At 34.2% G+C, this 72089-nt stretch overlaps 3 protein-coding genes across 3 annotated transcripts; all 3 read left to right on the top strand.

The window, feature by feature from the left end:
* Window positions 1-26118: 26118 nt before the first annotated feature.
* On the top strand, window positions 26119-50649 carry LOC132751649 (chymotrypsinogen A-like). The gene is made up of 10 exons (XM_060741851.1): window positions 26119-26206; window positions 27116-27179; window positions 30962-31012; window positions 32676-32767; window positions 33437-33528; window positions 33771-33956; window positions 38630-38727; window positions 39284-39429; window positions 49638-49695; window positions 50127-50649. The coding sequence occupies exons 2-10, from the start codon at window positions 27125-27127 to the stop codon at window positions 50252-50254; spliced, it is 906 nt and encodes a 301-aa protein (XP_060597834.1). The 5' UTR covers window positions 26119-26206; window positions 27116-27124; the 3' UTR covers window positions 50255-50649.
* A 3541-nt stretch (window positions 50650-54190) lies between these two features.
* LOC132751648 (E3 ubiquitin-protein ligase TRIM62-like) lies at window positions 54191-58970 on the top strand. The gene is made up of 2 exons (XM_060741850.1): window positions 54191-54348; window positions 56775-58970. The coding sequence occupies exon 2, from the start codon at window positions 56843-56845 to the stop codon at window positions 58649-58651; it is 1809 nt and encodes a 602-aa protein (XP_060597833.1). The 5' UTR covers window positions 54191-54348; window positions 56775-56842; the 3' UTR covers window positions 58652-58970.
* A 2712-nt stretch (window positions 58971-61682) lies between these two features.
* LOC132751647 (ovochymase-1-like) lies at window positions 61683-72052 on the top strand (the record flags this gene model as incomplete). Its single annotated transcript, XM_060741849.1, is given in 8 exon segments — window positions 61683-61902; window positions 62040-62072; window positions 64819-64993; window positions 67887-68095; window positions 68530-68705; window positions 69643-69859; window positions 71187-71291; window positions 71977-72052. Coding segments are annotated over 8 exon segments (1052 nt in total), but the record flags the coding sequence as incomplete, so codon positions are not given.
* Between the last annotated feature and the right edge of the window lie 37 nt (window positions 72053-72089).

Below are 72089 nucleotides of genomic sequence, written 5' to 3'. Positions count from 1 at the left end.
TGATCGCACTGGACTTACATTTCAATGCCATATTGAATATTTGGCTATTCCTGGCCTTTTTTTGCCGAAACATATGTTTTGCTCAGACTTATAAATATACACGAAATAGCTCACTTTTTGTGACAATGATTTGTGCCCGATTGCAATGAATTGCAGTCATGCTTAACCCATTACTTCATGAGCATTTTGTGAAAAATGGCTGTTTTCATTTACAAGTTCAAATTAGTATAAAACGGCCTTTGTAACGACATGTTCAGTTTTAAATTTCCTGTTACCATGGCAACAAGGGGACATTCCAAAAATTGGCAAAAAAATCGCTATTTTGCGTTGATTTTTTCCGTCAAAATTGATTTCAAGGTGCTGCAATTTCTCAATGGATTGATATGGAGTCAAAGGCTTTTCAGCGTTGGTTATACGTTACCTTATGATCGACCAGGGGTCATTTTAAACCTCTAACAAGTCCAAAAATTTTCTTGGCGATGAGGGGGACTACCGCCCCCCTTCAAACCCCCCAAACAGAAGGGGGCACATCCCCCTTCTGGCAACCCCCTGGAGTTTCTTTTAAATAAGGGGCGGCGCCAAAAAAGTGGTCACTTTTTAAAGCAGCATTTCTCAAACACCCCAAGTAATGGGGGCGTAAATAGTGGTCAGATTTCCACCAATTGAGACAGCAAAAAGGGGGTTGGGGTGAAAAAGGCGTTAAAAGGCTTGTGTATCTGGTAATGGGTTAAAGCAGAAGACCTTAGCTGTTATGCAAAACAAAACATATAATTTTCGGCGCACCATTTCTGCTACAGTGATCATTGTTTCAGAACCATTAGAAGCCGTTCCTTGCAAAAATGTTCGCATCTAAATTTACCTTGAAATACACACGAAAACGCGAACATTTATAAGATACACTTTGTGACATTTATTTTCTCTCGATTGCAATCAATCGCATATATTCTTAACGCAGGGGTATTAACTTTCTAACAAGACTTGTTATATAATAATCGCTGATTTATTGCCGTCACTGTGACTATTGTTTCACAGCCAGTTGAATCTAAATTTCCGTCACATTTGTGCAGAAAATGGAATTGTCGAAGTAATAGAAACAAGTATATTCTGGCAAGGCAAAACTCATACGTCTTTGTGTGAGACATACTTTCAATATTTCCAAAAAAAAAATATAAAAAAAATGCAGACGACAAAATTTTGTCATATGAATTCGCGAACGCAATTACAATGTATTTGGTAATGTTTTCGAACTAGTAACATGTGTTTTCTTATCTGTTTTATTATCATACCTTTTATCATGAGCAGAGATTACTTATGATAAGTTGTGTGATTAATCATCATCATCATCATAGTCACCATCATCATCATCGTCATCATCATTATCATCATCATCATCATCATAGTACATATGATTCATCCCCATAACGTGTCATAATCAATACTATAAAAATAGACATTTTATTCACTGCTAACATAATATATCTGTTATAATGGATACGTAAGGAAGTATATCTCAGACAAATCACCAAAAGAATCAACGTTGAACATTTTGCCAAGTTTTATACATTCACACAAGAATAACAAGTTAGAAAGAAAGTGAAAACAAATTGGCTTATCTCCCGTTGACCACGGTCATATAGAACCAAACGTAAATGGCGATTACGTCCCTTTAACAGTCGATATCTTAATAAAAAGGCTAATGACGCTGATACAAAAGTCACTATCTGCTGCGCTCTGATTCTATTTCGATCTTCTGCAAAATGTCTTTCGATATGACAAATCAGCAGCACGTTTTAAGGGACTTACTTTCTGTGAAGAAATGACCACCGGTAACCGTAATGCTGTAATATCTCGTACATTTATATATCACCGGTACCAAAGGGCGTAGGAGGTGTATATACTGGACTTTTTCTAGAAACAATTCCCTGTCCATCTAACGGGGCTCTTATTTCATGAAATGAAACAGTATATTACGTTTCTGATTTCTTTACCAGAGACGTATGTTTCTTTTCATTTTTTTTTACATCATCTGTATGAATTAAGATAAAAAAACTACTCTGAATATTCGTGCACATTTCGTTATGAAATTTACTATTTTGGATATTCATGTTTGCTTCAAAACGTTCGCAACGGTTTTGGCATGTCATATCCTCTTACATTCTCGTTTGACCGGCAAGTTGGTTTGCATGCAAAATCAAAGTAAAATACATATCTACTTCCGAAAATGCTTAGAACTTGACCTATCCTTGAAATTAGAGAACATTCGTGCATAACGGTTCTCTGTAGTTTGCAAACGCATGTCAGCAGCGTAGAGCTCATAATTCCCTTTCGGACAACGTCTCGTACAACGTGACGTGTGCATTAAGCCACAAACTTTACGATGAACTGACTTTGTTAGTGATCGCACTGGACTTACATTTCAATGCCATATTGAATATTTGGCTATTCCTGGCCTTTTTTGCCGAAACATATGTTTTGCTCAGACTTATAAATATACACGAAATAGCTCACTTTTTGTGACAATGATTTGTGCCCGATTGCAATGAATTGCAGTCATGCTTAACCCATTACTTCATGAGCATTTTGTGAAAAATGGCTGTTTTCATTTACAAGTTCAAATTAGTATAAAACGGCCCTTGTAACGACATGTTCAGTTTTAAATTTCCTGTTACCATGGCAACAAGGGGACATTCCAAAAATTGTCAAAAAATCGCTATTTTGCGTTGATTTTTTCCATCAAAATTGATTTCAAGTTGCTGCAATTTCTCAATGGATTGATATGGAGTCAAAGGCTTTTCAGCGTTGGTTATACGTTACCTTATGATCGACCAGGGGTCATTTTAAGCCTCTAACAAGTCCAAAAATTTTCTTGGCGATGAGGGGGACTACCGCCCCCCTTCAAACCCCCCAAACAGAAGGGGGCACATCCCCCTTCTGGCAACCCCCTGGAGTTTCTTTTAAATAAGGGGCGGCGCCAAAAAAGTGGTCACTTTTTAAAGCAGCATTTCTCAAACACCCCAAGTAATGGGGGCGTAAATAGTGGTCAGATTTCCACCAATTGAGACAGCAAAAAGGGGGTTGTGGTGAAAAAGGCGTTAAAAGGCTTGTGTATCTGGTAATGGGTTAAAGCAGAAGACCTTAGCTGTTATGCAAAACAAAACATATAATTTTCGGCGCACCATCTCTGCTACAGTGATCATTGTTTCAGAACCATTAGAAGCCGTTCCTTGCACAAAAAATTCGCATGTAAATTTACCTTGAAATACACACGAAAACGCGAACATTTATAAGATACACTTTGTGACATTTATTTTCTCTCGATTGCAATCAATCGCATATATTCTTAACGCAGGGGTATTAACTTTCTAACAAGACTTGTTATATAATAATCGCTGATTTATTGCCGTCACTGTGACTATTGTTTCACAGCCAGTTGAATCTAAATTTCCGTCACATTTGTGCAGAAAATGGAGTTGTCGAAGTAATAGAAACAAGTATATTCTGGCAAGGCAAAACTCATATGTCTTTGTGTGAGACATATTTCATATTTCAAAAAAAAAAAAAAAAAAAAAAAAAAAAAAATGCAGACGACAAAATTTTGTCATATGAATTCGCGAACGCAATTACAATGTATTTGGTAATGTTTTCGAACTAGTAACATGTGTTTTCTTATCTGTTTTATTATCATACCTTTTATCATGAGCAGAGATTACTTATGATACGTTGTGTGAATTAATCATCATCATCATCATAGTCACCATCATCATCATCATCATCGTCATCATCATTATCATCATCATCATCATCATCATCATAGTACATATGATTCATCCCCATAACGTGTCATAATCAATACTATAAAAATAGACATTTTATTCACTGCTAACATAATATATCTGTTATAATGGATACGTAAGGAAGTATTTCTCAGACAAATCACCAAAAGAATCAACGTTGAACATTTTGCCAAGTTTTATACATTCACACAAGAATAACAAATTAGAAAGAAAGTGGAAACAAATTGGCTTATCTCCCGTTGTCCACGGTCAAATAGAACCTAACGTAAATGGCGATTACGTCCCTTTAACAGTCGATATCTTAATAAAAAGGCTAATGACGCTGATACAAAAGTCACTATCTGCTGCGCTCTGATTCTATTTCGATCTTTTGCAAAATGTCTTTCGATATGACAAATCAGCAGCACGTTTTAAGGCACTTACTTTCTGTGAAGAAATGACCACCGGTAACCGTAATGCTGTAGTATCTCGTACATTTATATATCACCGGTACCAAAGGGCGTAGGAGGTGTATATACTGGACTTTTTCTAGAAACAATTCCCTGTTCATCTAACGGGGCTCTTATTTCATGAAATGAAACAGTATATTACGTTTCTGATTTCTTTACCAGAGACGGAGGGATTTTTTCATTTTTTTTTTTACATTTGTATTTTTTTATATCATCTGTATGAATTAAGATAAAAAAACTACTCTGAATATTCGTGCACATTTCGTTATGAAATTTACTATTTTGGATATTCATGTTTGCTTCAAAACGTTCGCAACGGTTTTGGCATGTCATATCCTCTTACATTCTCGTTTGACCGGCAAGTTGGTTTGTATGCAAAATCAAAGTAAAATACATATCTACTTCCGAAAATGCTTAGAACTTGACCTATCCTTGAAATTAGAGAACCTTCGTGCATAACGGATCTCGGTAGTTTGCAAACGCATGTCAGCAGCGTAGAGCTCATAATTCCCTTTCGGACAACGTCTCGTACAACGTGACGTGTGCATTAAGCCACAAACTTTACGATGAACTGACTTTGTTAGTGATCGCACTGGACTTACATTTCAATGCCATATTGAATATTTGGCTATTCCTGGCTTTTTTTTGCCGAAACATATGTTTTACTCAGACTTATAAATATACACGAAATAGCTCACTTTTTGTGACAATGATTTGTGCCCGATTGCAATGAATTGCAGTCATGCTTAACCCATTACTTCATGAGCATTTTGTGAAAAATGGCTGTTTTCATTTACAAGTTCAAATTAGTATAAAACGGCCTTTGTAACGACATGTTCAGTTTTAAATTTCCTGTTACCATGGCAACAAGGGGACATTCCAAAAATTGTCAAAAAATCGCTATTTTGCGTTGATTTTTTCCATCAAAATTGATTTCAAGTTGCTGCAATTTATCAATGGATTGATATGGAGTCAAAGGCTTTTCAGCGTTGGTTATACGTTACCTTATGATCGACCAGGGGTCATTTTAAGCCTCTAACAAGTCCAAAAATTTTCTTGGCGATGAGGGGGACTACCGCCCCCCTTCAAACCCCCCAAACAGAAGGGGGCACATCCCCCTTCTGGCAACCCCCTGGAGTTTCTTTTAAATAAGGGGCGGCGCCAAAAAAGTGGTCACTTTTTAAAGTAGCATTTCTCAAACACCCCAAGTAATGGGGGCGTAAAAAGTGGTCAGATTTCAACCAATTGAGACAGCAAAAAGGGGGTTGTGGTGAAAAAGGCGTTAAAAGGCTTGTGTATCTGGTAATGGGTTAAAGCAGAAGACCTTAGCTGTTATGCAAAACAAAACATATAATTTTCGGCGCACCATCTCTGCTACAGTGATCATTGTTTCAGAACCATTAGAAGCCGTCCCTTGCACAAAAAATTCGCATGTAAATTTACCTTGAAATACACACGAAAACGCGAACATTTATAAGATACACTTTGTGACATTTATTTTCTCTCGATTGCAATCAATCGCATATATTCTTAACGCAGGGGTATTAACTTTCTAACAAGACTTGTTATATAATAATCGCTGATTTATTGCCGTCACTGTGACTATTGTTTCACAGCCAGTTGAATCTAAATTTCCGTCACATTTGTGCAGAAAATGGAGTTGTCGAAGTAATAGAAACAAGTATATTCTGGCAAGGCAAAACTCATACGTCTTTGTGTGAGACATATTTTCAATATTTCAAAAAAAAAAAAAAAAAAAAAAAAAAAAATGCAGACGACAAAATTTTGTCATATGAATTCGCGAACGCAATTACAATGTATTTGGTAATGTTTTCGAACTAGTAACATGTGTTTTCTTATCTGTTTTATTATCATACCTTTTATCATGAGCAGAGATTACTTATGATAAGTTGTGTGATTAATCATCATCATCATCATAGTCACCATCATCATCATCGTCATCATCATTATCATCATCATCATCATCATAGTACATATGATTCATCCCCATAACGTGTCATAATCAATACTATAAAAATAGACATTTTATTCACTGCTAACATAATATATCTGTTATAATGGATACGTAAGGAAGTATTTCTCAGACAAATCACCAAAAGAATCAACGTTGAACATTTTGCCAAGTTTTATACATTCACACAAGAATAACAAATTAGAAAGAAAGTGGAAACAAATTGGCTTATCTCCCGTTGACCACGGTCAAATAGAACCTAACGTAAATGGCGATTACGTCCCTTTAACAGTCGATATCTTAATAAAAAGGCTAATGACGCTGATACAAAAGTCACTATCTGCTGCGCTCTGATTCTATTTCGATCTTTTGCAAAATGTCTTTCGATATGACAAATCAGCAGCACGTTTTAAGGCACTTACTTTCTGTGAAGAAATGACCACCGGTAACCGTAATGCTGTAGTATCTCGTACATTTATATATCACCGGTACCAAAGGGCGTAGGAGGTGTATATACTGGACTTTTTCTAGAAACAATTCCCTGTTCATCTAACGGGGCTCTTATTTCATGAAATGAAACAGTATATTACGTTTCTGATTTCTTTACCAGAGACGGAGGGATTTTTTCATTTTTTTTTTACATTTGTATTTTTTTATATCATCTGTATGAATTAAGATAAAAAAAACTACTCTGAATATTCGTGCACATTTCGTTATGAAATTTACTATTTTGGATATTCATGTTTGCTTCAAAACGTTCGCAACGGTTTTGGCATGTCATATCCTCTTACATTCTCGTTTGACCGGCAAGTTGGTTTGTATGCAAAATCAAAGTAAAATACATATCTACTTCCGAAAATGCTTAGAACTTGACCTATCCTTGAAATTAGAGAACCTTCGTGCATAACGGATCTCGGTAGTTTGCAAACGCATGTCAGCAGCGTAGAGCTCATAATTCCCTTTCGGACAACGTCTCGTACAACGTGATGTGTGCATTAAGCCACAAACTTTACGATGAACTGACTTTGTTAGTGATCGCACTGGACTTACATTTCAATGCCATATTGAATATTTGGCTATTCCTGGCCTTTTTTTGCCGAAACATATGTTTTGCTCAGACTTATAAATATACACGAAATAGCTCACTTTTTGTGACAATGATTTGTGCCCGATTGCAATGAATTGCAGTCATGCTTAACCCATTACTTCATGAGCATTTTGTGAAAAATGGCTGTTTTCATTTACAAATTCAAATTGTTAGGACCCTGGACTTCATTTCAATGCCTTTAATTCGGTATTCCTGGTTTTTGCGAAAATATTTTTGCTCAGATTTTATACACAAATAGCTCATTTTTGGACAATGATTTGTCAGTTTGCAATGATTGATAGCTTACCATTACTTATGAGCAGTTTGTAAAATGGCTTTTCAAAAATTCAATTGATAGAACGCCCTTGTAACGACACAGTTAAATTTCCTTTACCTGGCAACACGGGCATTAAAAATGGCAAAAAATGTATTTGCGTTGATTTTTCATCAAAATTATTTCAAGTTGGTCAGATTACAATTGAGAGCAAAAGGTTGGTAAGCGTTAGCTTTGTACGTAATGTTAAGCAAGACAGTTCAAAAAAAACTAATTTTGGCGCCCATCCCACAGAATGCAACCTTGACCCTGATTTCTTAAATTACCTAAATCCTAAAGCAACATTTAAAACCTGTGAGTATTTTCGATTCACAATGAAATCTAAGAGGGGTATTAACTTAAAAGCTTGTTATTATATGTAAGCGAGACTATGTTTCAAAACTAAATTTCCGCACATTTTGCAAAGTGTCAAGTATAGAAACATATATTCTGCAACAACTCATAGTTTTGTTGAATTTTAACAAAAAAAAAAAAAATGGACAAATTTTCATTGAATCAACGCAATTCAAGATGGTAATTTTCAACAGACTGTGTTTTTTATCTGTTTTTTTCATACTTATATGTTACATGATAATTTGTAAATTCAATATCAAGTAATAACATATTCTCACATCTCATAGTTTATATTATCCAAAGTAAATCAACAAAAATACATTTATTACTGCAACAATTACAATGATTGGAAGTTTTCAACAATACAAGATCAACGTTAAATTGCAGTTTATAATTACAAGAAAACAATGAAGAAGTGAACAATCTTATCTCCGTACCACGTCAATAAACAACTAAATGTACTCTTTCATCATACTTATAAGTAATACTATAAAATCATATCTGCTGCTTATTTATTATTTGAAAAGTTTTCTAGACAAATCACACAGTTAATTACTTTTGAAGAAATACACCGTAACGTAATGGAAATCTCGACATTATTCCCGTACCAAGGGCTAATAAACTGACTTTTCGAACATCCCTTTAACGGGCTCTATTTATAAGAAAAGTATATAGTCTATTCTTTCCGAACGATTTTTTTATTTACATGATTTATAAATTATGTAAAAAAACCGATCGTCATCGTAGAAATTACATTTATATTCAGGTTCAAACGTTGCAACGGTTTTGCTGCATATCCCTATTCTCTTTACCGGGTTGTTGATGAAATCAAAGTAATACTTCTCTTCCAAATGTAGATTCCTTCTTAATTGACTTTGATAACGTTGTATTTAAACATGTCACCGTAGACTATCTGCTGCGCTCTGATTCTATTTCGATCTTCTGCAAAATGTCTTTCGATATGACAAATCCAGCAGCACGTTTTAAGGGACTTACTTTCTGTGAAGAAATGACCACCGGTAACCGTAATGCTGTAATATCTCGTACATTTATATATCACCGGTACCAAAGGGCGTAGGAGGTGTATATACTGGACTTTTTCTAGAAACAATTCCCTGTCCATCTAACGGGGCTCTTATTTCATGAAATGAAACAGTATATTACGTTTCTGATTTCTTTACCAGAGACGTATGTTTCTTTTCATTTTTTTTTACATTTGTATCTTTGTTATAAATTAAGATAAAAAACTACTCTGAATATTCGTGCACATTTCGTTATGAAATTTACTATTTTGGATATTCATGTTTGCTTCAAAACGTTCGCAACGGTTTTGGCATGTCATATCCTCTTACATTCTCGTTTGACCGGCAAGTTGGTTTGCATGCAAAATCAAAGTAAAATACATATCTACTTCCGAAAATGCTTAGAACTTGACCTATCCTTGAAATTAGAGAACATTCGTGCATAACGGTTCTCTGTAGTTTGCAAACGCATGTCAGCAGCGTAGAGCTCATAATTCCCTTTCGGACAACGTCTCGTACAACGTGACGTGTGCATTAAGCCACAAACTTTACGATGAACTGACTTTGTTAGTGATCGCACTGGACTTACATTTCAATGCCATATTGAATATTTGGCTATTCCTGGCTTTTTTTGCCGAAACATATGTTTTACTCAGACTTATAAATATACACGAAATAGCTCACTTTTTGTGACAATGATTTGTGCCCGATTGCTATGAATTGCAGTCATGCTTAACCCATTACTTCATGAGCATTTTGTGAAAAATGGCTGTTTTCATTTACAAGTTCAAATTAGTATAAAACGGCATTTGTAACGACATGTTCAGTTTTAAATTTCCTGCTACCATGGCAACAAGGGGATATTCCGAAAATTGGCAAAACAATCGCTATTTTGCGTTGATTTTTTCCATCAAAATTGATTTCAAGGTGCTGCAATTTCTCAATGGATTGATATGGTGTCAAAGGCTTTTCAGCGTTGGTTATACGTTACCTTATGATCGACCAGGGGTCATTTTAAGCCTCTAACAAGTCCAAAAATTTTCTTGGCGATGAGGGGGACTACCGCCCCCCTTCAAACCCCCCAATCAGCAGCACGTTTTAAGGGACTTACTTTCTGTGAAGAAATGACCACCGGTAACCGTAATGCTGTAATATCTCGTACATTTATATATCACCGGTACCAAAGGGCGTAGGAGGTGTATATACTGGACTTTTTCTAGAAACAATTCCCTGTTCATCTAACGGGGCTCTTATTTCATGAAATAAAACAGTATATTACGTTTCTGATTTCTTCACCAGAGACGAAGGGGTTTTTTTTCATTTTTTTAACATTTGTATTTTTGTTATATCAACTGTATGAATTAAGATAAAAAAAACTACTCTGAATATTCGTGCACATTTCGTTATGAAATTTACTATTTTGGATATTCATGTTTGCTTCAAAACGTTCGCAACGGTTTTGGCATGTAATATCCTCTTACATTCTCGTTTGACCGGCAAGTTGGTTTGTATGCAAAGTAAAATACATATCTACTCTCGAAAATGCTTAGAACTTGACCTATCCTTGAAATTAGAGAACATTCGTGCATAACGGTTCTCTGTAGTTTGAAAACGCATGTCAGCGGCGTAGAGCTCATAATTCCCTTTCGGACAACGTCTCGTACAACGTGACGTGTGCATTAAGCTACAAACTTTACGATGAACTGACTTTGTTAGTGATCGCACTGGACTTACATTTCAATGCCATATTGAATATTTGGCTATTCCTGGCTTTTTTCCCGAAACATATGTTTTACTCAGACTTAAAAATATACACGAAATAGCTCACTTTTTGTGACAATGATTTGTGCCTGATTGCAATGAATTGCAGTCATGCTTAACCCATTACTTCATGAGCATTTTGTGAAAAATGGCTGTTTTCATTTACAAGTTCAAATTAGTATAAAACGGCCTTTGTAACGACATGTTCAGTTTTAAATTTCCTGTTACCGTGGCAAAAAATCGCTATTTTGCGTTGATTTTTTCCATCAAAATTGATTTCAAGGTGCTGCAATTTCTCAATGGATTGATATGGAGTCAAAGGCTTTTCAGCGTTGGTTATACGTTACCTAATGAGGGTCATTTTAAGCCTCTAACAAGTCCAAAAATTTTCTTGGCGATGAGGGGGATTACCGCCCCCCTTCAAACCCCCCAAACAGAGGGGGCATACCCCCCTTCTGGCAACCCCCTGGAGTTTCTTTTAAATAAGGGGCGGCGCCAAAAAAGTGGTCACTTTTTAAAGCAGCATTTCTCAAACACCCCAAGTAATGGGGGCGTAAATAGTGGTCAGATTTCCACCAATTGAGACAGCAAAAAGGGGGTTGGGGTGAAAAAGGCGTTAAAAGGCTTGTGTATCTGGTAATGGGTTAAAGCAGAAGACCTTAGCTGTTATGCAAAACAAAACATATAATTTTCGGCGCACCATTTCTGCTACAGTGATCATTGTTTCAGAACCATTAGAAGCCGTTCCTTGCAAAAATGTTCGCATCTAAATTTACCTTGAAATACACACGAAAACGCGAACATTTATACATTTATAAGATACGCTTTGTGACATTTATTTTCTCTCGATTGCAATCAATCGCATATATTCTTAACGCAGGGGTATTAACTTTCTAACAAGACTTGTTATATAATAATCGCTGAATTATTGCCATCACTGTGACTATTGTTTCACAACCAGTTGAATCTAAATTTCCGTCACATTTGTGCAGAAAAGGCAAAACAAAAAGGCAAGGCAAAACTCATATGTCTTTGTATGAGACATATTTTCAATATTTCAAAAAAAAATGCAGACGACAAAATTTTGTCATATGAATTCGCGAACGCAATTACAATGTATTTGGTAATGTTTTCGAACTAGTAACACATGTTTTCTTATCTGTTTTATTATCATACCTTTTATCATTAGCAGAGATAACATATGATAAGTTGTGTGAATTAATCATCATCATCCTCATAGTCATCATCATCATCATCATCGTCATCATCATCATCATCATCATAGAACATATGATTCATCCCCATAACGTGTCATAATCAATACTATAAAAATAAACATTTTATTCACTGCTAACATAATATATCTGTTATAATGGATACGTAAGGAAGTATATCTCAGACAAATCACCAAAAGAATCAACGTTGAACATTTTGCCGAGTTTTTTACATTCACACAAGAACAACAAGTTAGAAAGAAAGTGAAAACAAATTGGCTTATCTCCCGTTGACCACGGTCATATAGAACCAAACGTAAATGGCGATTACGTCCCTTTAACAGTCGACATCTTAATAAAAAGGCTAATGACGCTGATACAAAAGTCACTATCTGCTGCGCTCTGATTCTATTTCGATCTTCTGCAAAATGTCTTTCGATAATTATTGATCTATTATGTTTACAGGAGATCGGCGCATCTATCCAAGGACCACACTTATACATGAACATGTTTGTATGCCCTTCAGGGTTTCTTTCTCCAAAAAATCTCGATTATCTAGATATTACTTCGAGGTTAATACTTGGTTGCTCCTCGTCATTATGCGATAATGGCCCGCAGATGTGCATAATGGCCTGAGGGCCATTATCGCATAATGGCGAACAGCAAGTATTAACGTCTTTAATACCTATGTCCGAAATACGGCGTTTAGACATGGCCGATAATCTTGGTTGTCGCCCTTTTTAGAAACAAACAGTTTTCAAAGTAAACAAAAATATGTCATACTGTACAGTTTAACACTCCGATTAACTTAGAAAACAAGACAACACAAAATAAATACATGTATAAGAAAATGTTGTTTTATTGTTGTTTTTATCGATAAATACAGAATCCTACTCTTCACATTTTTGTGAGAATTACATTTAGATCTTGTGCCAGTTTTATATGAAGTTGTGTGCCTTCAAGAACGGTTTCTGAGACTGTCTAGGTCTAAGACTAAATGCGAACGATCCGACCTTTCCTACAGTCAATCTAAAATCAGTTTTGGAATTTTTTAGGGTCATGTTTTGTCTTGAGTTTATAAATCTTCAATGATAAGCTTTGCTGATTATGATTAATTATGTCATTAAAACTTGTGTGTAAGTGACAACAGTTCATTCAACGTCAGCAGCCATCTTGAAAGTCACTGAGAGGTGATGACGTCATTCTGCACGTGTGATCATTCGCTCGCCCATTATGGAAAAATAATGCCGAGTAGCAAGGCGGCCAAAATTGCATAATGACCTATATCTTGCCATAATGGCCCTGAAATAACATAGATTGTGTTACTATATATAGTAACAAAGGTATTAAAGAACAGTATAAGTGTGACTGTGACTGTGTTGCTGAGTCGTGTAAGGGTTCCGTTCATTGGACGTCGCCCTTCCTTGCTGACCTTTGTTCTGCATATTTAAAAGCAAACAAAACACTTTTTTGTTGACAGGTCTTTTATGACGACATTATATTTTTTATAATTCAATATTCCATATTATATTCTATTCAGTCAAAAAGCAAATAATGGTTTAATATTACAATGACACTTTAATCAGTCGTAAACCTAAAATCATTGTCAAGAAAATAAAATAATGACATTAAAACAGTAACAATAAACATATAAAGTGTATCATTCTGAAACAAATTATTTGAAATATTAAATGCATGCTATGAGGTTTTCCCAATGGGCAATATATTAAACAAGGTAAAGGTGTTAAATGAACATAAAACCCCGAGGCGTTGTTCATATGTAATATCTACTTCTTTTAATCAGTGTTTTTATATAATCGCCCCACGATTCAAACTTGCACTTTTGTCAATTTTCCACAGAGACTAAAAATAAAAAGGCATATGGGTTTTTATTTTTCTATCTTAGTATACTTTATGTGAAAGGGAGTTTTTCAAATAAAACAGTTATTTTTCTTGGCAAATTGCAGTCAATATAAATGTTTTCCCACTGGATCTGCATTCGTTTCATTTTTATAACATACCTAACGTAAAAAGAAAATCTGAAGAAAAGCGAATGTGGTAATTGTCCTTATGAACAGGTTACGCATCTGCTGATCGGTTTATTGATATGAAAAACGTATGGATATAGTCCAGACACATGATGTTAATGCTGGCTTGAATTTCTGTTGAAAAACACGGAAACGTTTACAATACATCTTGGTATTTTGCTGGTGGCATTCTTATTGCTCTTATTATTATCATTATGTTATACACAAGCAACTTAAACAATACATTTTGTGATATAATAAAAAATTGAACGATTGCTGTTTCTTTTATGATTTTTTTCCGACATACACACATATTCAATCTTAAATAAAGATCACTTTTATAACGGACCTGTCAATATAATGCTACAGAGTTAATCAACAAAATAATTATTTTATTTATTTATTTTTTTCAATTTATTTAGCAAAAATAAGAAACCCCTGTAGATATATACGACAAATCATGAACATTACAATTAAACAAATCACCTCTTCTAAACGTTGATTTTCACATACATATAAATATTCAAATAATCAATCAGTTTTCTGGAAATAAAAACACATAGCTTTTATATAGGAACACATTTTTCTCGGAGCACATTTGTCTCACGAGGTGTGACCGATGTGCTAGTAAACATTCATATTTGTGACAAATTGGAAACGAGACGGATATGTGTCTACACACAATAGAAAGGACACTCGAGGCACATTTGTCAAAATTGTAATTAAAAAAAACTATTTATGCTTAGTACATTGTAATTGTCTCATTGAACACTTATTTGAAGACATGTTTCTCAAAGATCAAATTATCATGAAGCATTTAACTACAGTGTACATATCAAAACTGACAGGCTTCTGTCCAACATATCAATCCACAGTAGTTTTTGATCCCATTTGCGTCAATATCAAGTCGATTTAACTCGAAAATCTCCGTTTAGCTTACAGTTGTGTCAATAACTACGATTTTACACAGGCTGTTTAAACAAGCACATTACCAAGATGTAATGTTGTTAATAACATACAACTGATCAGTATACTCCTATTGAACATTTGCTGTTTTACCCACCTATTCCAAATCATACTGTTTGTATGCATATAACGCTTGTATGGGGTTTATCAAGTTTTATTTCCGGCTGACTGTTCGAAGTCCTTAAAGTGTACATCCAGGTATTTAAGGTCAGTAAACAGGTAAAATCGAAAGAACTAATTATCTAGGAAGACTTGTCTTCAAATTTGTATTTAACTATGACAACTAATCAACAATCCACATGAACAACGGAAATTTCTATAAATATCGTTCTGAATGTATCGGTTACGTTCAATTCTTTTGTTTCATTAATTATTTCATACATAACGTGTCCTTCTCTTTTGCCGTCCTGATGTCCACTCCCGGTTTTGAAATGGTGCCTTCTGGGTGCTCTTCTTGGGTGTGACGGGGGCTGCAGCCTTTGAACATTGCCCTTCCCTTGTTGATCTCCATTCTTTTTTTTCTATACTGTGATGGTGCTTTCTTACGATAGGAATACAACGATATCAAGCGTGTTTTCTACTAGAAAAGATACCGAGTTTATTTTTTCCAGCTAGTAATAAAACATTAAAGTGTTGTATTCTTCTTGCATCTACACTAAAACTTCTTGTATCCATACCTTATATGTCAAAAGCAAGCAATTCTTGCACCACATTTGCTAGAGGCTCATAAATTGCCTGCATGTTTGCGATAATTGTAAGATTTAGGAAATAATCTGTTCAGTAATCATCAACAATATATTTTATTATCATAGCTTTTAATCAAGGCAGTTGGAAAAGAAGAACCAGAAACAACATGATAAAATATAGAAGTTTATTTATGTTAAAAGTAATGATTCTTGATTAAGAATAAGTGACGCTGAAACATTGAATTCCATCCGGTGCCTGCAGAATCGATACACCGATATTACGCCATTATCCCATTTACAGAGTGTCATTTGAAATTAAAAAAAAGTAATTTCAAATGGATTGAAATGGCAATCTGAAGATATTTTCTGTAAGTGAAATTCATAATATTATAGTATTTTAATGAATAAGATGTGTAATTGATCTGATTGTATAATGCTACGACTATGCACACATCTTGAAAGTATGTTTTAAATCTTCTATGTCTTGTCAGTCAAAGTATCTGGAATAAAGTGAGACTATTTACGACGATATTTAAACAGCATACCAACAAAACGTTAACTTATTAATCCTTACCACTCGTCATTTTTAATTGCCTTGTCAATCTTTCAATATGGACAAAACTGCTTACTATTGTAGCGTAATTAATACAGTCTATGATCACACAGCACGGAAGTGCCGGCTGATCTTGGTCTTATTGGTAAGCCGCATCTGGCAGGCTGTGGATTAAATTAATGGCCACTAGAAATTCTGGAATGTTTTGCATAGTAACAAAGTTTTTTTTATCTAAATTAAATTATGTTGGTAAAGTACTCATAAGTAGGATATTGTATACAGTACATTAAATATAAAGACATCCAATAATTTGATTTCACAGAAAATTGTTAAATTATTATTCAAATATTCTTTTTACAAATATAATTTAAATTAATTATCTATAATTTATGTTGAGATTGAGTTTCTCACATTCAAACATATTTGAACTGAAACTGAGCATTCCTGATATTGAACTCTTTTAAAATCTTAATTTGCAACAAATTGTATTATACTTTCATTGGCAACAATCACCTACCAAGCATCTAAGATAAAGCCAGGCCATAAAGGAATGTTACGGTGTTATTTTATACATAAGATTACATTCCTTACTAATTCAAACAAAACAATATTTGCTAAAAAGCTGACCTAACAAGTTATTCATTATCGTATGCACGCACATTTATCGACAATATTATACTAAAATAGATTTTCAATAATTACTTTAGTCTTCTATTCTAAAATATCTTTTGAAATGTCTACTGGAATCGAATATAATTACCACCTCATTGTTTTATCAGACATACTGGCGTTCAAGACAAAAAATGACTTGCTTGCAGGCGGACAATTTACTACTGTTACATGTACCACAGGATGCAACAGAAAAAGGCAATTGTAAACATCGTTTGTTCTTCTCGAAATTTCTTTTCCCATTGGTCTTTTGTTTTGATGACCGTTTACCCTTTCTTTAAGTGAAATCATTCGAATCAAATTTCAAACGATATTTAGATTCTGTTGACATTGATATGCCATTAGAAGATATTCATAAATGACACGCTTGCGTTGGTAGTATTGTAAAAAACACACATCATCAAGACCAACTTCATGTGCGATTAGATTTATAAGACATGTGTTTCCATGAATATTTTTATTTCAGCTTGAAATTTATTTGATTTTTTCTTTTAATGTTCTTCTTTGTTACTATAAATGGTATATTTTTTTCACTTTTCTTTTTTGTGACTATAAATGGTATATTCCTTAAACTTGAGATAATTGTTCTTTGTAACACTCACATCATGTATGAAAATGTTTATAAATCTAGCATCTTTATTTCAAGAGTTATCTCCTCTTAGTTTAAGAATTCTGCCTTTAAAATTGTTATATTCTGGTAACAACCAGGGATGCTTAAAGATTATCCTCAGAGACTCTGTCAGTTGGTCTGTCTGTCTGTTTCTAAAAACTGTTTCCTAAGATATCTTTTAAAGACATTGGAACATTTCCAACAAATTTATTTAAAATAGAGAAAATGTGAAATAACAGTTATACATATTCATCCTGAGAAAATTCGGAGCTTTTGATTATCTGTTCTATAACCATAATTAGGGAAACTTAACATATTACTTAGATACAGCCAAACTAAGAAGTCAAAAGATTTAAGTTTATTCATGTCATTCATTCATTCATTCAATGGCATAATTCAATGACCAATGCCTCTTCAGAATGTTTCTGGGGTTCTACCCGGTAGGGGACTTATGAATTGCTTGCAATACTATGATAATTGATTGTTTTTAATATCATCCAGGTCATCAAAACATTCTATTTCACAGAAGCATAAAACTGACCATGCGTTTCATAGGCAACATTTGTTGTCGTTCTTGTCGTTATTTTTTTTAACATTTCAAATAATAAGATATCATTTTTCATTTTATAAATACTTAAGATGTTTTGATTTATTTTAATTAATATAAAATATGAGCAGTATCAGATTAATATAAGACTTATTTTACACTAATGGAACATATAGTCGTTTTCCTAATAACAATTTAACATTAAAAAATTCTTCCCGACGTCATACGTAAAAGAAAAATCTAAAATTTATTGTTTATGACATCATCTGAAGACAGTAAAATGAAAACGAGGTTATCAATCTAAAATTTAAATAAATTACTGCAATTTAAGAACACGTATTTCTGTATATTAACTGTTTAGTTTAAATTGTCGTCACTGGCCTCATCTTCATACTTAATGTCATATTTAAATGTTTCTGTGAAAGCAAGACACAGCTTTTTGTAATTTCATTGTCTGGAACATCGAAATAAATCTCATCTTTTACAATTAATATATCTTTTAAATTTGAGCTAATTAATGGCGTCTTTTATAACGGCATTCAGTATTTACTTTGTATTCCTTTCTTACTCCAAAGTTTTTTCCTCTATCCCTTACCGTTATAATCATAACAGCGGCTTAATAATTATGTTCAATGTTGTTATATTTTTCTGGTTATCCGGTATCAATATTTCTACTAGTTGATCAGTAAATGCTTAAGCCGGCGCTAGGGGCGTGGAAGATGAGGTATCGTTCATATTCTTTCGTTTACAGACTAATACAAATCAAGTTTGCAAGTTTCGCTTTGTCATTAATATTTCCATTTCCCTCCAGATTTTTGACAACTGGAAACACCTGGTGGGTTGTAGGTGCGTGTGTAAGGAATAGTGGGAGAGTGTTTTAGCGGTATAGTCAATTATCTTATCAAGCTAGAGTATTGAAACTTCTCCCAAATGAGTAAAAATAAGACACACATATATATACGAAGTTTATAGTATATACATAATAAAATAAAGAAGTTATAAAAATCATCTTTTTTCATCTATCCGAATAATAGGAACAATTTAAAATTAACATATCAGAAAATTAAGCCAGAAAATATTAATGACTGTTAAATTTAAATATGTACCACTCGTTTGAGATTTCAAATATTTTACGAAACATACTTTAAATTTGAAAAATTAAGAGCAGATATCAACAAGACAAACAACGTTTCTACAGTACGCAACCCCTGGCATCCTTGTTTAATTCCAGAAAAACTGCTCTTATTTTCTAAAATATTATTAATGAACAGTTAATTGATCGGATAAGTAATCTGAGGATTGATGCGTGGGTTCAAAACCTGTCATGTGCAAAAAAAATCTGAAAACAAGTCGGTGTTTCCGTGAGCAAGAATGTCAACACTCATTGCCTAACACTAGTTGGTTCTTAACAGATCAATATTTTTAATAAGCTTGTAGACTCCAAAACAATCAGACCGAAATAAGTTCGTGTAAACTAAAGTAGAACAGTTCAAAATCGAAATACAGTACAGAACACATTAAGTTAACAAGTACATGTTATTTCTAATGCCGATGACAAATAACTGGGAAAATTATCTTGGAAGTTTTCCAGACGCAAACACGTCATTCAGTGAATAGTGTGATTGTTTACGTAAGATAGTAGTGATGAATTGCAGATACATATGAAATGATAAACTATAAAGATGACAGCATTAGAAATCAATTCTTGTTGATGTTAATTTTATGATTTTCTTGAATGTATTCTTACTAAGGTTTTTGTAGGCATTACATTGTAAGGAATGTTTGAGAGTTGTGACAGCAAATGCAAAATGACACGGACTGGCATTGGGGGAAAAAAGCATCGACGTTCTTCAAGCTATCTGGATAGTTTCCTTACATAAAATACTTATAGCGTAACCACATAAAATCCGTCGCATGATCAGTTAATAGTTGTTGTCGCGTGCGCTTGTAAAAGCTAACGCGGGATAAAGTAATGCTAGATCGCGGGTTCACGTAAGGTGTAATAATAAAAATTCCAAAGTCCCCTTAATGCCACCGTAGTTCTATTATTCATACACAAAAAATTGAACATTAAGTTTGATTGGTGTTCCTAATGTAGCTCGTTCTAGTCATAATTATTATTCAGATAGTTGATTTAAAACAACCACATTCATTGTAAGAGATACTCGCTAATGTTAGTGGGCGATACACTTTCACCAAGACCAAGTTAATACGAATGAATGTGCTATTATGTATGCTGTGAGGTAAACTATTTTTTTAGGTTCATGGAATAATGCTGTTTCTGTTTACACAGGGAAACGCAGGCAAATGTTTCATTTCTTTGTTTTGAATTTTTCATTAATTATTCTGTAAGTATCCTCAAAATGAATGCACTAGGAAGTCACAGGAACAAAACTTTTTCTCCTTATGAAGAATAAAAGGTGGTTTCCTAACTTGACCAACATGGGTCAGTTTACAGCGAAACGATTTCACAAAAGTTGCCACAGTGAACTCTGGAAACGTTAAAGATCATGTTAAATGAATTAAATGACTTAGACTTGTTTTAATCATATAATATCCACAATATCTATTGTGCTAACGTTCCAGGGTTTGTTCTAGTCACATGACTCGTTTTAAAACTACTCGGTGACTGTGTCGGCGTCTAAATGTCGTTCAATATATATAGATATTTACGCTTCTAATCCAAAATTTTAGAATTAACACAGATATTCATGTTGAGACTTTTAAAAATGTCATTATATGGTGATTTGAGTACATAAGATCATTTTGATATTTTTGTCATTAATTTGCCTGAGTATCCTTTTATCATCTTGAATCTTGAAACGGAAAAAATAAAAACTAAGTCTGAATAGGAGTCTACGGGCGTGAATGATGAGGCACTTCCTTTGTCTATTATGAACAAACTCGATGCAACCTAATCGGCAATTAATTAATTCAGAATGACAAATGAGATGTTTCATTTTATATTTGCCCGTCTTTAACAGACTAAATTAAAAGGAGCCTGCTATTTTCATTTAAACATGTACTTTGTTGTTTCCATTGATTCCGGTGAATATACCCTTTTCCCGATTTTAATACTGTCAAAACAGTAAAATTCCATTGCAACAACTGCTATAAAATACTAATAGTACATCAGTACAATTATACAACGCATAATTTGTAAAATGTACAATCGGGCAGCAGTTTTTACTTCGTTTAATGTCTCTTAAACATCATGTCGTGTGTGCGTGGGTGGGTGGGTGCGTGCGTGCGTATGTGTGTATTTTGATATTTAAGAGGAAGAACTTTCTCGATATATTAAAACTACTAGATCGTGTTTATTTTATCCATGATTTTTTCATTAACACAGATGAGACAGTGGCATTATTAAGAAAAACTTGGTGTATATGACACTTTCCATAATATTTGGTTACATTTTTAATTAGTACCTATACATTTATTTGGGTACATTGTTATAAATAATAATTTGTAAAAATATGAAGCCATGTGAAAATTATCCTACAAAAAAACGCTCTTGTATATCTATATTATTTTGTTTATAAATCATACAAAAGCTAGCTACTTACCAAAGAAGAGCAAGTGGACTTAAGGGAAAGTGACATATAGGGTGGTTAAAACTAAAAATAATAAATGATTAAAACTGTAGCAATACATTACTTTTTAACGGTTTGGAAATTACAATGACATCGTGTTTTATTTCACTATTAAAATCATTAGGAGAAACAAACATTTAATTTATATAAAAAAACACTATAAGACAGCGGATATATGTTTTAATATAATATGGTACAAATACATGATTATGGTCATATTAAATGCACACATTTAAGAAGTTCTTTTTTTATTTTTCTAAAAATTCCATTGTTCATAACAAACTGCGAACCCTCTTTTCTGTTACACCTTATTAAAAGAAACTTGACGTTTTTCCTTTTAATCTAACTCATACAGTGTTACAAATCACTCGGTTTGGAGATATGTCTTATTGCGTACTTCTCAAACCTGTGCTAGGGAGCATGAGGGATGTAGCATTTTTAGATTATCCCTGATGTACAGATTCAATCAAACCAAGGCTGCAATGTTCATGTATTTTTGTTTTGATCAATGCTTCCGAGGGATCACCCTTTTCTCTGATTTATTTTAGTCATATCAGCTTAACAAAATATATTATATAGATGCTTGCGCTTGAGAAAACTTAAAAGATAAATAAGCAAATTGATTTGCTCTCCCGTCAATTTGAAACGTGAAATAATCTTGTCTTTTGAATAAATATGTCCGTGTTCTAGCATAAAACAATTTGCAAAGAAAATTGTCTTTACGTTAAACGTTATTTAGCAAATACTTTGATTCGATATGTAGGTAGTAATAATGTCAAATATAAAATTAAGTATGGAATTCTTTAAGACGAATTCTTGGCTGTATTTGCTATTTTTACAAATCACAAAATTAAAAAGAATTTTTCTGTAGAAAGCATTTCATTTTTTTAACATGATTTTTTTTTTAAAAATTGTTATATCTTTTAAGTATCAATATTTTCATCTTTGTTATTTTTAGTTGAAAGACCTCTTTCTAGAATCGACCGTAATAAACGATATAAAAATAACAAATTGAAGCAACATTTGAAATCTTAAGGGCAGTTAATTCCTGAAATATAGATGCCAGATGTATTGAGATGCGTATAATGACGTAGGAACAATTGTATCAAGTCTGAAATAAATCTTGTTTATAATAAACAAGTCCCTATATGAATCTAAAGGAATATTGAAAATAACATATTTGAAGAACAAATTAAAGTTCAAAACAGAAATCATTATAAACTTATTTAAGATTATAGTTTAAATGAGTAATCATTTTAAAGTTATTCAAATTTAAAGTTCAAAAGAGAAATCATTTTAAACTTATTTAGAGTTATGAACCTTGCCACATATGATTTGATATTTGCCAAGAAACAAATACTTTAAGTTCATCGCTAATATAACAAAGACGGGGACACTAACAAATTGAAACAATAATTTCACTCAAATGACAGTTAATTTTAAAGTAGAGATATAGTACTAGAGTAATAGTCTTGTCATATGATATGCGAGCTATAAAAAGGAACAACTTTCTTATATATGGGACTGTATCTTATCAATTAGAAAGAAAAACCTCTAAAACCTCTAAAAAGTGAAAGAAACTCATTGTAAACCCGTTTCTTCAAGTGCAAAAGAGAGATTATTTTCAAAGTAATCGTGCTATAAATCTCTTCATATATTGTGTTAGTTGTGCCAAAGAGCAATAATGTTAACTACACCACGTAAATAGCACAACAATTTTTTATGAAGCAAAGTCATAATTAAGATCATTCTAGCATAGAAGTATAGATGTTACATTTATAAGATTTTAGTGATGTAAAGCAATAATTATCTTGAGTCATACGTAAATACCGTGAATAACAAAGAAAAACCAAGAACCTGATTTGGTAACCACATATGCTCTCGGCCCCGATTCTTGTCCTATACACATTAGCCAAAAAAGTTAACCCGTTATTCAGTTATGGGAGAAAAACTTAACAGAACGGTTAATACAGTTTGCATGACGTCTTTGTCAGTCATTAACACAAAACTCAACTTGCCTGCCAAATTGAATAAAGGTTAATCTAATGTAAAAAGCGCAAGAGCATGACTTTGAGCCAGTGACCCCAAATTCTAACCTACCTAAGTTATAGGATCTTGAAAAATATTTTCCTGCCAAATAAGGAAAATGTCAATAAACAATGCTTCATGGACTTGGTACTTAATGTAGTCTTACTATAATGCTTTCCCGCCAAAGAAATTCTAACATCGGCCAATATCGAAGCAAATCGGTTATTTCCGGAACTTTATTTTTTTCAAAATCTTGGGTAAAAGATTTTTTGCAATCACTCATCCTTTATCGATATGCACTTAATTCCGATTATAAACGGTTTTAAATTATTGCATACCGATTTTTTGGGAAAATAATGTTCCAGAAATGTCCTTATTTTTACGAAAGAGGCTGATGCTACAAATTTTTGGGCGGAAAGCATTACAGTATGACTACCTTTAGGACGAAATGAAACTCGGTCGCCTCATTCTTGTTACAACATTTACAAATAAGATATATTGTTGACACATTAAGATATCTATCAACCCATTTGAAGGACATTATAGTCTTTCTAGTGCATTTCTGAATTTTCTAAAATGTTACCTTAATAACATACATGTACGAGTTCAGTTTACAAATATTTTGCAATATACCGTGTCAATACTGCACTTACGAACTTTCGCTATACGTATATGCAGTATTTCGATAGAGCGGAAGTCAGTGCGCGAGCATGCGCTTTGCCATATCTCGTTCATTTACCGCTCACGTTTTAAACTCGGTTGCTATGAAGCGACACTAAGTGTACATGGCTTTTACAACTAAAATATCAGACAAACACATAAAAACAATACACATAAACTACACATAGTTGTTTTCCATATTAATAACTGATAGTAAAACAAATATCTCAATATTCTTACCGATTTAATGTATTGTTTACATGTGATGACAGCAACGCTGTGTGTTAGATTACTTTCGGTTCAGAAAATTCATTTGTTTACCATCAAAACTCATATTTTTACCATAGGAACCATATATAGATAGAAAGCAAATGAAACAAAGGTAAAGAAAAAATTGTCCGTTTCTGAACAAAAAATCGAATAAATAAATACAAAGTCTTTTTAAAAGGTCCCTTCTTTAAGTTCATTTGAAATGGGAATAATTTGGTGGAATTTTAGACAGGGAAACAGGGAGTTATCTTTCATGGCTAGGGAATATGGCCGACTGAAATCATGCAAGCAAGTTTGTAAGTGTACTGTCTATACTGGTTCTCAAGATTTCGAGCAAAAGTACGGTAGTTAACTGATCAATTTACATCAATTCCGAAATAATAGCAATCTTATATCTGTAACCCAGTTCACAATACCATTTTCATCTTGCAGTTACTGTCACAGCATGTCATAAATTTGTCAGATGAGTATCTTTTGTTCCGTTGTACAATCCCGGAGCTATTACTTCAGAGATCATCTTTAAATCGATGAAAAAATATATCAAAAATCGTCCACAGTCACCATTGCAACCACCGCTGCAGTTACCGGCCTTTGTGAAATACACGTGTACTCAGGAAAGGAAAGTGCATTATGCTGTTCAATAGTATTTGATTTATTGGTAATTCTAAACAACTATAAATGGCGGAATTATATCCAAATATTACAATCTAAGGAGATAATAAATAATTTTGTCAAGAAAGAATACAATATAATTCAAAACAAAAGCAAAATATCCCCATCCGATCAACATAATAATAATTTTAATTGTGGAACCGGAAGTGAATAGTCTATGTCTCGAGTATAGAACCAGGCAAACATGCGCATATTTGCAGTCTGACAAGGTTCAATACTGCTTGTTCAATTTTTAGTATTTTGATATAGAAATCTACGGAAGCGCCATGGCGCAAATTTAACATGCTCTATCATAAATGATAACTCCTACAAAGGAGATAAAAAAAGCCTAATAATGAGTTTATAACACTTAACACATAAAGGAGATATTTACTACTCCTTATTAGGCTTTTCATCTCCTACATAAGAGTTATAAAGCCCTGCGTAGGAGTTATAAAGTTCTTATATCTCCTACGTAGGATTTTTATAGAACATGTTAAATTGGCACCATGACGCTTCCGTAGAAACCCCTCTTAGCAGACTATTCATAAATAAACCAGGCCAAATCCATTCTAAACACAAATCACACATAATAATGTCAAATGTCAATCTTTTAGTGCTAAATAATTTCATTTACAGCAATTAAATAATCGAAAAGACGTAAAAGGACAGACTGGTTTTATTTGCGTTAATCAGAAGATGACATCGCGTCTTTTTATCTCTACCGACCTTACTTACACTTCCTAATTGCTGATCCTTTTTAAATTTAATATAATCATCCATACTACGGAGTTAAAAGATAGTTTTGTAAATTGGTAAGCTTTGATATATAGTCACACCAACCTTTTATTAACACTTATCATTGAGCTTTCCTTCTACACCTCTTCCGCATGAGATGTGACGTCACAGCATTAGATAAGACAAAATGAATTAATAATCATTTAAGACCCAAATACTTAACCAGACAGCTGCTTATCAAAGTGAGTAAAAAAATGTTTTAATATTAATAATGTGGTCGGAAAATGTTTGGTAAAATTACATCATGTTCATTTTTGTCAATGATTCTAAGATTTAAATATTTCCCATTTCTCCTATAAAATATGAATCTACATGAATAATGACCAACAGTAGATATACTGTATACTAAGTGTTGGTTAATTTTCGTCAGTCTTGAAAAAAATTTAATTTCAATAATATTGACTTAACTTATTCTTACCTATATCTAGGGAGCGTCCGTGGCCGAGTGGTTAAGGTCGTTGACTTCAAACCACTTGCCCCTCATAGCTGTGGGTTCGAATCCCGACAGGGACTTTGGATTTTTTCACGTGAGGAAGCTATCCAGGTAGCTTACGGAACTTCGGTAGTAATATTCAGGTGCCCGTTCATGCCTGAAATAATGCACGAAAGGGCACCTGGGGTCTTCCTCCAACGGTAAAGCGAAAGTCGCCATATGACCTTTACTGTGTCGGTGTCACTTAAACCTCAATCAAACAAACAAACTTATCTATAACTATATAGATTCACTTTAAACAGTGCAAATTTGATACGTTGATAAGTGTTTGAAATTACATTTTGTTCAATAGATCATTCCGTTTTTCGAATTCTTTGGTACATTTAATCAACAGTAAATTGTCATAAAATACTATCCCGTAAAGTCAGTGTATCACACTTTGCACGCTGTAAAGATTCAAAACATAATTTCAACCACTTAGTAGTAAAGTGTTTGTTTAGGTAAACAATAATGCGTCGCTCTTGTCAGATTTATTTACATTAATGCTGTCTAACAAAATCTAAACTTATACTAAATGTACCGAAGAATTTCAAAACATGGAACGATTTTATTGGACTAAATGTAATTTCAACCACTTAAGCTAAAATTACACTTTCAGACCAGAAAGATGCTGTTCAAATGTTTTATGGTCGTATTAATTCTACTGCAGAGCTCTTTGTTAGGTAAGTAAAAAATGTGTTCAATATATTTATACCCCCGCCTATATTTATTGTGATAGTAAGTGCCATATAACCGCCGCCTACATAACTCAATATCAAACATTTACCTATACCGATAAGTCGCGTGCGATACAATGGCGTCATTAAAACGCATTTTATGAGTGAACAGCGTTAACTGACGTCAATTTTGCGTATGAAAAAGAATGATAATGTGTGCCTATGATGACGTAATTTCAGCGTTATGAATGAAGTTGTGATTATATATATACGCTGTTTCAAGAAAATAGTTGCGGATAAAATAACATAAATTACCGTAGAAACACGTTTTATTCAGGTAAATATTTCAAATATGATATTGTAGAATATGCAATAAAAATATCTGATAAAGGTTTATGTTCGGATCAGAATATCCGTCCCTTGGAAACTCGCATAAGGGCGGCAATTCAGCAAACCTACAGCCTAATGGGCGTGTCCACTTGAGACGGATATTCCAATCCAAACCGCGACATTTAACAGATTAATTAATTATGACATTTCCGGCTAAAGTAACACTAACATTGGCTAAAGACTCCAGTCTAATATTTAAGAACATAATTATTATTCATCTTAATTAAATAGAAAAAGAACCTTTTAAAATAAAGCTATAAAACTATAGCACAATCATTGCAAAGCAACACGTTCTGTGAGGTAGAGGTTTATTCTAGTATTGAAAGGTAATTTTTTAAGAGAAGTTGAAATCATTGTAATAGAAGTGATGCTGTTGATGTAGAAATTCAATTGCTCTACCGACGATGAAGCACTATAAATGCACATGCCGAAATGATGACCTAAATTTAAAAGCGTTTGTTACATTTTTGTTTAGTCTTATTTGGGACGATTGAAAATAGTGCATAGAATTTATTTCAACTTTGCATGATCTAATAAAGTGATAACAATCATTTCAATCGAAGAAATTTGGGTCTTGTCTTTGAGAGTAATGTAATGACGGCAAATGAGGCCTTTATTTTCGGGGAGAAGGTCGGGTTTATGTCTAGGTCACAAATAAAACGGGCGCCGTCCGATTAAACGATTTTTATAAAATCGGCAGATTTTTTGATGTCGTGGACGCCGGGCGATTTTAAATCTGATACCTTGCGTGGTCATGAATGAAACAGTCGTCGGGCGATTTTTGCCGAGTAGATTTTACAGAAAAAATTGAACGGATCAGGCGGTCGCCGCCCGATGTCCGTACGGTGCCTGTACGATTTAAAAGTGAATCGGATGGTTGCCGCGCGGGCGCCGGGCGACAATGACTTTACATTTAATGACATCCTAGATAAATCAGCTAGTTGTAATTATGCCAGCAAAGAAGTCAGCTGCCAAAGCCAAGGGGAAGGTCAAGGAGTTGGTCCGTGTTGTTGACAGCGAGTCACCAACGACCAGTATCGAGGCCGTAGAAGGCGAAAATCAATCAGACATTCGCATGGACATTGAAGAAAAATTAATGTATACTAGTATTCAAAAGAAATTCACAAATATATTTTTGAGGCAATTACAACTTCTTCAAGCTGAAATTACAACAAACACAAGCAGCCCGGTCGCCGGATGATAAAACGATGACCGCCCGGTGCCTGTACATGAATCGTCCGGGTACCGGGCGATAATCGTTTGACTACTTGTCTCTATTCAGGCACCGGGCGGGGCCCGGCCGATGTCCGCCCGGGCGCCTTTTAAATCGGACGCTTTTTTAGTAGAACAAAAAATCGCCCGATCAAAAAAATCATCGCCCGGTCGCCACCCGGCGACCGAACGATGTCCGCTCGATGATATTTATACTCAGTGACCCCAAAAATTATCGTCCGGCCGCCGTTAGCTTTTAAGTATAACTTAAAACTCGAAGGCGCCCGCCCGATGAGCACAATTTTCAGCTGCTGCCGTCCGATAGTCACTGCCGCCGGACGGACGCCGGCCGATATTGCGATTTTTTGGAGAAACAGACGCCGCCCGGCGGCATTTTCTTATTTGTGACCTAGGTACGGAGCTAACTGTCTTTTAAGTCATAGGCCAAAATTTCAAGAATTGGTAATGAGCGGTTTATTCTTAACATATACCAAATGTCCTTAAAGATATACTATGCTCAAATTTGATATCAGAAAATATTGATAATTGCTACATAGTCTCTTTGTAAATAAAAATTAACATGTTTTGACTTTACACAAAGTGGATATGCTGTATTTAAAACTCTACACACTATAGGTCGTCACAATATTAATATATAACTGGCGGTTTTTTTTTTTTAAGAAAAGACCATCTTTACTTGTCCTATAATCAAAAATGAAATATCCAATGCATAGTTTTATTCATTATGCCCCCACAGAGTGGGAGCATATAGCGTTGCACTTGTCCGTCCGAGTGTCCGTACGTCTGTCCGTCCGTCCGTCCGTCTCTCCGTCCGTCTGTCCGTACGTCCCGAAATCTTGTGAACGCAACTCCTCTTAAACCGGATGGCAGATTTTGCTTAAACTTCCAGTGATAAACAACCTTAATGTGTAGATGGTAGTAAAGGAAGGAATTTTTGCTGCGACCAAATTTAACAGAATTATGGCCCTTTGTTGATTTTTTCACTATATACTATGTAGAAATTTTGTGAATGCAACTCCTCTTAAACCGGATGGCAGATTTTGCTTAAAATTCCAGGGATGAACAACCTTAATGTGCAGATGGCAGTAAAGGAAGGAATTTTTGCTGCGACCAAATTTAACAGAATTATGGCCCTTTGTTGATTTTTTCACTATATACTATGTAGAAATTTTGAGAACGCAACTCCTCTTAAACCGGATGGCAGATTTGCTTAAACTTCCAGGGATGAACAACCTTAATGTGTAGATGGCAGATAAGGGAGGAATTTTTGCTGCGACCAAATTTAACAGAATTATGGCCCTTTGTTGATTTTTTTTCACTATTTACTATGTAGAAATTTTGTGAACGCAACTCCTCTTAAACCGGATGGCAGATTTTGCTTAAACTTCCAGGGATGAACAACCTTAATGTGTAGATGGTAGTAAAAGAAGGAATTTTTGCTGCGACCAAATTTAACAGAATTATGGCCCTTTGTTGATTTTTTTACATTATACTACATGTATGTAGAAATTTTGTGAATGCAACTCCTCTAAAACCGGATGGCAGATTTTGCATAAACTTCCAGGAATGAACAACCTTAATGTGTAGATGGTAGTAAAGGAAGGAATTTTTGCTGCAACCAAATTTAACAGAATTTTGGCCCTTTGTTGATTTTTAGTTTTCAACTTGTGGCACATGTAGTCCAAACAATATTTGACCTAGAGTCATAAGATTGACAGAACAGTGGCGTGTGGGGGCATCCGTGTCCTATGGACACATTTCTAGTTTTTTATTTAAATTAGATATATTCAGTAGGAATTTTATAGGTTTTAATAAATTTCTTCGATGAAAATATTTTACTCAAAGATGAGCATAGCACATCTTTAAAACACAGCATACTATATGTTTTAAGAAGGGCCCATTCTCTTTTAATTGAAAGTGTATCAAAAATGTAAATTGGAATAACATGAAATTCTATATTGTGATTAAGAGTAAAACAAAAACATACACCAAATGTAAAAATAAAATTAAAAAGACTGATATATTTTAAGTAATCTGCCTTGAAATTACCTTAAAAGTTTAATAAGCACAACAAAATTATAAAAAAAAACACCAGAGAGATGAATAAATATGATCGTTGAAAGATTGTTATGTTCACAAATTTAAGTTTCCTTCTTTTTTCACAGGAAGTGGCTCAAAAAAGGCTTTTACATTGAAACCACCGCCCACAAAGCTACGTACGTACTTAGACTCTAGTTATTTTTAAATGTAAATCGTCGTGATAGTGCCAGTCAAAATTATCTGAGTGTTGAAAATGAAATATAATTTAAACGATGCACTGTCTCAAATCGGTACGGAAAAATGTGTTTGTATTTCAAACAAGAACGTGTTTGTTAAACACAAATACCCACGGCTCAGATTCTTGTCAGTAGCAATATTTCAAAAAATGTTTACCCATTCACTCAGTTATGGACAGAAAAATTGCCAAAAAATTGTAAACGCAAGTTATATAGCTTGACAAAGTCATGGCATTTTGTAATTGTGAAAAATATAAGTTGCCAAGTCATTGCTCTGACTTGTGAAGTTGAAAAATATTCAACTTCATGCAAGTTATCTTCCTACCAAATATGACATACATCTGTCATTAAATAAAGGCTGTATAGGGCAAAAGTGTAAAAATCTATTTTGAGCACTTGTGACCTTGACCAAACTGACCCCTAACTCTATCCAAAAGAAGAATACCATGTAAGTTATCTTCCTACCAAATAAGAAATACATCTGTCAATAAATAAAGGCTGTATAGGCAAAAGTGTAAAAATCTACTTTTTAGCACTGGTGACCTTGACCCAACTGAACCCTTACTCCATCCAAAGGAAGCATACCATGCAAGTTATCTTCCTACCAAATATGAAATACATCTGTCAATAAATAAAACTGTATGGGCAAAAGTGTAAAAATCTATTTTTAGCACAAGTGACATTGACCCACTGATCCCTACCCCAATCAAAAGGATGAATACCATGCAAGTTATCTTCCTACCAAATATAAAATAAATCTGTCACTTAATAAAGGCTGTATGAGCAAATGTGTAAAAATCTACTTTTAGCACTGGTGACCTTGACCCAACTGACCACTAACTCCATCAAAGTTTATGTTTCTATCAATTATAAATAATGTCGAAGGACCTCCCTTGGCATGTTTGTATTAAACTAAGACATAAAGTCTAAAAAATAAAGGCTGTATGAGCAAAAATGTTTATATTTATTTTTTAAACCAGTGACCTTGACCCTAGAGACCGCTTACTCCACAAAAAAATTAGTGGACCATAAAAGATATCCACCTACTAAATATGAAAGATATCATTAAAGAAATTAAGCAATTAGGAGAAATTTAAAATAAATCCAACTTGCTGAAATAGGTTAACCAGACAAGGCCCTATTTTCAAAGTGAAAAAGGGAAATAACTGGGAAATATGGATGACACAGTTATATAACTTGGCAATATCATGTACTTTGTATTGATAAGTAAGTGTGGAAATTATAGAGCCATTAGTATAGATAGAACTTAAGATATTTCCAACTTACCGTTTTAGGTTAACCATTATTCATTTTGTAAGTGCTGAAAAGAGCAATAACTTGGTAAATATGAAAGCCAGAGTTATGTTACTTGCTCAGATCATGTACTTTGTATTGATTAGTAAGTGTGTAAACTTAGAAGCCATTGGTACAGGTAGAACTGAAGAAAAATCCAACTTGCCGTTCTAGGTTAACCTCGTACGGACAGACGAACGGACGGACGGTTCAATTACTATTTGCCCGGGGGCATAAAAATCAAGGTGCACGTTCAATAATTAAATTCATCTTAGTCCATTATGCAATGATATTATTTGTTGTCATTTAGCAACCCACGGATGCGGCATACCTGTTGTTCAACCAATTACCAGTCGTGTTGTAGGCGGGACACCTGCTAGACCCGGATCATGGCCATGGATGGTAAAAACGTTGTCGTTTTACAACCATTTGTCTATAAAAGCTTCAAACACGTGCAGTATTGACAAAACAAATATAAGTCAATTTATAGGCGTATGCTAGGCATAACAAAGAGATATTGGGTTGCCGACATCGTTTCCTTAAACGTTTTCATTTCGCTATATATAGTATGTCTACAAGTAACACCAGCATACGCCTTTTAATATAATATATAAAACCCTCTGTGAATAAATTTTTCTCAATCATGAGCAAGCTGTAAACAAGAATATCACGTTTTACATTTATTTAAGATAAAGCAAATTGGGAAACTGTCCTGTAATAAGCTGATCCTTGATTTGCTGTAACACTTAGTTTTGTTAATTGCCACATAACTACCTAGCTTTTATTATTGTTTTATATATCACCCTCAGGCGGATCTAATAATGTTGTATTAACTCTTACACTATACATGATCTTATATTACCCATCCTTAATTTATGTTCTACAACAAAAAGGTATAATTTTATTTCTTAGACCTGTATCAACATATTTTTGTCAAGAAATAAGTATTCTGTTGTTTTTTATTAATATTTCAAACACTCATCGTTCGAAAATGAGCAAATTGCAGATCAATCCATTTAAATAAGATAAAATAGTTTTTTTGACAAATTGTAAATAATTGCTTCTTGGCAGGTCCTTATCGCTGATGACCTAGGATTCGTTACAGGCTCAGGTGTGTTATTACATCCAAATGTGATTCTGACTTCGGCTCAAAACTTTGAAGGGTATGATCTATTCTTTATCATTTTGAATGTTTTATTATCTTTTACAATTTATGAAAGTAATAATAGCATTATCAAAAGTATTGTGCATTTTTTTGTTTCTTTTGTTTGTTTGTTTGTACCACCCAGTTTGATCGTATAAGAGAACAAACATTACGTAAAGATCATTATATTATTTAAAACAAAGCCTCTGAAATCCTCATCTAGATGTTTACTTTTGAAAGTAAAAAAAAAATATTTTTTAGACCAAATTACACCCTAAATGATCTTAACCTGGAGTACTGGAGAATATACGCTGGAGAGTATAACAAAGCAACTACGGACCCCCACGAACAGTTTTACGGAATCAGTCGGGTTATCATACATCCTTCATACAACGCCACATCCTTGTATTGTGACGTTGCCCTTATTATTACATCACAACCAATTATGTAAGTGTTAATTTTTGTATTTGTACATAGACAATTATAACAAATTCTTTAATTTTAAGGCAACGTGTTCAGTTAGATTTATGGATCAAGATCAGGATCGAATTTAAAAACTTCAATATTCTTCAAATATTAAATATTTGATAATAACTTGGACTTGAGAAAGCATGTTTATGAATTTTAAGATTACATTTATTGTTAATTATAAGATATGGGCATTTTCTACTGTATTTAAATCTTGATTTTGATCCTAAAATTGATCCTTTTATTTTGATTAAATTATATTTGTATTTGATTTATTTGTGTTTTATCCCAAAATAGGGTTATGTATTATTAAGTGATCATCTGGTCCGTGCTGTGCCTTGTGATCTGGCCTGCTTTTGCTTGAGGTCCTCCTGGGCTCCTTGTTGTTGGATCGTGTAGGGGTTGCGTTCATTGTGCGCCACCTTTCCTTGTTGGTCGTGTTTACCATATTTGTTTCCTTGCAAATCAGAACGTTTTACATTTTTATTAAATTCTAGCAAAATACGACAAATTCTAGTTACACAGAACAATGACAATTATTACCTTATCATGATCTTTTCTTAGTGAACAATTTTTCAGACCACCAGCTCATTTCATAATTAACATAAAACAGACGATTCTCAACTTTCTTAAGCACTAACCGTTTAAGTGTAATTATCTGATTACCGTCGAACAAATGATTTTGATGTCAGTTTTATGTTTCGACAAATTTAACATTCTTTACTTTACTTTACTCCTCACACCAGTTTGATGACAATTGATTAAAAAATGGGACCACAAGAGCGTAAACAAGGTTTTGCCATTTTGGGGCAGTGTGACCTAGATTTTGATCCAAAAGGACACATATTCAAACTTGACATAGAAATCATCAAAACAAACTTGCAAACCAATTTCCAGGATATTTGGATCAAAAAAGTAGTCATTTGAGTGTTAATTACATTTTTCTATTTTTTAGCTCATGTGAACTAGTTTTTCATCTGAGATGACTCATGTTCGAACTTATCCGATCAATAATTTAGAAAAGCATCCTGACAAAGTCTGATGACAATTGAAGCAAAAATGTGATCACCAGAGTGTTAATAAGGTTTTTTTCATATTTGGGCGGTGTGACCTGATTTTTGATCCCAGGTGACCCATATTCAAACTTGACGAAAGAAATTATAAAAAAAATTTCAGACAAATTTCCAGGATATGGATCAAAACCGAAGCCACTAGTGTTAACAATATTTTTCTATTTATAGCTCCTGTGACCTAGTTTTTCATACGAGATAACCCATGTTCGAAGTCATCCAAGCAATTATCTAGACTAACATATCAATAAAATTTGATGACAATTGAGTCAAAAATGTGACCACAAGTGTAAACAAGGTTTTTTTCATATTAGAGCGGTGTGACCTAGTATTTGACCCCAGGTGACCCATATTCGAACTTGACCTAGAAATCATAAAATCATAATTGCAAACCAAGTTCAAGGTTATTTGGATCAAAACAGAAGCCACAAGAGTGTTGACAAGATTTTTCTATTTTTAGCTCCTGTGACCTAGTTTTTCATCTGAGATGACCCATGTTCAAACTCATCCGAGTAATTACCTAGACAAGCATCCTGACAAAGTTTGATGATGAATGAGGCAATGTAACCACTAGTGTTAACGAACAAATATGGACGGACGACAGACGATGGACGATGTCTGACGGACATTCAACGGTCCTAAAAGCTCACCCTGACCTAGCTCAGACGAGATAAAAAACAAACATGGTTCGCGTGACCACGTGGTGATAAAACATCTTGCATTTTGGCTGGGGGAATCTAAAACATTGCTGAATCAATCTTTGAAAAGTTAAAAATAATTAAATCATTTTATAATAGTGAGGGAACCTTTGGTGCTTAGTAAAGGTTAGTAGTATACAATAACATACTATAAAATATTTGATCACATATATACAGGCTAGGGGCCCTGCGAGTCCGAATCCCTCTAGGGACTTTGGCTTCTTTCATATGAGGAAGCTATCAAACTAGCCAAATAACGCATGGAGAGCCACCTGAGGTCTTCCTCTTTCAGTAGAGCTATAATGTCGCCATATGACCTATACTGTGATGGTCCGACGTAAAACCCAACTAAAAAATTATTTAAAAAAAAAACAAGAATAAAGATCAACAAGTCAAAGGCTACGTTCACAGGACGCAGCCTCCGACACACCCAAGTAGGGCACCCATAAGACACCCAACAAAAACCTGGAGTGGACGTAAGGGCGGCGAGAGGAGAGGGACATGTAATGTGTGAAATAATATAATCTAAAACGGGACCATATGGTAAGCAAAGGGATAAGAGCTGTAAGGGTGAAAAGGGAATGGGATAAAACAATGGGAGAGGGAAGGGGTAAACAATGAATGGAGGTGAGAAAACACCTACCGTAAACGACAATCCAACAAGGCAGACATCACAAAACATGTAAACATTCAAAAACAAGTAACAATACAGACATGAAAAACATAAAGGTAAACATTTTCATAAATCAAGATATACAAATACATACAACTCATAAACCTTTTTTTACTTTTTTGACACAATAATACAAAGTATTATTCGAAACACAAGAAAAAATCAAAAACAATTCTACGTATCAAACCAATCATCATAAAAATGTATTTCAGGAATCATGCAAATTACAAACACTTTGAATTCCTGAAATTGTTTAAATTAGTTCTCAAATGACATGCGTCACCTTCTATATGCTCAAGTTCATGTCTTCCAATCTGAATTGCTATAAAAATATAAGTTCATTTACTTACCAAGATGCTTATTTCGGCCAAAGAATTGCACACTTCTGCCTTTTGTATATCGGGCGTAATTTTAAAATTCCCGGGTTCCACAGTGATTAAGATAAATTTACACAATACCTACTTACTTTACAACCAATTCGTTGCTTACGAGTGTTGTCATTACCAGTGACACCATGTGACGTCTTTTTTTCTTTATATGCTCCACGAAGGGTGAGCATATAGTTGCCGCTTTGTCCGTCCGTCCGCTTTTCTTGTCCGGGACATAACTTTTAAACAACAAGAGGTATCAACATGAAACTTTGTTGGTAGGTAGATCTCATTGAGTAGGTGTGCATTGCACAAGAACCGTAACTCTGCCTTGCCTTGTACTTGAATTATTACCCTTTGTTTATGTTTACATTTTGAACTTTGAACTATTTGTGATATCAACATGAAACTTTGAATGTAGATAGATCTAAATGAATATCAGTCTTGTCTACTTTTGGAGTAATTGCCCTTTGTTTATTTTTATACTTTGAACTTTGTCCGGGAAATAACTCTAAAAGTATAAGAGATATCAACATTACACTTTGTAGGTAGATAAATCTCATTGAGTAGAAGTGCATTGTTAAAAAACCATTACTCTTGTCTTGCCTAATTTTTGAGTTATTGCCGTTTGTTCATTTTGACACTTTGAACTTTGTTCGGGGCATTACTCTAACATTATAAGAGATATCAACATGAAACTTTGTAGGTAGATAGGTGTTATTAGGTAGAAAAAAACAGTCCTAATAAAAAAAACAGTCCTAAAGAACAATAACTTTGCCTTGCCTTATTTTGAAGTTATTGCCCTTTGTTTATTTTTACTTTTTGACTTTTGTCCGGGATAAAACTATCTGAGATATCAACATGAAACTTTGAATGTAGATAGAATAACAGTCTTGTCTAATTTTGGAGTAATTGCCCTTTGTTCATTTTTACACTTTGAATTTTCCCCGGGACATAACTCTGAAACTATAAGAGATATCATCAAGAAACATTATGGATTGATAGATCTCATTGAATAGAAGTGCAGTGCAAAAGCCATAACTCTGCCTTGCCTTATTTTGGAGTTTTTGCCCTTTGTTCATTTTGTTTATACTTTCCTGTGTCCAAAACCTTCTCGAGGAGCATCACCCTGTTTAACCGGTTCTTGTTTTAGCATGATGGCAAGCAGAAATAGTAATTAACCGTTCCATTCGACACTTCCAATTTAAGTACGTTCTTTATTAAATATACCCAAATTAAGCTACGGGAAAAGTTTTTTATTACTACCGTATCTTTGTTGGGACAAAGTCAAGGTCATATGGTGACTTTCTAGTTTTACTCCCATGGTGGAAGAAGACCTTGGGTACCCCTGTGTGATACGACATTATAACAAGCACAGTATAATCATAAATTAGTGTTCTTCGTCAATAGGACGTCAAGTCACGTGGTATGGGCACACTGATAATGCATGTTGGCACTCCTATTACGTTTCTTGATTTAAAAGAACATAATTGTAGTACATTGCACTGTCATTCAGCTTAAATTAATCGTGTTATAATAAGAAAATGGGGGATCCTAACAACATGTTGGTACTTCCAGCAAGCTTGGTTTCGCAGAATACAATACCGCTCAAGCCGGTTCTAGGTTTGGGCGTGAAGTATATTGAACTTTTTCATTATCCCTTATTTACAGACTCAATCAATAGAATCTGCAATTTTGTCATTATCAAGAAATGTTGTCAGAGTGTGACCGTGCGCAATGACCAAACAAGTTAATACAATAAAAGTGACGATGAGTAAATTGTAACAGTATAAATTATACTAAAAACATTCCATATGTCAAAGTTCGTTTATACAATTTACAGTTACAACGAGCATACGAAACCAGCATGTTTGTCGAAACCCGGTCACGCTTTTGCCGTCGGTGAAGTTTGTTACGTGGCTGGATGGGGTAGTACTCGAGGTAAAGTGTAACGTCCTTTAATAGTTTAAAGCGGCTCTTGGTGTAAAAAATCAAAATTAGCTCGGTGCATAACTTCAGCAGTTCACGAAGTTGAAATTGTGATTTCATTAAATTTAAATTATAAATTCATGAACTTTAATTCGTAAATTCATGAAGTTTGTTGCAGGAATAGTGCATTCGTAAATGTATGTACACGTAGCTCGGCGTGTAAAATCGTGAATTCGTAAAGTTCAAAGTGCAAGTTTATGAAGTTGAAGTTTTAAATTGTCACAGCTAGCATTTCGTAATTACAAGTTTATTTCTGTATATACTTGGTTAATGCTTGTATTTTAATTCATCATTCTTATAAAGTATTAGGCAAAAATGTGCAAGATATTTACTTTGTAAGTACGAGTTCACCAAATAAGAAAATGTAAGGATGGCAAAGACTTTTAACAGGTCATTCCCATCGAATTTCTTGTTACGACGTGCGCCGTACTCACTGTTGCCGATGCAAGGATCTGTTGTCTCGTTACTCTATTTCACGGTTCATGCTTGCAATACATTTCTGTTACAGGTACAGGCAATGAGGAAATTTTAAATCAACTTCAAGTTCAAATCTTAGATGATACGATATGTGAGAAAGAATACCAAAATTTTAATAGATCTTCCACTTGGCAAATATGCGCCGGTTTTCAGAGTCAAAGAAAGGGATTGTGTGCTGTAAGTAATAAATATTATTGATATTTTTACAAATATATATGTCACTGTAAAACCGTACATTTTGGCTATTTTCTAGAATCTCTTTTGCGTTGATTTTTTCCATCAAAACTGATTTCAAAGTGCTGCAATTTCTCAACTGATTTATAATTTCTGTGATGGTTTCTGGTTGCCCTGCTGTGGTGGTTTGGGTGTGTCGGAGACGGAGACGGAGAGTTCCCTACAGCGATTAACGTATATGTCTTTCCTAGTATAAGCACGACCGATTTGAATCATGGCATTACAAAAGCTGTCAGCGAAATCATTTAATTTGATAGCCATAATAGGCTAGCCAACTGCAACAAGTGCTTGTCCGTCAATAGATTGTTCCTGGCTGATGAGGGGTGATAGAGTCTGGACAGGACCCTCCTTCTGTAATACAGTTGGCAAGTATCGACTTTATTTCCAGTCCTAAGCGTGCCATCCATTTCTGCAAGTGCAATCGATACATCTGCAGAAACGATATTAAATCGACAACGCGACCGGCTTTAAACGCGGTTAACGAACGCCGTCATTTCTTGTTGGATATTGTGTATCATATTTCAGGGCTTTGCCATTCTCCTTCTATTTTTTCTGCCTTTTTGAACGTCATACAGTGACGCAAAAGTTGGTGGATTATTCTTTTTAAGAGGAGCGTGAGCTGCTTGTCGTCTACTACCCTCAACAAACAATCTTGTAGACACGAAGTCATTAATTTCCAGCTGAGCAAGATCCTGTACATTGATCAGTGACTCTTGTATAGATTCTTTTGCAATATTTTGCATATATTTAATATGTGACTGGGGCAAAGACTTTAAAAGCGCTGCAATGTAGAAAATAATGATGTCTCATCTAGCTTATCTCGGCATTGTCTTGACTTACTGCTTTCATCTGAAAGTTTAGTAATTAATACATAGCATGCAGTATGTCTTAAATAGTAGGGTAATAACCTATTTTAATAAAATGTATAATCATTATGGGTAGTAAAAACAGCAGAAACATTACCATTACCCAAGATCTTACAAGTTTGTAAATTACAGCGCCATAAAAATCAGGCTTGTTTTTCCCTTGTCGCGGAAGTGTTTTTTAAAACACTATAAATTTTGGAATTAAATCGAAATTACGATTGTAAAATTTTGTAAAATATTTCCGTAATTTATGATAGCGGTAGTCCTGCTTAAGGAGCTTCCTAGTAATGGAAATATACTGCTCGTTGAAATCCTTGACGTTTTTACTAGCTCTAGCGAATCTTATTAACTGATGGGGTGCGTCTCCATTGAAATGTGGATAATTAACTATACAAAACGCAAAGTTATCTCTTTTTATCACAGATTGTGTGTGTATAAAATTGTTGTTGACAATAACATGAAGATCTAAAAATGATGAACTAAAATTTCAAGAGTTCATTTTATTAAGTTGTAGTTAATGTGAATCAATGTAAGACATCATTCGATGAAAATAAGGATTATCTAAATTAAAAACATCATTAAGGTATCTGAAAGGTTTATTAAATGAAACAATGCCTTTGGCGCCAAGTTGTCATTCTTTTCTTTGTCGTGAGAGGCATTGTTTTCATTGTTTTTGCAAAATTTCGTCTTTGGTTCTATATGTATTGTCCAAAAGATTGCACACTCTCGTCGCCCAGTCTTCCTCTTTCGCGCTCTTGTTCTATAGAAAAGCTTTTCACAGGTGCCCAAATGCTTATCGAGACCCTCAAGTGTAGCTTTAAATGCCGAAGATATAATTTATTATGGCTGAGAATATTGCAAAGTATTAAATTAACATTTTTGTTATTCTTCTTACAGAAGAACATGCTTTAGATTAATCCGTCAGTCCGTCCGTCGTACGTCCCGAATGCGTGTCCGACCCAACGTGTCTCGCGCAATATTTGGGTCGCTAACTTGAAGGTCAATGTCAAAGCATGACCTTAAAGAAAAATCGTTCAACAAGTACAACTATTTCACAGAAATGATCACCATTTTGAGACGACGTGTCGCGCACAACATTTGGGTCACTACCTTGAAGGTTAAAATCACAGCATGACTTTAAAGCAAAATCGTGTACGGCACATAAGTTCGTTATTTGAAGTCGGATTTAACAACTATTTCACAGAAATGATAACCAAATTGACGGGACGTGTCTCGCGCTACCTTGAAGGTCAAGGTCACAGCATGACCTTGCAGCAAAACCGGGTCTGGCCCATAACTTCGTTATTTGAAGTCAGATTTCCAACTATTTCACAGAAATGATCGACATATTGAGACGACGTGTCGCGCGCAAGTCGGCAGATAGATCTCATTGAGTAGAAGTGCAGTGCAAAAAAGAGTAATACTGCCTTGTCTTAGTTTGGAATTATCACACTTTGAACTTTGTCTGGGACATAGCTCTAAAACTACAAAAGATATAACTTCTTTTTGCTGGTCCAAAATAGTCGGGAGTATTCGCGGTAACCGAGCTTCTGTTTCATTGCCTTCTTTTTCATTCAAACCCCACTATTAAAAATATAATTTTTCTTGCATTTTAGCATATCTTTATATTGGAAATTTTTTATTTTAAGTCTAAGAAAATTTTAAATGAAAGAAATTTTACGTCCGGATATAAATTGCAAATATTGATAACGGTTATATATGAAGTATTTGCCGTACAAACTCATCGGAACTCCCAATCCAGAAAATTTTTATGAAACAAAAAGACCAACAAGAATACTTTAAGTAAAACTTCGGGTATGAGTTGGTCTTTTTTATTCTTTTTCTCAACCATTTGATGAATAGTTAAATTGAACTAAAAATGATAAATGTGAAGGTTGTATAAATTTTGATTTGAATATATTTGTTTATTTGTTTTATAGCTAGTAGCCGAAACCAATTCCAGGGAAGCTACAAGTACAAAAGTTTGTATGCGTCAAAACGTTTCTTCTCTAAAAACTGCTTGGCAGGTTTCTTTCAAAATTTGTCTTAGCATTCTTGTGACAGTCAAACTTAAGTTTACTCATGTCATTTCATTTGACCCCTTTTAGGGTAAACAGAGCTAAAAAATAGAAAAACCTTTAAACATCTTCTACTACAGAACTAATTGATGGATAATCAATATACTTTGTCTGAAGTATTTTTATGTTGTTTTTTATCAAGTTTGCTCATATTAATTTGATTGGCCCCTTTTAGGGGTCTCTAGGGCTTAAAATATAAAAACCTTTAGACATCTTCTTCTGCAGAACTAATGTTTGGATTATCACCAAACTTTGTAGTATTTTTGGTAGTCTTTTATCAAGTTTGCTCATATTAATTATACCCCCGCACAACAAAGTTGTAAGGGGGGCATATTAGAATCAGCTTGTCCGTCCGGCCATCGCCCCGTACAAACCAGAGCTTCATTATGGGGTTTGGTCTAATAACAATAGATGTATTTGATGTCATTCATTCCGTTTCTCTTGTGGGGTTATTTTCTCCATTGTGGGGTTAAAAAGAACAAAAGAAATAACAAAAGAAAACCCCATAATGTAGCTCTGGTAAGAATGTCCGTCCGGCCGTTCGTCGGTTTTTCCTTGTCCGCCTAATACTTTAAGATTCCTTTGACCCACATGCTTCATTTTTGGTATTTAGATTGGTCATGAATAGTAGATGATCCCTATTGATTTTGAAGTTACCGGGTCAAAGGTCAAGGTTACAGGGGCCTTGACTTCAAAAAGCTTGTCCGCCAAATAACTGAAGATTCCTTTGACCCACAATTTTCATATTTGGTATTTAGATTGGTCATGAATAGTAGATGATCCCTATTGATTTTGAAGTTACCGGGTCAAAGGTCAAGGTCACAGGGGCTTTGACTTAAAAAAGCTTGACGCCCAATAACTTAAGATTCCTTTGACCCACAGTTTTCATATTTGGTATTTAGATTGGTCATAATAAGTAGATGATCCCTATTGATTTTGAGGTCATTGGGTCAACGGTCACAGGGCATTGACTTCAAAAAGCTTGTCCGCCCAATAATTTAAGATTCCTGTGACCTACAGTTTTCATATTTTGTATTAAGATTGGTCATGAATAGTAGATGATCCATATTGATTTTAAGGTTACTGGGTCAAAGGTCACAGGGGTCTTGACTTCATAAGGCTTGTTCGCCCAATAACTTAAGATTCCTTTGACATACAGTCTTGATATTTGGAATTTAGATTGGTTATGATTAGTAGAGGATCCAATTAGATTTTGAGGTCACCAGGTCAAAAGTCAAGGTCACAGGGGCCTTGACTTTAAAAAGTTTGTCCGCTCAATAACTTAAGAAGATTCCTTTGCCCCACAGTATTCATAATTGGCATGGAAGTTAGCCATAATTAATAGATGATCCATTTTGATTTTGACGTCACTGGGTTAAAATAAAGGTCACAGGGGCCTTGACTAAAAAAACTCGTCTGCCAAATAAGTTAAGATTCCTTTGACCAGAAATCTTCATATTTGGCATGTAGTTAAGTCATGGTTAGTAAATGATCTTGATTGATTTTGAGGTCACTGGGTCAAAGTTCAAGGTCACAGGGACTTTGACTTCAAAACGTTTGTCTGCGCAATAACTTATGAAACTTTTGACTGACTGTCTTCATATTTGGCATGGAGGTTGATCATGACCATTAGGGGACCCCAATTGATTTTGAAGTCACTGGGTCAAAGGTCAAGGTCACAGGGACCTTGAATAAAAAAGCTTGTCCGCTCAATTGCTTAAGAATGCTTTGGTCAACAGTCTTCATATTTAGTATTGAAGTTATTTATGACTAGTAGATGACCCCTTTTGATTTTAAGGTGACTATGTCAAAAGTCAAGGTCACAGGGATTTTACTATAATAAGCTTGTCTGCTCAAATGCTTAAGAATGCCTGTCCGCAGTGTATTGATTCTAACATTTTCACATTTGAACATGTAGAATACATAACTTAGCAATGTAATGGCTAAGTAATCTCAGATTTGGCAGGGAGGTTGTCCTTGAGCTCTAAATGGCTACTGTTGATTTAGACAAAGTGGTATGCGTGGGTATTCACGCCATGACAGTGGCAGTTCTAGTTTGATTTGCCCCTTTTAGCGGTATCTTTGGCTAGGAAAACCTTTAGACATCTTCTTCTACAGAATTAATGTTTGGATGATCACCAAACTTTGTATGTAGCATTTTTGGGCAGTCTGTTATCAAGGGTGCTCATATTAATTTGATTGGCCCCTTTTAAGGGCTGCTAAAGCTAAAAATAGAAATACATTTAAACACCTTCTTTTACAGAACTAATTGATGGATGATCACCAAACTTTGTCTGTAGCATTCTTGGAAAGTGAAGTTTTTTTTATCAAGTTTGCTCATAATCATTTGATTGGCGCCTCTTAGGGGCTGCTTAAGCTAAATATAGAAATCCATTTAAACGTCATTTTCTAAACAACTTATTGATAGATGATCACCAAATTTTGTTCGTAGCATTCTTAGGTAGTCTTTTATCAAGTTTGCTCATATTAATTTGATTGGCCCCGTTTATCAAGTACAAATTGGGGATCAAATTCTTCCACATTACTGAAATTTTACAGAAGTCTTATCCGATCAAAATTAGATTATGGTTCTGTAGTATATGGGTCTGCAAGAAAATGATATCTTCAAATGCTAGATACCATACATCACCAGGGTTTACGTTTAACTTTAGGTACTTTTCGCACTCACCTGTAGAAAATCTATATGCGGAAGCTGTGGAACCATCGCTTCAACTTCGTCGAAAAAAGCTATCACTTCAATATGCAACTAGAATTTCATATAATAGAAAAAATCCAGCTAAAAACATTATTAGTCCCCTACCGGTTTAACCGGAGGGGACTAGAGGTTTACCCTCCATCCGTCTGTCTGTCTGTCAGTCCGTCCGTCCACAAAACTGGATCCCGCGATAACGCAAAAAGTACTGAAAATAGTTTTATGAAACTTGATATATGGATAGATGGCAGTATGGAGATTATGCACGTCTTTTTCTTTTCTTCCTATGTTGAAAATTCTGGTTGCTATGGCAACAAATAGTCTGAAAATATGGCAAATTTAACATATAAACTGGATCCAGTGATAACTCAAAAATTACTAAAAATAGTTTTATGAAACTTGATATATGGATATATGGCAGTATGGAGATTATGCACGTCTTTTTCTTTTCTTCCTATGTTGAAAATTCTGGTTGCTATGGTAACAAATGAATTTCAAGATTTGTGATTTAAATTTTTCAGCTTTTTAACTATAAGTTCTTTTTTTCTTAAGGTGTTTACTTAAAACTTTAAATATAAGTTTCTGGTCATCAACCACATCATATGTGACAAGGTTTACAACTCTAGCACAAAAATTATCAGTTTTACCTCATTTGAACTTAGATTTTTTATGAAAATAAATGTTGTCTTTTTTAAATAACTTCTTTATTTCCTAATGTATCTACTTAAAACTTCATATATATGTTTCTTATTATCACTCAACATTTTTGAGAAGGTTAAATACTCTACCAAAACTATTTCCAGAATTATGTCCCGCATGAACTTCCTTCATTCCTTAAAGGATTAACTTTAAAATCCCACATCGTAATAATATGACAAGGTTGTATAAACATAATTTCCTTACTATGCAGGGAAACTTAACACATTACTGTGATATAGACAAACTTAGAACTCAAAAGATTTAAGTTCATTCATGTCATTCATTCACTGGTAAAATTTAATGGCCAATGGCCAATCAGAATGTTGCTGGGCCTCTAACCGGTAGGGGACTTATGAATTGCTTGCAATACTATGATTATAATTATTGCTTGTTTTCAAAGCAAGTGATACTGGACAATTTGTTAACAAACCAAAGGAAATCAAACCAGTAGGCCGTCGTTTAAAAGATGATTGAGATAAACTTAAAATAAATACAGACAGTATCCTTCAAAATGACAATGAGGATGTTCCACCTTGGACTTATAATTCCCCGAAAATAAATATTAACCTTTCAAATGTAAAAAAGTCATCAAATTCACCTGAACATTTCAAAGAGAAGTTTCTAGCAATTAAGGAAGAACATGAAGATTTTATACATATTTATACGGACGGTTCAAAAGTAGGTGCGGCTGTGTTCGAAAATAATTTTACATCTAGTATGAGGTTACCAGATAATACATAATTTTTTACTGCTGAAGCAAAAGCTATAGATTTAGCATTGTCATACATAGGACAGCATACCCATGATAAATGTGTGATATTTTCTGACTTGCTGTCTGTTTTAATATAAATTAAAGATAAAAAAATCTGACAATGTCATGATAAGGAAACTTCTTTTACGATAACATGATATACATAAACAAATATGTTAAATTATATTGAATCCCAAGTCATGTAGTTATACGAGGAAATGAAAAAGTAAATGCTTTAGCTATACAATCATTAAATTTTCAAAGGAAATGACTTATTGTTACCTGCTTGTGATTTTAGACCAGCTATAAATTAACTCGTATCATCTAAATGGAAAGCAAATTGGGACAATGCCGTTTTTAATGAACTTCACGATATAAACCCTTCTCGTTATGTGTCACCATCTCTATCTCTGTCAAACCGCCATGATTAACCAGTTTTTCTTCGATGCCGAATTGGACACACTAAAGTTACCCACTCTTATCTCCTCACGAATGACAATGCCCCTTTCTGTGTAGCTTGTCATGAAAATTTTACTGTCAAGCCTTTTCTTCTTGAATGTCATGATTTTTCACAGGCCCGTAACATATTTTATTGTGTAAATTCACTCAAAGAACTCTTTAATACAATTCCATCAAAAAACATCATTGATGATTTGAAAGAGATAAACTTGTATTCTAGGATCTAATTGGCTCATTTTTATTGTCATTTACAAAGTTTTACGTAACATTTTAAGCCTTTTATAGCATTCGGCTGGATATGGCCAGTTTTGTGTTACGTGCCGTTAAAATCAAAACAAACAAAACAAAACAAAAGTTTAAGCTAAAGCTTAGATGCCCCAGGTCATCGCATTGCCACAAATTATTGTTTAAATATTTTCTATGCTCAAGTTTACTATTAGAAAATATTGACAATGGATAATTTTCAACACCGAAAAGCAGTTGTTTCTGGTGACAGACTCAGGATTATCATGGCTCTCTTGTTTCATTCAAGGGAAGTATCTTCAATTTAATCTCTTTTTTTTGCATAGAAATGAAATCCAAAATATGCAATAGATACAAAGATACAACATTTCAAATTCCATCTGCTGTATCTGTTGTTTTTCTGGTTTCTGAGGCTTTGTCGGTTTCGTCGTCACTGTAATAAATGCTGCTGCTGTTGTCGGAGAATGAAATGACAACAGGGTCAAGCGTGGTCGGTAATTTGCTCCTGACAGTACCATCAATGAACAGGCTCAATCATACCGAGCCTGCAACATTTTCAATTTTGTCGTTTTGGACTTTCTTTAGGGATTCTTATTTTCTCTATTCAATCTACTCTATGGGATGTTTTCACTTCTCCAATACTCTGCTTCTATCTTTTCCAAATGGCTACAGCACTCAGCCAAATGCTCAGATGTAATGGATGTTTCAGCTTCGGTAACAAGGTCTCGAATATCTGATAACCGAAAGTTCAAGTTCTTCCGACCAACATATTCTTTCAGATGTGACCATATGAATTCAATAGAATCAAGGTCTGCATAATATGGCGGCAGTCGGATAGAGCAATGTCCATGAGCGCTTAGCATCTCATCCACAACATATGTTGGTTTCACCTGCTGTTGCTTGCATAATGCCAACAATTCTACCTTCAGCAGTTCTTCTTGAAATGAAATGCTGTGATGGCGTAACCACGCTTGTGCATAAGCCTTCCTTGTAGAAGATGTGGAACATCTGTCAATTTGAAAGTAAAATATGAAATAATTATTGTACAGGCATTTATTTTATAGATCACTATAACAATATTAAACTCTATCTTTAAAGTGAACTAATAGAAATATTTCTTGCTTGTATAAAATGTACTACGTAGAAAACATAGAATACATTATTATATTTGAAAGTGACATAATAAAATGCTTAACAAAACAACAATATTCATGTTTTTAGCCTGAATATTATGATATCCAGCGTTGTCCAGGACCACAACAGTATAGTAATGATAAGGAAACAAGTACGCTGAAGAAACTGGTTACTTACCGATAAATCTATGTATTGTCAATTCTCCTTCCTTCTGTCCTACGCCTCCGAAACTTTCGCGCTTTAAAACTTAAAATGACGTCATACATGACAGTTGCTCAAGGGACATCACTCGAGCAGCAATATTTGTTCACAATCTAACGGTAATATTTCGGGAATGAGGGACTTACATTCTACGAATATTAATTTTATTTAATTCAAGATTTTCTGATACGATTAAATTGCAAACGTTTATTTCAGATAAATTTCAAGCTTACTGTACATGATTTAATAGGGAGACATATCAATCTATTTGGTTTAAGTTGCTTCAATAGGGACAGACATGTTGAATGAAGCCTTAATTTTCTTTAAAAAGCGCTAAATGTTATACATAATATTATAAACTTGTGAAATAATTATCGTGATTTTCGCTGAAAGTTTTTATAACAATGCACAACAACAAAAGATTATTTATATTTTTTTTATTCTCATTAAAAGAAACATTTTGTTAGCACAACATTTAAAAGAATCACTGAATTTAGCATAAATTATGCCATGTAAGAGGGTGTTTTCTACTGTGACATCATTATTTGATAAAATTATAATTGTTATTTTGTCTATGTTTAATCACCCTTAGGATATATTGCGTGCTTTTTAATTGTGTCTTTCGACAGCTTATCTGTGATTTTCAGGATTCATAACCTCTGATCCTCTTCCAAAATTCCATTTCATTTAGTTCCGCTCATTTTTTTCTCGTTCAGGGCAACATTTTCAATTTTGTCGTGGGTTGTGTGCGTTGTTTAAAAAGTTTTTATTTCTCTCTTTTTTAAACGCATGTTCATTAGGGTCCTTAAGTTACTGCAAGCAGGCTTAGAGTTAGAAAAAAGATACACATAAGATACATGTAAACCTTAAGTTTAATTATGCTTTTGTAAGATTAAACTAGTATTTACAGATATATATTCATGAGAATGTCAAATCTAAGGATCTCAAACTTTTACACATGGTTTGAAGCACCTGTTTTTTTTTATTAATGTTATTTTATTCACAAGGATGACGTTGGCAGTCCATTAATGTGTAAGGACAACAACGGAATCTGGTATATACAAGGTATGGCTGCATTTCATTATCTTTTTAAATAATAAGCGAATGGAAACTCTTTGAGAAAAAAAAAATCGATTATATTTCTATAACGTAAATCACTGTATTATTTCGTAATTTATACATGTCTTAAACGAGGTGTGTTACAGTATCGGTGCTTCATAAGGAGTGGGGCGTCCGTGGTGAAGTGGTTACGGTCAATTAGCCTCTCATCGCTGAAGGTTTGATCCGTGTCTATGTATTCTTTCATGTGAGAAAGTTATCCAGCTAGCTTACGGAACGTAGGTGGTTTTCCTCGGATGCCCGTTTGTATCTGAAATAACGCACGGAAGGACACCCGAGGTCGTCCTTAATCATTGAAGCTGGAAAGTCGTGTTGGTGCAACGTTAAACACAATAACAAAAAGCAATACTGTGATCAAATATTTTATTCATTTCCAGGGCTTGTTTCTTATCCTTTGGACTGTAAGTCGGCAGCAAGGCCAATCGTGTTTCAGGACGTTTTCAAGTATTCGCAATGGATACAGACAACAATGGCACAAGCTCACCACCCTTATATTTTTGGATAAGTGTCGTGTGTAATATGACTTCACGCTTTTAAAGCTAGTGTATATACTGTAATTGTAATTAATATCTTATTTTTTATTATTTCAAAGCAATTAATCTACATTTTAAATATTAATATTCAATGACAACAAAAAACATTCAATATATTTTATTTGTATTTAATCAATGAATTGGAGATAATATGAGTAACATTTCTTGATCAAGTACTCTTCAAAAGGGAGGACGGCTCGTTATATAGCATGCAGTGACCACTACCGTCCATGGAGAGGCTCAGACAAACCGAGCCTGCAACATTTTCAATTTTGCCGTTTTGGGTTTTTGGGTGTTTTGTCTATTTAAGAAAATAGAGAAACAGAAACCTTAAAGACAAGACAAGATCAACAAGGCGGGAGGTCGGTCAGAGAAATAATAATGGTTAGTTATCTAGGAAAATTAAAACGGATACGAGGGGGTGGTTAAAAAAACGCAACCCCCACAGCCCAAGCAACAAGATTACCGCAAGGAGCCCAGAAAAACCTCAAAAAAAAAGGGGGACAGGGCAAAAAAGCAAACAGGGAGTTTATTTATTAAAAAGTACAAAAAAAAATGTACAAAAAATAGAAAAAAAGAAACCGAAAAGGGAAAAAAACAAGGAAATTAAAAAAAGGAGGCCCACCGAAAGGGGAGTCTACAAGTGGTTTAACCGCCGAAATTCACTCCTTAACAACGGCGATCAGATCTTAGTTTATAATATTTCAGCGGTAGATGATTTTTTGATATTTCATCATACTGAATATCTTTGGCAATAAGATGGGGCAGCCGTTTCAAAACTTTTTCTTAAATAAGTTGCTTTTAAAGGAAGAATTAAATTAATTTAGAAGTTGCTTTTAAAGGTAGAATCAAATTAATTTGGATTTGAATAATTTAATTTGTTTTAATAGGTTTTTTTGTCTTTTTTTCTCAAACATTTACCATTACTATGATTATATATTTTGATTATGCCAACCTGTAAATAGTTTTCTGATTAATTAGATATTTCATTTCAATAGTATGCCACTTTGTACGAGAAGAATGAAGCAAGTGTTCATTTTATCATCCGTAAAAGGGTCGTATGTAATGAAAGATTGAAAGACAATTTTATAACCCAGGCCTGACAAGTGGTGCTTTACTATTATAACGTAAAAGGCTGCTAATTCTTTTGATGAGCTAATCTTGGTTCTGATGTTCAATTCTTCTATAAAAGTTGAAAGGACGAAAAACTCGTTTTTACAAAATGTTTCAACATACTAAATTGGTAAGTTTAGTATTTTGTAACAACATTGGCGATCTTAAATTCTTATGCTACTACCACACAACTGAAATCACTTGGCGGGGTTACATAAGAAGTGTCCATGTCTATAGTCTTTATGGCATTGTCAAAGTCTTTATCAAAATCCTGGTAGTGATGTTCTGCATCTGGGTCCAAGTAGTCTAATTTAAATTATGCACAATCGGTCTACATCACCAACCAACTAGACACTGCGTCTCATTCCACAAACACAATGGAGATATTTTAGTCCATATATATTTTGTTCTTTTATACTAGTAATATACGTGTATTATGAAAGGAAATTTGTTCATGAAAACTGTGACTTCCAGTTATTTTGCTAATAAGTAAACATTTAATACAGTACGAGTTATTAATTCCTCTGTACATAATAATTGAAACATATGAGCACTGGCATGAATATAAATGAATACCTGCTTACATAATCATGGTAAGATTCCAACTATTTCAGAAATAAAAAGTTTCCGGACTTGGACGCGAAGACGAGGCTTTTGCACTAGTAAATCAAACGGGAAAAATAAAAAGGTTACATACACATCAACTATTTTATATATGTTTTTAATGTTATTTGGCAAAACTATGGAAGTCTGTTAAGAGAGAACAAAAAAAATAGCCACCTAAACATTCCAATATATTTCCGTCATCCCGTCAGTGAACTCCTGATCTCAAAGCTCCAAAAATTTAAATTGATGATGATTGAATGGAAATTATACACGTCAGTTTGTATCTTTGTGGTTGCTTTGCATTGTGTACACCGGTCTTACTGTCCTGTGTGAAACCACTCTAAGCATGACGGGAACGCACTACCTTTAACATGGCGGCTTGAACACAGAAGTAAAAAAAACGCAAATGAGACCTCTTGAAAGCTTAAACTTTTTCCCTACCCTGTTGCCAAATAGCCATTTCATCATTTTTACTCAAAACATAGTGGTTTATAAACCCAATTTCGATAAACACGCGTGATTGTAGTTTTGTTTATTGTTAGTTTAAAACCGAAAGAGAAAGTAGTTTTGAATATTTGAATAAAATAGTAACACAGTCGAACTATCAATTGCAATATCGAACTATCAATATTAAAATCCGGAAAACAGTGACCCCTTGAAAGCAATTAAAAATTTTAATCACTTGAAAAGATATATAGTGTTTTGTAAAATAAAATCGTCATCCTTACGAGGACTTCTTTATGTCGGAGTAATTTTTACCCTCATTTGGGGTAAGTAATGCGTCGTACGACACAGGTCGATATTTGAGAGACCGGTGTGTATACAATGGTTGCTTTGGTTCGGGAAATGATTTAAAACCCAAAAAAAACTAAAAAAAATATGGAAACCACCCGAACTAATGAGTTTATTTCATATAAACTTTAACAGGGATGAAGAAGAAAATAGCGGAAATCTTGATTAAAAAGAACCCATATAGCTTTTTTTCGTTTACAACTAAAAAAGTCATATTGAATAATTTTTGCGTTTCGAACGCCCCAACCCAAAATTCCCGAAATATCTTTTAAAATCTTGGACTAGGCACAAACCCGCTTTTTAAGGTTTAACCCGTAGTATCAAAGGGGAAAAAAAAATTTTTTATACTGCTCATTGGGAAAATTCACCATTAAATCCCCCCTTTTACTTTGAAAATTTACTTTTTAAATATCATTCATTAGATGTAAAAAGAATTCTTATTATTTTCCCCTTTTGGGAAATGCAAAAACTTTTTTTCTAAGAATATTTATTAGAAAATACCGATTTTATACATTTTTATTCAAAACTTGAAAATAATTATGGAAAAATGTGTCCATTGTAGACCAATCCACTTTAAGTTAACTAATATAAAACTGTATCATGTCTCCTATTTTTTGTTAATTTATGTTAATTATATCTTCATTTTTTCGTTTCTCTCTTGTTTTGTATATGTCAGTATCATAGCTACTTTACTTGAAAATCTTATTTTAGATACTCGGTTTTTATAAATGAATAAACTGCATAATTTTTTTTAACTTTTTACAATGATTAAAGGGACTGCCGCTCGTAATGTAAATAATCAAACAATATTTTGTTTTAACTTAATTTCTCCATAGAATTGCATAAAGAAAGTCAATTTTGAAATTGCGTGTTTACTTAATTTCTTAACTGTATTACAAAAGTAAATTTCTGTTGAAATGCACACATCAGATCAATAAAAACTGCAATATAGTGTAAATAAAATTTTGGGAAAATTTTGAACGAGTAAAGTTTTAAATTTTTTACCAACAATCCCAAATTTAAACTAAATAATTAAATATTATGTGGGATTTAAAACCCAATTTTTACAATCCCAGTTAAAAATTTAAACCCGGGTTCGGAAAATTTTGACGCATTTTTTAAATAATTTATTTTAAAATTTGGTAGTTTAAAACATAAATTGTTGCTTTGTAAACTTTTACATAATTCAAAAAACGTAGTTAGAATGTTATTTTAAAAGTATCCCGTTTGGGAGACGACATTTTTAAAAGCCGGGCCGTGCCCCCTCGATTAATTTTGAAAATTTTTACCAAAGGGGGGTAAAGTAACCTAGATCAAATTTAATAAGCCGCCAAAAAACCGGGACAGGGTTTAAACAAAAAAAGATCCCAAATTTATTTTATCAGCGATACTATATTGATCAGTTAAACTATTCATGGCTAAATATACTTACCTGGTGGATTAAAGTCAACGAAAACTTAAATCAAGGACGTATACAGATATACATTTGTTATCGTACCTTATTAAACCTTAAAACTACATTATTTTTAAGACATGAAAAAGGAATACATTGCCGGTAGGTTTATTTTTTCCTTTTTCTCAACTTCACCATTATTATTCAATTTGAACATGACTTTAACAATTAAACGAGATTTGAAAATAGCATGTATAGTTGAAAAGTTTACATCAGATATCAATAAGAACAAACAAGATTTTTTTTATTTAAAAATAGTTTGTATAGTTTATAGGTATATACCACGGTCACATATTCACGGAATACGCCCACGGCATCATCCATAGCGACCCGTACTTTGGGTCAGTAAGCTCTTCCGTAATCTAACCGTAAATTCAAATCGTAGTAGTCCGTATATTCGATACGCGATCCTTGACCATTTTGAAAAATGCCAACGAAAATTTGCTACGGAAAAATCAACCGTTATCGGTTATCCCTGTTAGTCCGATATTAAACGGTACTGGATGCGTACTGATCCGTACGAAAACCGTACTAGCCCCGTACTGATTCGCAGTCCACCAACTGTTCAAGGATTTCCTCCACGGTTTGGTTACGGAGAACTACGTATTTGTACGGATACCCTACGTACAAAGCTACGGTTTTAATACGGATTAAATACGGCATTGTCACGGAAAGCCAACGATCGTAATACGTTGCACAACAGAGAGGCAAGGGATAAGCACGGTCTTATTACGGTTTATTGCGTTGCCAAGAACACGAAACGGTAAAATCGGAATGGTACGGGTCCACCACTGTTAAGTGCGGATGAATTAAGTATCATGTACTTTTTTCAAGGGTATAAATACCTTATACATTCTGTTAAAAAACAGACATATTTGCCGGAAACATTCAATAAATTTGATAATTGCCAAATTACCATTGCTGCCAACTTTATTTGAAATGGCTCAGAATGCGAAGGCAAGTGGTCCGAGCTGCTTAATGACAGGCATAGAGGTTAAAATATATATTATTATTATTCGTACTTACAATTCATAAGTAATAGAATAACATTTAATGTTACATATTTACCAAACATTGGATATCGTGAAATTGAAAGTAAATATGTTTACATAAAACGAAGTGTCTCATAAGGGCCTCGGACCGCTGGGCCCTTGAGTGATAATAAGATTAATTAACAAGCTTTTACCTATATTTTTTTAAAACATAAACATTCTCGATAATTAATGGTATTGTAAAAAGAACAGCAAATCTTAAAATTAAAAGAGAAGCAGTATTGATCAACATTTTGCATTAATGATTAGTAATCTTTATCTAATCAGGTAAGAGAAGACAGAGGATGGTGGATTAGAGATGGGCTTTTTCGAAGACCGTCCTGATTCGTGTCGCTCCGTATAAAACCGTGTCGGTCCGTAACAATTCGTGTTTCTCCGGGGGCTTTTGGTGGTAAATCCGTCGGACTCCGTACTCATACTGTTGTGTGTCCGTACCGGAACCGTAGCGGACTGCGGAATTTCACATTTCCGTAGTAATCCGTGAACGATTAGACCGTAGCTCTTCTGTGGCATTATCCGTGAATATGTGACCGGAGCTTTACCACACATTCTCAATTAAATGAAACATTTGAAGTTGGAAAATATTAAAATCTGGTGTAAACATTGTGTTATTCTTCATCGTTCAAGTAAGAGTTTTTCTGCAACTTAGTATATGACAGTCTGTAATTACCGTGTATTCTACAGTAACGTAGACTTCTCATCTAAAAATGTAACATATTGGTTGCATTTAAATAACAAATGTTTGTAAAAAATGTCAAGATGTGTTATCTCTCTATATTTTTTAACATTTCTGCTGCTACATCAGTATATCATGAAAATTGATATCAATAAGAATATTTCATTTTACTTAACATAGCGTAAGGATGAATGTTATCGTTTTAAAAATTACACTAACGCATAAAGCATGTAAAAATATAAGATTCTTGCAGACGCTACGTTAAAAGTTTCAATCGAAAACAAGACTTTTCAGAGCCCTTAACAGTTCCTGAATACACAATAGTCCCGTCTGTGACGACAGCTTGTGTTTAACTCTAGCACTTTTTTGTAATAGCGTTTGAACTTACTGATAATAATTATGTTCAAAATATATATCATTTCATTCTTTCATCGGTTTAGGTTCGAGCTGTGCCGGTGTCTTCCTATTATTTATGAGAGAAAAGCAATCCATCTAGCTTACGGGACGCCGGCGTTTCTACTCAGGTTTCTGTTTGCGCTTAGATAATGTACACCGGAGTATCTGAGATCTTCCTCCACCAGTAAAGCAGAAAAGTCGCCATATGGCCTATACTATTTCTTTGCGAAAAAGAAAACAACAACCAATTTAAAACTTTATTTCAAGTATAGATTATTACTAAACTTGACATATATCTAAGGTGTCAGATACGCCTCTTTACAATTTGTAATGAAAATAAAACCAAAAACTCTTTATAATTGTCTTATTTATATTTTTGTATAATCTCTCCTTTAATGTTTTAGGCTTACGACAGAGTACCTCTAATTAACTATTACGTTGTGACGCTGCAAAAAAGGTATTTGAATTGAACATGGCGAGCAATCAAGGGCAGATGAATCCTGACAATAACAGCCTTTGTTGCTGTATATGTCTGGACCAGTACCAAGATCCGAGATCTTTAGCCTGCTTACATACGTTTTGTGAGGAATGTATCCACGACTGCGTTATCAAGCAGCAAACTTGTAAAACAAGCACGAAAGGAATTGAGTGTCCACTTTGTAGAAAGGTGACGGTTATCAAGGATGTGAACATTCCGCCAAAGCTATGGTCTAAAACAATACCGGTAAATTATGCTCTGCAAGAAGTCATTGAAACATTAAGCAAAGATCTGACAGCGAAAAGGATCACTTCTGAATGTATTTGCAAGAAACATGATAAACTTATTGAATTCTATTGTGCTGATGAAAATACATTGTGCTGCAGCTTCTGTGCAATAAATAAATTAAAAGAAGGTAAAGAAGTTACTGAAATAAACCAAGTTGCAAAAGCAGCATCTGCCGAACGCAATAAGTCCCTGCAAAAACAGATATATGATTTACTGTTAAAGACAAACAATGCTAAACATTTCTTAGATACAAAAGAAATGGAGCTTGAAACCCAAATTTTGACGATAGATGAAAAACTTAACAACGTCCAAGAATCTATTATTAAAAAGATGGAGAATTCAAAGGCTGTGATAATGTCAAAAGCAAACTTTTTAAAACAGGAGATATTGAAAAAGTACGCACTACAACGAAGATACGCGGAAAAACTAACCGAAGACCTCGAACAAATGCGGCACACGTTTAATACAGCAGTGGAATGCAAAGCTCCAGAACATACATTTATCTTATTACAATCCCTTGAAGAGAAAGTAAGACACCTTGATGATAAAATAAAAACGCATCAAGAACAGATGTCTTATTCTGATATAACGTTTAGTGTCGATAAAATGGTGAACATTGTTCTTGATGACGCTAATCTTAGTTTCGGAAAGCTCATTGAAAACGAAGTTAAACCTGTCGTAAGTGACCTGACAGACAGCAGGAAGGTGAAATTAAGAAAGATTGTTATCTTAGACGTGTTAACATCAAGGTCAGACGAGAAGCAACCACTGTACAGCGGAATGGACTTTCTTCCTGACGGTCGACTAGCGTTAGTTGACAACGCCAACTGGAAATGCTTAATATTAAGTAGGAAACTTGAAGTTATTGGGAAACATCAATTTTCATCTCATATCTTTGACATTGTTGCAACTTCGAACAATGAGCTTTTTGTCACTGGTGCAAAAAGACTTGAAAACGTATTAATTGATAGTGAAAAGGGATTTGCACGTGTCGAGGGCTTTTCACTCGAATCATGTCCATTCTCGATATGTAAGTTCAACGACGACAGGTTTGTTATTGGTACGTACAGAAGCTCCATACCAGCACGCATTTTGTCCAAAAGTGGCAGGGAGTTTGAATTTAGTGTTGATTTCCCGGAGAAATACTGGAAAATTGATGACAGTAGGTGTACGTTTGATGATGATGAAAACATTCTAGTCCTGACTGACAGATATGAAAATTGTGTCTACATATATGACACAAGAATAAACAGTGAAATTAGAGTGAAAGACAAAAGGATTTTGGAGCCCAGAGGAGTGGCGTTTGGTCCTCAAGGAAGTATCTTTGTGTGTAGCCGAGGAACAAACTCCATCGTGCAGTTGTCAAGGTACGGTGAAGTTTTAGGAAATCACCTTCTGGATATGATATATCCGTGTACAATATGCTTTTCAAAGGACAAGAAGAAAGTTGCTATTTCAAACAGCTATGCCGAAGCAAAACAGCTTCAGATTTTTCAACTTTGTTCTGTGGGTTGAAACAGAGTGAACAATTCAATGGACATTATTTGTTAATATTACTTTCTCATTGATTTTAAGAAATGTAACATTGTGTGACTTAATAAAGTAAGGTTCGAGTATCTTTACCTGCAATATGACAAATATATTGTTATATTCCAAAAGTTATCATATATTTTAAGTTGTATTTGTGTTCACACGAGCAAGATGAAGAATACTATTAAAATACAAGGGAAATAACATGTACAAATAAAAGTAAATCAATCTCATTGGATTGGAAAAGTTACCATTCTTAGATTTTAAATATTTGTGTTTATATTTGTACTAAAACCGCTTAATAAACTTGGTATCTTTTAGTATTTTTTTTGTCATTTATTCCTTCTCAAAAGTTGGGGCAGTATGAAGTGTGAACAATTTTTCCGGACCATTATTAATATCATTTGCTAAAATATCAATGCTTCTTGAATTTGAAATTGGACGCCACCCTCTTCTTCCTTGCTCAAGAATGACATACAGTTGTTCTAAATTTCTGTCTCGAAATCATTGAAAAATTGTAAATAAATGAAAGATGAATATTTATTATAAGTAAAAACAAGAATACTTGATTGCTTTACTTACTAAAGGAAAAGTGTACCAATCAACGAAATAAAGAAAAATCTCTTGAAAATATTTTGAACAAAAACTCTACCTCTTTCATCTGTTATTCGATATTGAAATATCTTACTGATTTTTTTATATACACGAATATAATGATAATAAAATGAAGTGGTCGCGTAGTCACATAACATAATATAATGTAGTATACGTGTATATATAAGGCTTCGATTAAAATGCAGTACATGAAATCATAATATGACAAGGTACCCCTCTCGGTCATTTTTAAAATACTTTTTCATTAAATAAATATAACGTGCACACGAGATAGCTAGAACGTGCACACGTGATTGTATTACCTAGCCGTACGCATGTGAAAACTTTTGTCTGGTCACACAATATGTTTTACGTGGGCACGCGTACAGAAAAAACTCATTGCGTGGCCACTTAACTACTATTGCGTGCGCTAGTTAAACATATCGTGTGGCCACGTAATACATATAACGTTTTATATTATAGCTCTAGCATTGCTACACAATGGTTTTCACGTGCGCACGTAATAGCCATCACCTGGCTATGCAATACTATCGCGTACTTTCGTACTAGCCTTCTTTTCATTTCGTTTCTTTTTCATTTGATTCTTAACGTTAAATATTCCGAAACTGTGTTTTAGAGTAAATATTTACCTAAATACAATGTATATTTCCTGTTTTCGAATTATTAAACTTATTCCGGACTAACCATTTGCATAAAAGGAAAATAATAATGTTGTAAATAATATCATTATGTTTGAATTTTATACTAGACTGGTTAGCAGGTGCCTTTTAGTCCGTATGTTATCGGTTTGACTTCTTGTGAAATTTACGGATAAGGACTGAATATAAGAAGAATTTTCATTGGTGATTTTATTTTACAAACTGAAATCGGTGAATCTCATTGGTCAATTTAAAATGAAATGTAAAGGACGGTTCTAACCATTCTAAAATAAAATCCTAAGGACAGCTCATTGATAAAATGCAAGGGATAGTTGTGTCACTGTAACATAAAATGTAAAGGATAGTTCTAAAGGAATGAGGATAGCTTTTTGAGGTTAATTTGTAAATGATTACAAGATCTATAAAGTCAAAGGGAAAACAAGTAGAAAGGACACCTTAAGTAGAAGTTGTTCTTCGAAAAACCATCAATATCAATATGCTATAATTTAATTTCGATGTTTACAAAATGGGTATTTTCTTAATAGCTACAAGAAATAATTGTCATGTCATTGTTATGCAAGCATTGCTAATATATCTTTTTGTGTTGAATTGAACATACTTTTGAATGTTAAAAAGTTATACTTCGGGCGAGTATCTTTTTTTAAGAGACGTACATGTATTTTCTTTGTAATCACGTGGTATAAACACCGTTTGGGTAATATCAAGGTGTTTCAGTGCTGTTTCATATTTGTACTATGATATTTTATCAGTAGGCTTTGTGGAGCATACACGCAAATATACACAAAGAAAAGTACATGCTTGTAGTGTACCGAAATACCTTGAACTTGGATAAGAAAGGATTTAAAGTAAATAAGGAAGGATTAAAGTAATAATCTATCAGCTAGGTTTAATATCGTCTTAAACAAAATGTATTATAGACAAAGAAAACAGTTTATACAGTCGGTTTTAATTCCTTGTTTCGTCAGTATCCTCTAAATAGGGTAAATATCTAAAAGGGGCTATCGAGACAAAACTATACATAATTTTAGGAATAAGTACTAACTTTTAAGTGAATAATGCTGATCATTAATACCTGACGTGCATTAGTCACATAGGTATAATCTGAGGCCACCCAATGGCTATATATTTGACTAATATATTAAAACCATCTTCAAACCTTCCGTGTAATGGATTTTACCCATCTTTGAATTTGGAACAGTTCACTTAAAATGTAAGGGAGATTTCACAATAAAAATACAAAAATTGAGATACCAACAGTATAGAGTCTGGGCAGACTGCATAGATGTGCCACCTTAAAAGAATCACTACTAAGGCTTACTATAAGATACTAAATACAAAACCACCGATAAAATTATTTAAAAAATTTAACTATGAAAATTATAGTTACAGAAAGGTGAAAAGCCTACTATATGTTCGTTTGCCAAACAATGTGGAACACGGGAAATCGTCGTTTCGGCGACTGAGGTGCATTCCGGCGGGATTTCGCTGCATCATTCATTAACATCAATAAAAAGAGCTAGAATTCCATAGCCAACGAATAATCAATAATTTATCGATTTTTTTCTGTTTCACGGTATTTTTTTAATTGTCGTAGTAATTTTGGAGTCTGATACGAACCCACGTCGTCTGTTTTACAGTCCAACGCTCAACCAATTGAGTTGTTGAACAGTGATTGAATGAGAATCGTACAAAACAAATAATAGCAAAACTGCCAATTTCAGTTCATATGTACTTGTTTGCTTTAAAAAGTGAAAGTTTAACAGTGCACATTTCTCTGTAACTAATGTCTAATGCCCGTGTTTTAATATTCAAGACTGATAACGTATTACCCTTGGTGTGATATTAAAATGATAGGAGAGGGGTATTTAATTTAGAATGTAAACTGATCTAAATTCGGCAATATGTATCCGTTCACGATATTGTGCTTTTCGCTTGTGATTTTCGGAATATCGTCTGCTGCAAGTAAGTATACATTTTGAAGTTCAAGAAAAAATGACTTGAAAAATTGCATAAAAAATCAGAAATTTCATTTATTTAATCGGCTTTGATCTATGAATGCATAACAAATATCGTTCTATTAACTGTTTTCATTTTTTCAGGTTATCATGGAACAAGGGAGAAAAGATTTATAGGTAATTTTGTTTGTCCTTTTCATGGATATTAAATTTAATTTAAATGTTTTCAAGAGTTTTATCACAAAGATCTAGTTAAACATAATTTTGTTGTTCAGAATACATCAGACTAGGAAAGGTCAAGGACGAACTAAACACGTGGTCTTATTCTTGTACTTTATGATTTCTTTCGAGATGTTTTCGAGTATGATATAGAGTAAAGTTATGATTTATTTTATAATAGAATTTTGTGCGGTAGTACTATTATCTCATAAAAAGAATGTTTTTTTCTTTTAATGAATGATCTTATAATGAATACACTCCTGGCTATGGGTTTGTATGTCGGATGTAGCGATCTCATAATGAATACACTCCTGGCTATGGGTTTTCATATAGGATGTAGCGATCTCATAAAAAATACATTCCTGGCTATGGGTTCTTATGTAGCATATGTGTCAATCTCATGATAAATACCCTCCTGGCTATAGGTTCTTATGTAGGATGTAGCGATCTCATAAAATTACATTCCTGGCTATGGGTTCTTATGTAGCATATGTGTCAATCTCATGATAAATACCCTCCTGGCTATGGGTTCTTATGTAGGATATGGCGATCTCATGATAAATACAATTCTGGCTATGGGTTCTTATTAAGAATATGGTAATCCCATAATAAATACACTTCCGGCTATGGGTTCTCATATGGGATGTGCCGATCTCATAATACATACCCTCCTGGCTATGGGTTATTATGTAGGATGTGGCGATCTTATAATAAATACATTTTTGGCTATTGGTTCACATATAGGATGTGGCGATCTCATATTGAATACACTCCTGGCTATGGGTTTTTATGTAGGATATGGAAATCACATAATAAATACACTCCTGGCTATGGGTTTACATATAGGATATGGCAATCTCATAATAAATACACTCCTGGCTATGGGTTATAATGTAGGATATGGCAATCTCATTATAAATACACTCCTGGCTATGGGTTTTTATGTATGATATGAAAATCACATAATAAATACACTCCTGGCTATGGGTTCTCATATAGGATATGGCAATCTCATAATAAATACACTCCTGGCTATGGGTTAGAATGTAGGATATGGCAATCTCATTATAAATACACTCCTGGCTATGGGTTTTTATGTATGATATGGAAATCACATAATAAATACACTCCTGGCTATGGGTTATCGTATAGGATATGGCAATCTCATAATAAATACACTCCTGGCTATGGGTTATAATGTAGGATATGGCAATCTCAATATAAGTACACTCCTGGCTATGGGTTATTATGTAAAATATGGCAATCTCATAATAAATACACTCCTGGCTATGGGTTCTCATAAAGGATATGGCAGTCTCATAATAAATACACTCCTGGCTATGGGTAATTATGTGGGATATGGCAATCTCATAATAAATACACTCCTGGCTATGGGTTATTATGTCAAATATGTCAATCTCATAATAAATACACTCCTGGCTATGGGTTATTATGTAGGATATGGCAATCTCATTGCCATATCCTACATAAGAACCCATAGCCAGGGGGGGGTATTTGTTATGAAATTGCCATATCCTACATAAGAACCCATAGCTATGAGTGTCATTTATTATGAGATTGCAATATTTTACATAATAACCCATAGCCAGGAGTGTATTTATTATGAGATACATAATAATAAATACACTCCTGGCTATGGGTTCTCATATAGGATATGGCAATCACATAATAAATATACTTTTTTGTAGGATATGGCAATCTCATAATAGATACTCTTCTGGCTATTGGTTCTTATGTAGGACATGGTGATCTCATAATAAATACACTTGTGGCTATGGATTCTGGTGTAGAATATGGCGATCTCATAACAAATACACTCCTGGCTATGGATTCGCATGTAGGATGTGGCGATCTTATAATAAATACACACATGGCTATTGGTTCTTTTGTAGGATATGGCAGTCTCATAATAAATACCCTCCTGACTATGGGTTCTTATGTAGGACATGGTGATCTCATAATAAATACACTCCTGGCTATGGATTCTCATGTAGAATATGGCGATCTCATAATAAATACACTCCTGGCTATGGATTCTCATGTAGAATGTGGCAATCTTATAATAAATACACTGGTGGCTATGGATTCTCATGTAGAACATGGCGATCTCATAATAAATACACTCCTGGCTATGGATTCTCATGTAGAATATGGCAATCTTATAATAAATACACTGGTGGCTATGGATTCTCATGTAGAACATGGCGATCTCATAATAAATACACTCCTGGCTATGGATTCTCATGTAGAATATGGCGATCTCATAATAAATACACTCCTGGCTATGGATTCTCATGTAGAATATGGCAATCTTATAATAAATACACTGGTGGCTATGGATTCTCATGTAGAACATGGCGATCTCATAATAAATACACTCCTGGCTATGGATTCTCATGTAGAATATGGCGATCTCATAATAAATACACTCCTGGCTATGGATTCTCATGTAGGATGTGGCGATCTTATAATAAATACCCTCCTGACTATGGGTTTTTATGTAGGATGTGGTGATCTCATAATAAATACCCTCCTGGCTATGGGTTCTCATGTAGGATATGGCGATGTCATTATAAATACTAGTACCCTCTCCTAATGAGTAAATTGGCGATGTTTAAAAAGTAGCCCATCACGCATTTACAGTAATCTTCTGCTTTGATTTTCCTTGCCATTTTCTTTAAAGATGACGACGGCCTGATTCCAAAACATGGATGTAAGCAGACGATTAATGCGACCGAAGATGGTTTTATTTTGTCGCCTTATTTTGGCGTCTCAAATTACCCGCCAGATTTAATTTGTACATGGACGCTGCAGGCGCTAGATGGAGAAGTTATTCGGCTGCAATTCAACACGTTCAGGTCGGTACTTATATCTACTATTTCTTGATAAGAAATGGTGACTCGTTTCCTTCTTTGTAAGAAAAGTAAATAAATAGGTCACTTAGTACATATAAATGAAAAAGCACTTTCACCTGTAAATTTTGAAGTGCAGTATTTAAGATAGTGCGAATCTTTGACCTATTTTTTAACGTAAATTACTAACCGTTTGTCACATATAGATTAGGTTATATTTTAGAATGCTGTTTTTTTTTAAAGCAGCATGCCTACTGATTCATGCTATAGTTTTCATTAAAAGTTTGAACATGTATTGAAAAGCAAAATATTGTGAAATGAAAAAAATACCAATTTCAAATGACTCAGTCAACGTAGTTTACTAAAAAAGGAAATGAGCCGCGTCATGACAAAACCAACATAGTGCGTTTGCGACCAGCGTGGATCCAGACCAGCCTGCGCATTCGCGCAGTCTGATCAGGATCCATGTTGTTCGCTATCATATTCTCTACTTGTAAAAGGGTAAGCGAACAGCATGGATCCTGATCAGACTGCGCGGAATTTTTGCGCAGGCTGGTCTGGATCCATGCTGGTCGCAAACGCACTATGTTGGTTTTGTCGTGACGCGGCTCAAATCAAAATGTGCAAAAATAGCCTTTACTGCGTTAGTAACGCATTAGACTTGCCATATTGTTTTCGCTGTCTTTCTTATAATTATACTCTTATATTAAAAATCGTACACTGTAGTGCCTGTTTCTTCGGAATTATCTATTACGCTGCTATTATGCCCCCGGGCATATAGTGATTGAACCGTCCGTCCTCCGTCCGTCCGTCTGTCCGTACGAGGTTGACCTAGAACGGCAAGTTGGATTTTTCTTAAGTTCTACCTGTACCAATGGCTTCTAAGTTTACACACTTACTAATCAATACAAAGAACACGATCTGGGCAAGTTTCATAACTCTGGCTTTCATATTTACCAAGTTATTGCCCTTTTTAGCACTTAGAAAATGAATAATGGTTAACCTAAAACGGCAAGTTGGAAATATCTTAAGTTCTATCTATACTAATGGCTTTAAAATTTCCACACTTACTTATCAATACAAAGCACATGATATTGCCAAGTTATATAACTGTGTCATCCATATTTCCCAGCTATTTCCCTTTTTTCACTTTGAAAATAGGGCCTTGTCTGGTTAACCTATTTCGGCAAGTTGGATTTATCTTATATTTCTCCTAATTGCTTAATTTCTTTACTGATATCTTTCATATTTAGTAGGTGGATACCTTTGATGGTCCTCTAATTTTTTTTTAGAGTAAGCGGTCTCTAGGGTCAAGGTCAAGGTCACTGGTTTAAAAAAATAAATATAAACCTTTTTGCTCATACAGCCTTTATTTTTTAGTTAATGTCTTAGTTTAATACAAACACCTCCTTCTTTGGGTGTTAGTATGGGGTCATTTGGGTCAAGGTCAATGTTACCAATGTCAAGGTCACCAATGTTAAAAATAGATTTTTACATTTTTACAGGTGTATTGACCTTATTCTATAGACAGATGTTATTTATAATTGATAGAAACATAAACTTTGATGGAGTTTAGTGGTCAGTTGGGTCAAGGTCACCAGTGCTAAAAATAGATTTTTACACATTTGCTCATACAGCCATTATTAAGTGACAGATATTTTATATTTGGTAGGAAGATAACTTGCATGGTATTCATCCTTTTGATTGGGGTAGGGATCAGTGGGTCAAGGTCACTTGTGCTAAAAATAGATTCTTACACTTTTGCCCATTACAGCTTTTATTTATTGACAGTTGTATTTCATATTTGGTAGGAAGATAACTTGCATGGTATTCTTCCTTTGGATGGAGTAAGGGGTCAGTTGGGTCAAGGTCACAAGTGCTAAAATAGATTTTTACACTTTTGCCCATACAGCCTTTATTTATTGACATATGTATTTCATATTTGGTAGGAAGATAACTTACATGGTATTCTTCTTTTGGATAGAGTTAGGGGTCAGTTTGGTCAAGGTCACCAGTGCTCAAAATAGATTTTTTACACTTTTGCCCATACAGCCTTTATTTAATGACAGATGTATTTCGTATTTGGTAGGAAGATAACTTGCATGAAGTTGAATATTTTTCAACTTCACAAGTCAGAGCAATGACTTGGCAACTTATATTTTTCACAATTACAAAATGCCATGACTTTGTCAAGCTATAAAACTTGTGTTTACAATTTTTTGGTGATTTTTCTGTCCATAACTGAGTGAATGGGTAAACATTTATGAAGTATTGCTACTGACAAGAATCTGAGCCGGGGGCATTTGTGTTTAACAAACACGTTCTTGTTTTTATTTTTTTTTACAAAATATAGCAGAAAGATGAAAATAATTACAATTATATTGAGACAAAGATCCATGCTTAATATTTTGAGAACTTATTAGTCTGGTCTTTACTTCCTTTTTGCACTACCAAAAAATAAAAAGCTTTGCCTGATTGTATATAAAAGACTTATAGTACAGAGGGATAAGAAGCTCAAAAAATAGAAAACTTTCTGATCCTGACCCACAATCCCTTGCGTGAGATTCATTGGCCCTTGGACTTTATTAATTTCCATCATGTTGTTTAACTTTCATTTTCTTCCATTATTGAGAGTAATTTACATCTTCCTCATAATCTATATTTTTTGTATATTTTTGCAACTTCTTTTTTGTTAGTTCTTTTGATTACAATAACAACTTTTAGATAATATGGCGGCGTACATCTCGGTACCTATTATCGTGTCAAACATGGTCTTGGGAAATCTCGCAAAAATGTGAACTTACGGGATAATAATTTTTGGTGCATTACCTCATAGTTTCTTCTCCATTTAAATATAGTTCTGCGTTATATATGTAAAAACTAAATGATAAAATTGCAGGCTTGAAAATACAAGACGGTGTTCGAGAGATTATCTGCGGGTATTTGATGGCGTTGATGCGTTTGCAACTGTTCTAAGTAATATATGTGGGGACTATATACCCTCTGATGTCATGTCGACAGGAAATCAAATGTTGCTCATGTTCCGAACAGATTCAGCCAATGAGTATGAAGGATTCAACATAACTTATACAACAGAAGTTAAAACAGGTAATTCTCCTGTTTACGCCCATGCAAGGATATATAATGAGTGAACAAGTGAAAGTCAAAATAAAGTTACATTTTGCCATAATTCCTTGCAATTTTATAATTTACTTCACATGAACAATAAATAACTAATGTGGCCCAAGAAAATGTTTGCAAATGCTCATCCGAATTGACTTGTAATGTGCAATTTATCCAAAGAGTTGGACAATTTTTTTTTCTATTATTCGCTGATTTATTTTATCATGAACATTTTTGCAATCTCATCTGTTAATCAGAAGCCATTGTAATAACCTATCTTTTGAAATACATAGTCAATTCAGTTCAACTTTACAATAAAAAAGTGAGCTCAATGCCACTTTAACCGTCCTTTCAAACTGATATTCCATTTCACATATTAGGGGTTTTAACTAAATAACTTATTTTATTTAACTCTTTAGTAACAGTGGAAGAAATAAAAGTAGCTGGTTGTAATGGTGAAGTTGAGATACTGAATGGATCACGTGGGTTTATTTCATCTCCGGGATATGATGGTCACAGTCGGTATAAGCCAGATTTAGAATGTAATTGGTTGATAAAAGCGCCCCCTGGAAACATCATTAGGCTTATGTTTGAAGTAAGTACACAGCATTGATATGTCAATATTTATCAAACTTGTCTATTTTTAAATGGTAAACAATAATTATAGTTCTTTAAAGAACATCCCTGAATAACCACAAGACTCTGTTTCAAATTAGGTTTATGTAAACATATGCAATTCCTAGTGTTACCATTGAAGACCCGTCTCGCAAGGGAGGTAAGATGGCGAGAACATCGCTGAATATCCCCGTATTGCGGGTTGAAAACAACCCCTCTTTGTTGGCGCCAAAAAACAAAGCAACCGAATTGTCATGGCTGTGTGAGGACAGATGAAAGGTAGAAACTTTTAATTTCCTCTTTCTGTTCTTGCAATGTCCCATTGGTGGATGAGTGCTTATAATTAGATGGTGCATATTGGTTTGAAAATATAGGTATTTATGATTGATTCTCTCTTCCCCCCCCCCATCCCCGCCCTTCCTTGTGGTTGAGGGATTGCCTTTAAGGGTTTAATCATTGTTTATCCCTGCGTGATTGTAAGAGGCGACTCAATGGGTCCGAAATACTTTTGTCTATTCATCTCTTAACTCCAGCAAATGAGGGGGTTTTGACCCTTGGTGTTAACCCTTGGTGTTGCTTTAAGTTTATAACACCCCAGGTTAGCCAAATCATCTTTCCTGCTTCGGCGCCATATGACTTAAATTGCGTTCATTTGCCGTAAAACCATGAGCCGCATCATGACAAAACCAACATAATGGGTTTGCGACCAGCATGGATCCAGACCAGCCTGCGCATCCGCGCAGTCTGATCAGGATCTATGCTGTTCGCTAACAAATCTATCACAAATAAAGAAACTGATAGCGAACAGCATGGATCCTGATCAGACTGCGCGGATGCGCAGGCTGGTCTGGATCCGTGCTGGTCGCAAACCCATTATGTTGGTTTTGTCGTGACGCGGCTCAAATATTGATTTTCAGGACTTTTTGACGGAGAGAATCGATGGTTGCTTGTATGACTATGTGGCTATTTATGATGGCAACAGTAACTCATCCACTAAGATAGCACAGATGTGTGGATTCTTGTTTCCAGATGATCTGTATTCAACCGGGTCTTCATTGTTGATAAAGTTCAACTCGGACGCGGACGTGGGAGGGCTCGGGTTTAACCTGACGTATCAAGTCATGCCAAAATCCGGTAAGGCTGGCTTAACATATTTAGATCTTACTTAATTTTACTTACACTTTAAGCTTGCTTTGATTAAGTAAGTCGAGATTCACAAAAATATTACTTACTTCATTCCATTAGGTTTAAAGTCAGCCTAGGAGGACATAATCAGGCACATCATTGTATGACTGCAATATATTTTTATGAATATATACAAAACAAATAATCTTTATTTGAGCCGCGTCAAGACAAAACCAACATAATGCGTTTGCGACCAGCATGGATCAAGACCAGCCAGCGCATCCGCGCAGACTCATCAGGATCCATGCTGTTCGCTTACCAACCCTATTACAAGTAGAGAAACTGATAGCGAACAGCATGGATCCTGATCAGACAGCGCGGATCTGGTCTGGATCCATGCTGGTCGCAAACCCATTATGTTGGTTTCGTCATGACGCGGCTCATTTATTTGAAGATGAATTTTGATTGATAACGCAAAAGGTTTCATAAGCGAAAATATAATAACTACATTGTATTTCATATCAAAATAAATACATAAACGGGTTAAATAAGCAATAATATAATACTTGAGACCAAAGACGCTATTTATCAAAATTGATATGCTTGTATAATTGATGCAGTTGTTGCAGTAGTTGTGTAAAATTTACATAAATAACACAATTATAACATAAAAAGTAGGTTTAAAGGGCATATATAGTTGAACCTCTCGAAGTGTATGTTGTCATCCTATTTAAAATAGGGGATATTGTTTCAAACATATTTTATTTAGAATATTTGTACATGTGTAAATAACAAGATAACAATTAATTATTTCACGTTACATAGAAAGATAACACATATTTATTGACGTGTCTGCGTCATTGTTATTTTCAACATCATTAAAATCATAAGTAACCAACAATAATTAAAATGATATTGATAATAATAATAATAACAATTATGGTAATTATAATAGAAAGAAGTAATTATAATAATTACAGTTATTTTTGTAATGATGTTATTATTATCTTGTGCAAGCACCTGCATCAGTATTGTCCTCCTCATCATCATCGTTGTCGTCATCGCCCTCGTCATCATCATCGTTGTCGTCATCGCCCTCGTCATCATCATCGTTGTCGTCATCGCCCTCGTCATCATCATCGTTGTCGTCATCGCCCTCGTCATCATCATCGTTGTCGTCATCACCCTCGTCATCATCACCGCAATCATTATAGTGATACACTATTTCTTTACGGCTGTCAGAATTTTACTATGTGCTTTGCGTGTCTTTTTCTTTACAGAAAAGTGTAACATGTGTCCAGAATTTAAACATTTTTCCGTTTGTATTGTTTTTCAGAAGCCTGTAACATGTTTCGATGTGGAGATGGCAGCTGTATTTTCTATGAATTTATGTGCAACAATCGAACAGAGTGCCCGGACAATTCGGACGAAGCTGTTTGTGGTAGGTAAGCAATTGTCCTTGTTAAGGTGTTTCTTGTCAGGAATTTTTGTTGATATTTCAGCCTAACCAATGTTTCCATTTCCTCATTGGATTATCAGCATTTTAAATACTTTGGTAGAACATCATGATTGTGTTATTTTTTATTACCATATTGGCCATTTTCGAGGTTATATGCCCCCTGTATAAGTGGCTGTTTGCTTTTAAACGCTTGTAAAGCTGTTGGGTTTAGCTGAAAACCGTTTATTATATTAGGTATAAAGATAGTTTACTGTTTATATGACTTGGTTGAAAGGATTGTCCGTTTTTACATTTCCAGCCGGCATGAAGTTATAATGAAAACAAATGTTATATATACGGCCATATAACCATCAAAAATGCTAAACAACGAATTCATAACAAAGCAAATTATTTTATTTAATGAAAATCGAGAAAACTTCATAAATGTAAATAAACTACATAAAACATCATGATTATCAAATGAAAAGCGACGTTACTTAACAAACGCACAGTATTTTATTTACCGGTATTGAGTTATAAAACATGTCAAAAGCCTGTATAACGAGAATAATTCAGCTTAAAAAAATATTGAAAAACTGGTTAGAAGACAGTAGTGAATTAATAATAAATTACCTCCAAATTGTTTCCTAGAAAATTTTCTTGGTTATGTGTCTTCATAAATTTTCAGAAGATGGTCACTGTGGTCGCCCAGCAATTCCTCCTATAGAATCAAATACGAAAATAGTCGGTGGACGGATGGCGCTCCCACACAGCTGGCCCTGGATGGTTTCTCTACGTATA

The sequence above is a fragment of the Ruditapes philippinarum genome, unplaced genomic scaffold (genome assembly GCF_026571515.1).
Source record: "Ruditapes philippinarum isolate M1 unplaced genomic scaffold, ASM2657151v2 ctg2771_1_1_1_1, whole genome shotgun sequence".
In the NCBI taxonomy this organism is placed as follows: domain Eukaryota; kingdom Metazoa; phylum Mollusca; class Bivalvia; order Venerida; family Veneridae; genus Ruditapes; species Ruditapes philippinarum.
Note: the sequence above shows the minus strand (reverse complement) of the source record. Positions and strands in the feature narration are given on the sequence as shown.

Bases quoted from the DNA above. Each gene is read 5' to 3' on its own strand.
- LOC132751649 (XM_060741851.1), top strand. From the start codon at position 27,125: ATGCTGTTCAAATGTTTTATGGTCGTATTAATTCTACTGCAGAGCTCT. The intron at 27,180-30,961 runs GTAAGTAAAAAA...CTTTTTTCACAG, and splicing joins ACTGCAGAGCTCTTTGTTAG to GAAGTGGCTCAAAAAAGGCT. The intron at 33,957-38,629 runs GTAAGTGTTAAT...TACAATTTACAG, and splicing joins ATTACATCACAACCAATTAT to TTACAACGAGCATACGAAAC.
- LOC132751648 (XM_060741850.1), top strand. From the start codon at position 56,843: ATGGCGAGCAATCAAGGGCAGATGAATCCTGACAATAACAGCCTTTGT.